We start from the raw sequence: 61,475 nt of genomic DNA on the forward strand, positions 1-61,475 counted from the left end.
TTTTCTAATCACTTGCACATTTCACGATGTCAGTCTGCCGAGTCGAGCACATCATTTAGTAATGAGCCGGGTTCGTTTCCATCTCCTGCACTGGGAGGACGCCAACTTGTGTGTGTGTGTGTGCTTGTGTGCTTGGGTGTGTGTGTGTGTGTGTGTGTGTGCTTGTGTGTGCTTGTGTGTGCTTGTGTGTGTCTGTGTGTGTGTGTGTGTGTGTGTGTGTGTGTGTGTGTGTGTGTGTGCTCATCTGTAAAAAGTCCAGTAGAAAAATATCCCCCTGATGATGATGGCTCGGTGCCCAGATGGAGACACGATAAAAGGTCTGCAGGGATTTGACCATTTTTCCCTCCTTCCTTCTTCTTCTTCTTCTTCTTCTTCTTCTTCTTCTTCTTTTTCTTTTTCTTCAGTTTTGTCTCTCATTTGCAACTTTCTCTTTTCATTTCTTCTTTTTTTTGCAAAAGAAAAAAAACCTTGAAAGCCGATTAATAATGGATGTGTAAAAATCAATGGGCCAGGCTCTGAGTTAGAGTGCGTCCATTTGCCTGTGGCAGAGAGAGAGGGATTAATAAAGGACAACAGAGAGAGGGAAAAGAGGGGGAGAGAGAGAGAGAGAAAGGAAGGAGAGAGAGCAGACAGAGAGCTGCCTTGTCCTCCACAGCACAGTGCATGCTAGAGCTCCACTGTCAATGTGCTGGAAAACTCAATCAGTCACACCGTGGGCACGGCCAAGGAGATGAAGTGCTGTGAGGGCGTTTGAGGTGGAGTGGCCCTCGCCGACCTCCCGCCAGGCCCTTAGAGCTAAATGTCAGCTTGACCTGACCTGACCTGACGCGCCCGCTTCCACCGCTGTCTCACTCCACCTCCGCGGTCCTCCGTGCCAACTGCACTGACCTGCGTCTGAATGGCCGCATACCGTCTCTGCTCTCTGCCTCACTGGCCCATCAATCAGCACACCATAGCTCTTACTCCTGCAAACCCCCCACCCTCAAACACACACACACACACACACACACTCACACAGACACATACATACCCACATGCGTGCACACATACACACACACACACACACACACACACTCACACTCACCACAGCACTTCAGACTCTTATCTGTGTGATGAATCAGCTGCGATCTCAAAGGGATCTGGCTCAGCGGCAGGCCCAGAGGCATGGAGCCGCTGGCACTCTAGATTTCACCGCTCGCCTGCCTTTCCACACACACTCGCCTTTATTGTTTATTTATTTATTTAGGTTGGTGTGTGTGGCTTGCTGTGAATTGATTTCCAGCCTCTCAAGGTGGAAATTATTCACACTGCCAGCGACAACACAGCGCATGAGCCTCCTCTTCAGTGGAAGGGAGGTTGTGTGTGTATGTGTGTGTGTGTGTGTGTGCGTGTGTGTGTGTGTGTGTGTGTGTGTGTGTGTGTGTGTGTGTGTGTGTGTGTGTTTTAAGATCCAGCCCCACTTATCATGCAAAGTGGCAGATGGAAGGTGTTCTTTCATGTGGAGGCCCTTTGATCAAATCCCTCTGGCTCAGCTTTGTCAAGACAAGGCGCTGTTATCACATGTGGTTTGTTGTGACGGGGGCCTCTCTGCTTCTGACGGATCTGATGACAGACCGTTTTAGCATTGTTTTGGTATCCGTTAGATATTCCCCCATGAACCATCTCTCTTTCTCCCTTCGCACTCTCTCTCTCTCTCTTTTTCTCTCGCTCTTGCTCTCTTGCTGTCTCTCTCTCTATCCCACACTCTCCATCTCTCTCTATCTCTCTCTCTCCCACTCCTTCCCTCCCTCCCTCTCTCTCTCTCTGCTGCTTGTTCACTCTATCACACTTTGCTAAACTGTGCCGTCTCAGTACAATTCCTTCCTGGGGATGAGATTTTAATCTGCCCCTCAGTGTGATCCTCAGTGCAAGTCTCTCTAGTCAGCAGGGGAGCTCACAATCGTGCAGAAAACGACAAGGAAATGAACGGATGTCGGCTCCACCGCTATGATTTACGCCATCCGAGCACAATGCCGTTCTTGAAGTCCCCCTGACTGGTGTTTGTGTGTGTGTGTGTGTGTGTGTGTGTGTGTGGGGGGACTCGAATTTACAGCGCAGTAAAGCCGTCAGGCGTGATTTAAGCCTCGGATGGTCAAACTCCCTGGCTCCTCTTCCTTCAGTGTCGAGGCGTGCATCTCTTTGTTTTCTCTCGTTTATTTTTTTAGCGCGAGGGGGCCAGCAAACCCTGAAGAGGAGGTTAGTGCTCTCGTCCTCTCTGCCTCTCACACCACACACACCTGGGCATCCCTCACTCTGCAAACCCATGCTGGAGGCCACCAGGCATTAGGAGAAAAGGCACAGGCTTACTGTACAGTGAGCTAGGTCACCAGGCCTTACCAGGCAATCCTGGCAGTGCTGTCAGCGTCTGGTTTGTATGTCAGTGGGCTGTACAAATGAACGTTGACTGACTGCCCATTAACGATGAATGAATGATGAAAAATGTCTCTGTTGAAATATTTGCTGGTGGTTCTTTTACTGTTTGTTTGTTTGTTTGTTTGTTAGTGTAATTTTTTTATGACTGTTAAGTGCCTGTTGATTGTTTTGGGACATTTTGGGCCTTGAAAACCGATGAGAACATCCAGTCATAGAACCATTGCATTGCACACAACAGCTGTTTTTGCCCACAATATAGGAGCAGGAACTGGTTATGTGGGCACTGGAAGCTTCCAGTTGTGGTGACATTAATGGCCCTCACCAGAAGAGGAAATGTTTAGAAAAAAAACAAAGCAAAAAATCCTCCTTAACAATGACAAATGAATGGCAAGTGTAGTTCTATTGTCTCTCTCAGTGCCTTCTGTCACTGATGTAGAATGAAGAGCATGTTTGTGTATTTTTTTTTCTTTCAAGTTAGAAAGCCTTCTCCCTGCTTGAAGTAATTTCACAGGGACAGAATCTCTGTTCTCCATTGTGCATACACTTGGATAGTCCAAATGAACTGTTGCTGTGTTATTCATGGCGGGCCTTTTTTTTGTTGTTGTTTTTTTGGGGGCACTGCAGAAGCCAAGCTTAAGTTGCGTTTGCTAGGAAAAGAAGGGTGCGTGAGCGGACTCGCACATCGTCTTGCCCTGTCAAAAGCTTGGAGGGCTTCCAGTGCACAGTCCTCTGCAGTCAGCACAGCAAATCAGATAAGAAGGGTTTGCTGTTACATGGGGGCCCCCATCTAAAAGAAGCACAGGCAGAAACACTACCCAACCCCCCCACCCCCAACACACACACACACCCACAAAAACACACACACACACCCTGACCCCCTCATCCCCCCTTCACCCCCCTGGTGCCTCTCCAGCCGTCCACCGTTGTCCACAAACAATCGCTAATTGGGTCAATTGGATTCCTGGCCAGCGCTATGGCAACCTGTGTGAGCTGCACCCAGAGCAGTGGGGGGGGCTAAGGCCGGCGGATGGACGAACGGAAAGATGAATGGATAGATAGACTAACTAACGGGTGTGTGGGATTAGTCTGTGGAGAGAGAGAGAGTGAGAGAGAGAGTGAGAGAGAGAGTGAGTGAGAGAGAGAGAGAGAGGAGAGAGAGAGAGAGAGAGAGTGAGTGAGAAAGAGAGAGAGGGGGAGAGCTGAGCTCAGTCTGCTCCAGCTCTAGCCTTGGTGTTCCTCAGAGGCTGAGCATTGTCTGCTTCTCTCTTTAGAAAAGCCCAGCAAGGCATTGGCCTCTGGGGCCCCTGGCTCTCCATGGGAGGGCTGACCGGGAGGAACAGAGGAGAAGGAGGTGGGCGGGGGAGCTGGGGGGGGGGGGTAGAAGCACGTCTCAGACAAGTGTGCTGAGGGGCCGGCCAGGGTCAGAGGTTCCACAAAGCCCTGTGTCCGGCGGTCCTGGGAGTGGCCTCGAGAGTTGTCACGTAGCGTTTAAATCACCGCGCCGGCCAAGCTCAGCGCTGGGAAAAAAGAGCCACTTTTAAGAGGCCCTCGGCTGCAGGACGGGACCCGGTGCAATGGGAAAGCCAGCCGTGGAAGCGTGCAGGTGTATCGTTAGATGAGCCCCCCATCTATAAATATGCCTCAGATGCCACTCTGAAATGATGCCTTAACTTAAATCACCTGTTGAGGTTTGAAGTGATCCTTTTTTTTTCGTTGTTTGGTTCCTTCTTTTTTCCCCCCTCACTTTGTCTCTCTTATGGTCTTGGCTGGATCGCTAGGCTTTACCACATTTCCTCAGACATCTGGTCTCCTCCTTTCCTTTCCTCTCTTCTCTCTCCCTTCTTTTTTCTTTTCTTTGTGCTCACAAGAGATTCTCTTTTTTTTGCCCAAAGAACTGAAAAGGGGATTCCCATTACTGTATAACTTCCCTTTAAGAGTGCTTGCCCGTTATGTTAGTTTGACCATTGTGTTCATTTTACTATGAAGTGCGAGAGGAAGTGCTGTTCTTATTTCACCAAAATTAATCGGATAGATAGAAGTGATAGAAAAAACTGATGTACGGTGGGCGGAATTTGTCTCTCGACACATTGTGAAAGTTCTGAAATCTTATTTGAAACTCTGTTGGTTCTAATTTAAATAAAGGGTGATAAGCAAACTGTCTCATGCATGAAACAAAGCTTCATGTGGGATGTAAGAAAGTTGACCTTCTCATGTTAACACTTAAGCTCTTGCTCATGGTATTAAATTAGGTTTTAGAAATTGATTTAAATTAACTTTTAAATTAACTTTAGTTTATTCTTGCTTGTTGCCTGCAAAACGTCATGTGAAATCTATTATTGATTGCTTTCTGGTTGATTGATTGGTTTTTGGTATAACCTTGCCACCGGTTGTAGTAGTCGATCATAGTCAGTGTGAATGTTGAGGCCCCTCCACTTGCTGCATTAGAAAGAAAGAGCGTGTGGAAGTGATGTGAAAGGGCTACAGTTGGGTTGTTTCCGGTGGATTTTGTGTTGTGTCTGATGTCATCCAGCTGTGGATCCTTTGAGCTGTTTGTTGTTGACGTATAGTGTGAACTGGCCTACTTCTCAGTAATGTGTCAGATTCTCGTTTAGCTGTTCCAGTAGACAGTCTCAGTGTAGGAGTTGTTAAATGTTGTTAAGATTCAAAATTCTCTTTATTGTCATGAGCAGTCATTTAAGCTGCATCTAAATAGAAAACATTGTACACACATTACACCTAAACTACAATTAAGATGGGAAAACTAAGAAAAGTCCCCCTTGTTTGATGTCAGTAATGGTGCGAGCTGGTTGCCGTACTTGTTGCTGCTCTTACGGGGCTGTTTCAGCAGCAGTTGTTGATTCTGTCTGCCTGATCCGTTGTCGTGCCGACAGGAGATTTGAAGTGTCCCGCTGCTCTGTGGAAAGCGATACTCAACTCTCGGCTCTCCAGGATTGGTAGTACATATTTACTCTCAGCATGGGGTGCCTGCTTTTGCTTCCTAAACACACACACACACACACACACACACACACACACACACTCACCGTTATCACACCATCTCGCTCTCACACACACGCACACGCCCGCTTTTAGATCAGCCCTCTGTGCTTTAGGTTAACATCTAAGAGATTAAAAATATACATATTCACGGTAGAGGGAACACGTCTGTCACCATCAGCCTGACGTGTGAGATAAATGAAGAGGCTGTGTGCGTTTATTTTGTTTACCCTCAGCCCCCCCTCCCCCCTCCCCCCTCCTCAGTCTCCTCCGCCAGCGCCGCGTCTCTTTCATCCGAGAGCGATTTGGGATGAGTCATTAGGCTGAGCGAGCGAGCGCGGCCCCGCTCTCTCCAGACATCCAAGGTTCCGTTGCGTGCATTAAACTCTGCCACCGCGCCACCGCCTCTAGTGCCTCTTTGTTGCCACAGACGCATTTCTTCTGCTCGGATTTCCCCCCCCCCCCTTTCCATTCCACGCAAAATCTTTGAAAGCTGCCCCTCCTTACTTAATTAAGTCAAGCCACAACAGTGGTGCGGTAATGACTGGATTGTGTACGACATTATCCCTGGCCCCCTGAAGAAGCCTTTGTTTTCACCGCAGGGCCCTACTCTCCCACCGCAGAGAGCCAGGAGTGGGAGACCGAGAGAGACAGACGGAGAGAGGGAGGGAGGAAGGGAGAGAGGGAAAGAGTGAGTGAGTGAGTGAGTGAGTAAGTACAAGATCACAAGAGGGAGGCTGTGTGTGTGTGTGTGTGTGTGTGTGTGTGTGTGTGTGTGTGTGTGTGTGTGTGTGAGAATACAAGACAGAGGGAAGGGAAGGGAAGAAGGCTGATTAAGACAGTCACTGTGCTGGGAGAGAAGGGGCTTCCTTGTGGGGGAGGGAGGGAGAGAGAGAGAGTGACAGAGAGAGGTAGTGGTAAAGAGAGAAAAGCAGCACGCCTCTGCAAAGCTAACTCAATAATGACTTCCCACAGGGGGGCTTTTGAAGCGGTTCTGTTGCCTCCGCTGTAGGAGAGCCCCAGAGTGCTGCGCCACAGGAAGTAGGCAAGCCTGGAAGCACCGGGCCACAGGAAGTCTGCAGGAGGCGTTTTTCTTCCTTTTTTATTTTTCCTCCCTCTCTCTTCGCCTGACCCCCCACGCTGGCGCTGCTCCATGGTCTGCCTGCCTGCCTGCCTGCCTGCCTGTGTGTGTGTGTGCCTGCCTGCCTGCCTGCCTGCCTGTGTGTGTGTGTGCCTGCCTGCCTGCCTGCCTGCCTGCCTGTGTGTGTGTGCTTGCCTGCCTGCCTGCCTGCCTGCCTGCCTGCCTGTGTGTGTGTGCCTGCCTGCCTGCCTGCCTGCCTGCGTGTGTGTGTGTGCGTGTGTGTGTGTGTGTGTGTGTGTATGTGTGTGTGTGTGTGTGTGTGTGTGTGTGTGTGTGTGTGTGTGTGTGTGTGTGTGTGTGTGTGTGTGTGTGTGCATGTGTGTTTGTGCCTGCAAGGGAGAGACAACCAGACCTTTTTCCTCTTTTGTTTCCTTCTTTTTTTCTGCTGAGTCAGGGAAAACGAGGCGGTAAAAAAAAACGTGTGTCAGGCAGATCGGAGGCGTGTAGGTTTCTGTTTTTTTCCGTGTTTGCTCCTGTCGACAGGATATACATTTGGGCAGTTGTTGTTTACATGATGTCTCATGCATGCTGTTGACCAGTCATCTCATGCATTCTCAGACTGATCCCCGTCCATATACTTCCTGCACCATATCTCTATCTCTATCTCTATCTCTATGTCTATCTCTATCTCTATATGTGGTGTTGGTCTGTAAGGGAATGGAGCTGGGGAGTATAGAAATGCTGCTTGTATTAGGCACTCACATGGGGCCACCTCGTACTGGACGTAATTGGGAGACTGGAGAGTCATTGTTCAGTGAGGAGCCGTCCAGCTCCTCCACGCTGTGTGGACACAGGGAGCCTATTAAGAGCACTGCAGTGCTAACACTCAAGCATACCCACGGGCAGCAGCGGGCAGGGCTGCTGGGGGAGAGAGAGAGAGAGAGAGAGACAGAGAGAGAGTGTAGGAGGTGGACAATGGCCAGAGCATATGGTGCTAGAGAAAAGACTAGAAAGAAATAGCCTAGTGATGTCTGATAAAATTCAAAGCAGTTATTAATCAGTTATAGCTACCGTAGTTATTACCACTTGAATTAAAAATGTTTAAAACCGTAATTAGAGTGTTTGTCACTGGGGTGATATGAACAGACACCAGTCATGTCAGTAGACTTCAGAGGGCTATAATGACCATCAGGTTTAGAGAACTGAGATGACCCTTGAAGCAAACAGTCATGACTGTGGATGGCTTGTGTTAGGCACACATTCAAATCACCTTGCTGAAATCTAGCCCTCTAAGCACAGTATGTGGAAGCTTATCAGTTTGGGCAGTGGAGGGCATATTGTGTGTTTCTGTGATATTGCAGACTCAGTGGTAAGGTGCCCTGCAGATGACGCTGATATTGTTCTCGAAAGTGACTTTGGTGTCAAAAGGACTCTCAGATTCTTGACACAGGTTTTCCCCTCCAGAGAGAGCTTAAATGTGTGTGGGTGTAAGCAACCTATATCTTTCTTTCTTCTCCCAGTGCTTCACTTACAGTAGGTCTAGATGACGACCTGAGACCGAAATGATCAGGATGGAATACATGAGGGCATCAAGTGATGAACACTAAAAATAAAGAAAGCAGCAAAAGTGTTTTCAGAAAGGAAAGACATTTGTCTGTTGCAGGGCTTAGAGAGTGAGGTCTAAACTGAGCAAGCTGGAGCACTCATTCCTCCTTTTTCACACTGTGGTTGTACATTTGATTACCACAGCAGATCCATTAGCATAATGCCCTCTAATGTGTTTTGTGGTGCACACATGTTGGGTTAGCCAAAACAACAGGTGTTGTCGTCTTCTCTGACACAGCTTTTTTTTTTTTTTGGTAGCTGTTCAGCATGCCATTTTCATGGTGGTGATATGAATGAATTCACTTGGTAATATGAATGCACACACACACACACACACACACACACACACACACACACACACACACACACCCCTTGACAAGTTTGGTCTGGCCCTGAGCCAAGTCTGCTCACTGCTCACCATGACAATGAGGCTTCTTCCCTCGCTCTCTCTCTCTCTCTCTCTCTCTCTCTCTCTCTCTCTCTCTCTCTCTCTCTCTCTCTCTCTCTCTCTTCCTCGCCCACTCCCTGCAGCAGCACACGCTGAATGGCAGCCACTCCAGTTTTGATGATGTCAATTAGCTCTGTATTTTGCTCCTCTCTGTCTGCCTGTCTCTCTTGCTCCGTCTCCCCCTCCCTCTCTATCTTCCCCACTTTCTCCCTCTCTCACTCTCTCTTTCTCTCTCCCTCCCTCACTCTCTCTTCCCTACTCTCTCTCTCTCTCTTTCCTTCCCTCTCACACTCTCGCTCTTTCTCCCTCCCTCACTGTCTCTTCCCCACTCTCTCTCTCTCTCTCTCTTCCTTACTCTCTCTTTTTCTTTCTCTCTCTCTCTCTCTCTCTGTATGAATAATGGATTTGCCAGGCATACACACCACCACCCACCTCCATAGTCTTAAGCCTTTACATTGAATCTTTTGAAAGGGGGGATTCGTTGAGCATTGTAGCTCTCTCTCTCTCTCTTTCTCTCTGTTTCTCTATCCCACTCTCTCTCTCTTGTATCTCTTTCACTTGAAGAAAGAGCCTTCTGAAGTGTTCACTGTTGCTTGTGCCATGTAGCACTGAGGCAACACTCCAGCATAATCATACTTGAATTTATAAGCGTTTATTCCCTAATTGCCTTGCATCTGGCTCCTCCTGACGTGCTCGTGCTGCTGAGCTGGGAGGCAGGGAAGTGTTTATTTGGGAAGGGAGGACAGTTGAGGACACATCCAATACAAACTGAAATGCAGCCCAGGGTTTGTTTTCTTTTGCACGTAATGTAGGGGTGTGTGTGTGTGTGTGTGCGTGTGTGTGTCTGTGTGTGTCTGTGTGTGTGTGTGTGTGTACATGCCCTTGTGTGCACTTGGGTGTGTGTAAGAGTCTGCATATGCCTATGTTTGTGTGTGTGTGTAATGGTCCCAACAGTGCGTTAAGTCAGATAATCAAGAAGGACCTGTAGGGCATGAAAAGTCCCAGTGCAGTGGAGTTGAATGTTTTCCCAAAGACCTTCTCCCAAGTGCTCCGCGTGATTTGATTAAAGCATGCATCATAGACCCCTCATTGGGCCATGTAGCAAGTGGCTGCTGTAGGAGAGAGCCCAGCACTCCTGGAGTGATTCTCACCTCTAGCGGGCCAGTGGCTGCTGGGCTGACTCCTTCAGCATGAGAGAGGTGAACAGTCCTTGGGATAACCAGGCTGTTGCCAACCTAATCTGGTAGCAATCATGGAAAGTACTCTACTCTTACCATCATTTACTCTGCACTTACCATCTCAGGCACTACTTTCCCTACATTTTTTGAAAGAGTGGTAGCTTAACCTTTGCAGTCATAATAGAATGGCTCTGTAGAATACTCGACTGTTCGTTTCTGCGCTCAGAGGTCCATTCTGAGCTGAGGTCATTTCGCTCTGAATAATGTGCGCAGGGCTAGGTTACTGACAGATGCCAAAGGCTAACCCGATCATCCAATCAAGGTCTATTTTGAGCTAATGGCTGCTGTACTCAGGTGAACATTAGTGATCACATACGGCCAGAACTACCCCATGTGTAAGTACTGTGCTTCCTGTTATAAAATACAAACCAATTCTTGACGCCTTCTTTTTTGTCTCCTGCAGGTCCAAGCATGTAAGCTCTCTGACTGAGCCTCTACAGAAAGCCACTCTGAAGAAGAAAGATCTGGGATTGGATCTGGAGGAGCTGGAGGCGGCGGCAGCACTGGTGGAGAGAGAGGAGGAGGAGGAGGAGGAGGAGGAGGAGGAGGAGGATGGGTCGTCGAGCGGAGAGGAGTCTGGCAGCAGTGAGAGCAGTGACAGCAGCAGTGACAGCAGCAGCAGCAGCTCCTCAGAGGACAGCGATGACCGCCAGACTCACGAGGAGCCGCGCGCTCCGTGCGTGCTGGTAAACTCAGGTAGCGTTGCAGGGGAGAAGGAGAACAACCACAGCAGCAGCAGCAGCCGCCGCCTCCAGCAGCCCCAACCGGCGGCTCCAGTGGAGGACCCAGACCTGACCCCATCCCCAGCCCCCGGCCTTCCCCCCCGCAGGGCAGCAGACGGCGCCGCCCGCACCACCAGCAGCACCACCAGCAGCAGCCCTGCACAGCTGATCCAGGAACTGGGAGAGCGGCTGGGGGAGGGGTTGCAAATCTCGCCGGCACGGCCAGAGGGAACGCCCCCCTCACCCTCCTCCTCCTCCTCCACCTCCTCCTCCTCCTTCTCCTCCTCCTTCTCCTGCGTCAGCAGTGTGGAGCAGCGAGAGCGGCAGAGAGTGCGAGCGGGAGAGGGGGAGAGCGCGAGAGGGAGCCAGCCAGTACACACACGCCCGCCGTGCTCCGAGCAGAGGCACGCTCCGCCGGCCGAGGCTGCCAAAGCCGAGAGGACGCTCCCGACAGCCCGTCCGCACAGAAAACCGCTGGTCATCGTCAAAGCGGAGGAGTTGGACAGCGACGACGATGAGGACTGTTTACCCGGTCACTGATGAACTGAAGCTGCAGAGGTTTGTGGGACTCGACACGGTCTTGTCATCTGTTCTTTGGACTGCACAGCCTCACATCTTCAGGATTCTAATTGACCCCCCTGTAATTATGTTGTTGTAACATGCTCGCGTTTAATCAAGGTGCACCAGTGCATCGTGTTATGTTTTGTGTTTTTTTCCTTTTTCTGTATTAAACTTGAAAAGACACGGCGCTCTTTCTTTTGGGGGGGGGAGGGTGCTTTCACTGGAGTCCTTCATCTGTGCTTGTGGTCTATTTTCACCCTGAGCCCAAGTCAGTTAACCAAACGATCAAAGCCGTGCTTCCTCAGAGGGGACCCATCAAAGTCTCATAAAGCCGCAAAACCTCACTTGAATTATTTATCCCCCGCCTCCCCTTAATCGGGGAAAGCAGATCTTGGCACTGCTTTGGTTAGGCCATTCGGCCTCGTGCTTTGGGCTTGAGTTTTTTTGTCCCAGTTTTGGTCAGTGGGCTCAGTTGTTGGTGCCTCTGAGGCTGCCAACACTCTGGCCACCAGGTCAGCACTTTTGAGCCGTGCGGGCAGGCAGGCGGGTGGAGAGCCGTTTCCGAATCTGTTCCACTGAGAGAGCTGAAGGGGGGAAGTAGCGGTGATAGTGGCTCTGAGATAAACAGGAAACGCTCGCTACAAGCTGTCCATCTCTGCCTGTGTGAGAGAGAGGGAGGGAAGGAGAGAGAGGGGGGGAGGTAGGGAGGGAGAGAGAGAGGAGGGAGAGAGAGGGAGGGAGGGAAGGAGAGAGAGAGAGAGTGCTCTGATGTTCACATGGTGTTCTCCCACTTCATAGACTAGTGGGCTGGTTCATACGCTGACCATCAAAAGACTTTCCATTCCTCCAGCACAGGTTTACCATAGCCTCCCTCTTTCCATTCCTCCAGCACAGGTTTACCATAGCCTCCCTCTTTCCATTCCTCCAGCACAGGTTTCCATTCCTCCAGCACAGGTTTACCATAGCCTCCCTCTCCGTCTGAAAATTACATCCTTTTGTTACTTACTTCTTCAGATATCAGGACATCTGGGAGTTAAGGTTGTGTTTCAGCTCTGTGTTCGAAGTGTTGCTGTAGTTCTCATATTCTGTGTGCGTGTGTATGTGTCTGTGTGCGTGTTTGTGTTTGTGTGTGTGTGTGTGTTTGTGTGTGTGTTTGTGTGTGCGCGTGTGTTTGTGTGTGTGTGTGTGTGCGTGTGTGTTTGTGTGTACTTCTGTCTCGTTCCTGTTCTTTCTTGGTCAGCATATTGATAACAGTGAGCCCACTTCAGTGTGTTGTCAGGTAAGCAGAGAGTAGAGAACTCTGCTGGTGGCTGTAACAGGTCCACCCAGTGTGTGTGTGTGTGTGTGTGTGTGTGTGTATGAGCGCTAGAGTGATGGATGCACGAGGCGTGAATGGTGGGGGCGCCCGTCGACACGGCTCAATACTGTCAGCGGTGTCTCGGAGGCGAGAGCAAACAAACATGGAGGCGCGTGTCAGCCAGACAAATGGAGGCTTCCCAAGCAGTTTGCCGAGAGAGAGAGAGAGAGAGAGAGAGAGAGAGAGAGAGAGAGAGAGAGAGAGAGAGAGAGAGAGAGAGAGAGAGAGAGGGGAGAAAGAAGAGTAAGAAAGAGACTGTGAGACAAATCCAGAGAGACCGAAGGCAAGAGTGAGATTTATCGAGCAACAAGAGTAGAAAAGAAGAAGAGTGGGAAAGCCGAAGAGCGACTGGAGCCAGATGAAGATGGATGGCTTCCAGCAGCAGCAGCGTTCCGTGTCTCTGGGCATCCCCCATGGAAGGCGAACTGGCGGCACGAGCCACGTTTAAACACCCACGGAAGTCTCAGCGCCGCCAGCGGACGCCGCCTACTCTGACGGCGCACCTAGAGACACGAGCACAAAAGGAGGGGAGTGGGGGGAGAGAGAGGGAGAGAGAGAGAGAGAGAGGGTGGTGGTGGTGGGGGGGGGGTGTAGCTGAATGGGAGGCAGCGCTCCGCTGTGCTGTTGGTAGTTAGTTTGCCTGGGGCGTGTTGGCTGTCTGGAGCTCGCCTGGCTCAGCCTGTGAAGTGAGGTGGCTATTCTCTCTCTCTTTCTCTCTCTCTCTCTCACGCACTCACATTATTCAGGTCTTTAGTTAAGAGGTCTGACGCAGCAGAGCAAGGGCTGTAATCACTAGGTGTGTGAAGGTGGTTGCACGCACAAACACAGGCGCCTACAAACACACACACACACACACAGCGAATTAATAAGCCGTTTAACTCAGTTTATTCTCTTGCTAGTCCATAGGAGGTGCAGTAAAGGCCTGTGAAAAATTGCATGCATGCACTAGAGGGAGAGTTTTGTACGGATGTGTTGTAGAGTCCTCACTGTGTGTGTGTGTGTGTGTATTACCTGGGGACATTTTCCCAGCAAGTAATTTCTCACCTCTATCTTTTCCTTCTTTTCTCTGTTCTTTCTCTCTCTCTCTCTCTCTCTATCTCTCTCACTGGTGAGAATGAGCACCGGTTTCTGTGGCAGCAGGAGCTGAGGCGTTGATGTGTCTGTGTGTGTGTGTGTGTGATGGCTTCTCCCGCTGCCTTAGCCCCTCAGCACATTGGCACTGGGTGAGATGGATGGTGTCATTAAAAGCAGGGTGTCCCAAGAAGGGGCAGCTCAGCCATGGCGCCCTCAGGGGCCCAGGCCCTGCCGCTCACTCCAAGTTCAGCTCAGGAGCTCCTGCGAAACTCCCCTCCACACAGCCACCCATCACTAACGCCAATGTTGACTCATGATAGTGTCCACATATAAGGAACGCTAAGAAAATTTACTCAGAAATGAATTTTGTTTTTAATGTGATGTCTTTAAAATTTGGTGTGATCCAATTGGCTGTTTGTATGTGTTTAGCTGATGTATTTTTTTTTCCCAAAGTAACTTTAGACCAATTGCAGGGACCGACACCCTGGAGCAACTTGTGAGACCAAATGCCCTGCCCGAATGCACAACGGTGACCATCAGGAATGGACCCACAACATTCCGGCTTCTGCCTACCAGTCCTGTTGGTTAGCTACTAAAGTGATGGCCAGTGATCGTGTTCCTCTTGTCTTGACTGCAGGGCTTAAAGTGTTCAGGCACTCTACCTGAATTCAGGCGTGGGCTAGGTTGTTGAAGATTTGAAAATAGTCAACATGTCTAGAGGACTATGACATCTTCATAAATGTTTGATAACTTCAGGCTCATAAATGTTCTTTGCTTTAAGCCCTGTGACTGTTATAGTGTGTACTAACAACGGTATGGAGGACACTGGACGACATAAGTAAGTTATGAGCTAGTAAAATGGCATTTACAGTTATGGTTATGGAGTCATCATTGGCAGTCTAGATGGCATTACCAGCCTCCTCTTCATGCAGCCTATGTGCCAGGAGCCAGCGAAGCTGTAGGAGATGCTGATGGCCCTTACCCCCATCTCCTGTCCCACTGAGGCATTTCTCATTGATTCACAGATACCACAGACACAGTCACATCGCCTCATGTGCCACCGTGACGGCCTCTCTCGACATGGAAAGCTGTTTAGGAGATCTTGTGGCTTGGCCGATGGGATCACCACCACCCGCTAATTGGCCAGTGAGGGGAAAGATGAGAATGAAAACGTCATTTATGAAGTCGTTAAGAAACGTTTGTGGAACCTCCAAGTTCTTGGAAGTCGAGTTCTGAGTGCTCTTTTAAATGTTTTTGTCGAGAGATGTGAGGCTGCACTAAATGTGGACTAGATTGAGCTGCAACCATGAGCTGAACATGTTGCATTAATTCTCCCTCTATAACTCAACTAAGATCTTCCTTTAAATGCCACCCCCCCCCCCCCCCCACACACACACACACACACACAAACACACACACACACAAAGACAACCTTGAAGGGAATAGTCAGTGACCTGCAGTAGATGCTCTGTCTAGAGGACAAGGACAGTGCAGTCTCAGCCAAACACACACAGAGCACACTCCCTGGTTGCGGCTGTTGCTTGTGATACTAATAGAAAGCTCAATCTCTTCTCTCCTTCCTGAGAGGCAAAGTGATTCGGGTGCTTGAAAAGATTAATAGCCCTGGAGAAGAAATGAATCACTGGCTCTCCAGGGCTTGACTCCTTCAATGGGCGTGCAAATAGAATTCCTTTTGTGCCATCTCTTTCTCTGTCCTCATCTTTTTTGTCTCTCTCTCTCTCTCTCTCTCTCTCTCTCATTCCCTGTGCACCATGCCATCCCTTCGTGGTGTGCTTACATGGCTCTGTTTTGCAATGGAAATGATAACATATCGGAGCACTTGTTCAGCCTCCATCTTTCTCTCAAAGTCTACAGCAGGGCTATTGTCAAAGGTGTTCTGAAGGAGAGAGCCGCTTCGCAATTCTGTGAAGAGTTGCTCTCTTCGTGTTTTCATTCAAGCAGGAGAGGAGTTCTCAAGGAATCTGAGCTAATGCAGCAAGTCACTGAGGCAATTATTCTGTTTGGAATGCAAGACCTGCTTTGAACAATGAAATTAAAAAAAGGGAACCCCTGGACTTTATGTTGTCTGTTAAAATCATGGGCTGCACACTGGCAGTATTTGAAATGCGGAGCGACTTGGGTTGAGTGTTCGCTCTCCTTCATTCTCCCTTCCTTTTCAAACTCCATGGAAACAAGGTGAAGTATTCCGGAATTGTCTGTAGGGCAAAAGCATCTTGACCCCCGGATGTTGTCTTCTAGAGCACTTTGTTACCAGGCCAAGAGAACAACGCGTGTCACTCTGAAATCACAGTCCTTGAGAAACCCACAGACCTTGTATTTGTTTTTGTGTTTTAAACAACTGTCAAAGATGATTAATATTTCAGCACAAGTCACTGCTGGAGGGTAGCAGCAATTGTTCAGGGAGTTCGAAAGCAACAAAGCTGCCACACTCTCTCTTTCCTTTTGCCTCCCTTCCCCCTTCGCTCTCTCTCTCCTCCTCCCTCCTCCTTCCCTCTCTTATTTCGCTTGGCTGAAGACTTTTTTCACCCTCGTTCAGAAGACCTGACATGAGATATAATATGAAGTTCTCAGAAGCGCACCATGTAGACACTGCACATGACATCTCTGAGCTCTGTGCTTGATCTCTGTGTGCAGGAGCTTGTTTTTAGAACACCACACACATGTATGCACACACACATACTCTCTCTCTCTCTCTCTCTTTTTTTCTCTCTCTCCTCATCCCACAACTTACCAGTTCAGTGGGTTCCCGTTGGCATGTTGTATTTTCTGTCTCTTTGTGTCTGTCTGTCTGTCTCTCTTTCAGTCTCTTTCTCTCTGTCTGTCTCTCTCTCAGTCTCTCTCTCTGTCTGTCTGTCTCTGTGTGTCTGTCTCTCTCAGTCTCTCTCTCTCTTTCTTTCTGTCTGTCTCTCTCAGTCTCTCTCTCTGTCTGTCTGTCTCTCTCTCTCCCAGTCTCTCTCTCTCTGTCTCTTTCTCTCTCTCTCTCTCTCTCTTGCGCTGTGTCCACAGGACGCGTGACCTACGACCCCTACGGTGAAGCGGGGCCTTTTGTGCGGTGCTTCTCCAGCTCCTCAAATAATGATGCCCATCAGCCACAGCAGCACCGAGTCTGCAGCAGGACACAATCAAAGCCTCTCTCCCCACAGGCGAGACTCCCCTCACACACCCATACACACACACACACACACACACACACACACAAACACAGATACATACATACATAAATACACACACACACACACACACACACACACACACACACACAAACACACTTCTGGGTCCATACTTCCTCCCCCCTCAGAGGCCTACACTGATTCGGTGGCCTCTTAGAACATGCGGAGGCAACCGAGGCTGCCGTTGCCATCGCTACCTCCGCTCCAGCTGGAAGCCGCCGGGTGACACGACGCGACACAGCGTGACGTGACGAGCTGGTGTCAGCCGGCGTGTGTGTGCGAGACGAGACGTGTCACGCCCGCGGAGCGATTCCTCTTGTCAGCGCGTCTCTCTTTTTCTGTTCGCTCCTTGTCTCTTTCCATTTCACTCTTACTCTCGCTCTCACTGTCTCTCTCTCGCTCCCTCGCTCTCTCACGCGCACAGCACACACACACACACACACACACACTCACGGCATCAGCCAAGCGAGTCTTCAGAGCCGCTGTGTGTGTGTGTGTGTGTGTGGGAGCAGGATCACCTTACATGTGCCTGGCAGAGCCTGTGGGGCTGCAGCTGAAGCTGCCCTCGGTGACTCCCCATCCCAACACCCCACCCCCCTCGGCTCCCTCCACTCAGGGAGGTGTGGATTACATCTGCATGGCAAAGTGTGCTGTTGGCCCCGGCCAAGCCAACCACACACACACAAACACACACATTCTCTCTCTCTCACACACACGCACACAAACATACATGCAGGAATGCATGGGTGTCCTTACTTTACACACAGCTTGTGGAAGCAGGTAACTTAGCCCTAACAACTACACACAAACATGCACAAACAGCAGTGTAGTGTGAGGAGATTCCAGCCAGGGCAGCTTTACATGCAGACACGGGGGATGGAGGAACACGGTCACCACCACAACTGAACACACAAACACAGACACACGCGCACACACACGTGTGATTGGTCAAGAGGTCAGTAAGCCAACACGCTACCACACGCACACACCCACTGACACAAACAGGGTTATCTGTCTACTCCAGACAGACAGCCCCCATTTACACAGGAAGGCCATTGCAGCAAGCATAACCACACACCCTCTCACACAAACACAGGGGGATGTAACCTAGCCAACACACACACACACACACACACTGCCTACATACAGTACTAGAAATCCAGTCCAGCAAAACTCCGCAGGGGCACCTAAGCCAGTAATACCACAAAGACACACTTTCTCTCTCTCGGCATTACACCAGAGCTATATCCAACATAAACACTTCTCCTAGAGTGTGTGTGTGTGTGTGTGTGCGTGTGCGCGTGTGTGTGTGTGTGTGTGGCGGGCTTCTCATCGTAGTGGCATGCTGTTAAAATGTGTCACCCTGCTGCACTAAGCTCACGCTCGCTCTCACGTTTTCTCACAGGCTCGCTCTGCCTACGGCCCCTTGCAAGTAGCCACCTCATGCCACTGGACAAAAAAAACGGACAAATGAAAACCATTGTCTGGTTAAAAGAAAAATGACCGGGGGTTCTCTGTTATCTTAAACAAGTGGAGACTGAATAGCGTAGATAACAGTTTCCCTCGCCACATAGTGGCTGAGTGGCAGCTCACCAAAGGCCCCCTTAGACTTCTGCGTCTCCTACCACTTCTGCAGAGCAAGCTGAAGCATGGCGCCTGGAACTCTGCACTTTGGGTTCAACTCTGGAAAGTATGTCAACTGAGATAAGGGACATTGCCGGGTCGAGTAACGAGCATTTAAGATTGGAAGCTTTTACCAATGGGAGCGGGCAAATGAGGTCTTGCATAAACTGTGATTAAGGTTACAGGATCTATTACTTAACCAAGGCCACTGCCTTTTGAACCTTATTTGCATCTGAAGCATCTGACCTGGTAGTTGAATTCCACAATGCCTGTTGATCATTACCTGTGGCCTTGCCTTGCCTTCCGTCATGTTCTTTAGAGGACACTCTCTGGTTCTATGTGCAAGTTTACTATCTGCTATTGACTGCCCAGTTTTATGCATGAAATTAGGATTATGTTGCCTTTATTTTTCCTTTCTGGCACATTCTGGTGTTCCATTTGTCATGGCCTGTGGTGTCATTAGATTGATGATCAGGATAAGCTGGCCACCTCTCTGTAACAGTTCTTCAGTGAATGTTCATTGGGGATTGTGTTGGACAGACAGGGGAGACTGGGTTCGGTCTGGTTGTTCGGTCACACAGAACAAAGATTTTTCTCTTGAGGGATTTAGAGAAGCAACAGTGGAGCAGCATGCAGTGCCACTCCATTCCACTGCGTATGACCGTGCCCCATCATCCGCACACCATCCGAGACTGCTGCCGCCCGTAGCGTGCCAGCGTGGCGCCAGCCGCCCAAACCGGCCTGTCCCAGGCCCACCTCTGAGCTGGAGTGGCACCGCTCATTCGCTCTCATGCTCGCCGGCTGGCTCGCCGGCTTAAAGGGTATGTTCCACTCTAATGTATCCCATTCCGTGGCGCGTAACCTTAACGTGCACTAATCTCTGCCTGACACAAAATCAATGAGACGCCCACCCACACGCTCGCCGTCTCATGTGGTTGAGCGCAGGCTCCCAGTCAAACCCAGAGAAAAGCGAAGGGGGATAAAGCAAAAATGCCCTACCTCCAAACATCTGTACGGAGTTAGCCTCGCTCTGAGATTTATTACGTATTCGAACACTAGCTTCGCACACCTTTTACCACAGCTGCACAAGCAGGGTGGAGGGAGGCGCTCACATGGATGCCGTGTTTTTTTGTCTCTTTACTCAAGTCTCGTGTTGATAGGTCTTTGTGTTCTTTTTTTTCGCTGTCTTACTTCATCTGTGGGGATCGTTTTCAAAAAGCTATTCATTAGATACATTATTTTTTTTTTCATTCACATGTTGACTGGCGTCTGTGAAACAGATGATCTGTCTTTTTCGTGTTGTCCAGCTGATGTCAAGGCAGCTTAAATCACAATGCTGTCATGCCTCTTTCTCTGGCTCTGGTTCCTCCATTCTAAAACAGCTGGATGCCAACATTCCAGCACTTGGGTGGTAGCTCTCTGCAGCTGAGAATAATTCTTGTGCGTGTGTGTGTGTGTGTGACACACAGAGGAAGAGGGCGAGCACAGTGCAGATCTAAACCCAGAACATGAGACAGGCTTGGGCCTGGGCCTGCTCACCTCTCACAGTGAGCTTCATTATTAGAGATGTGCTTCTTGGCAGCTCTCGCCAGCCCACGAGAACGGGAGAGAGCATGTGAAATATTTACAGCGCGGCCGAACTCAGCAGGACTGACCGCGCCGATAAACATGCTGGTCTGGTCTGGTCTGGTCTGGTCTGCATGCAGCCGAGTGAAGCCCAGAGACAGGTGCAGCTGAAAGAGCCCGGATCTCGCTAACCTCTTTTGAGGCATAATAAAATATGAAAATGGATTAGGTGAGTAACTTGACTTTCGTTTGGGGAAATTCTTCAAAGACACAAGGAAAACACTAATCTGCAGTAGAATACGAGGAGCAGTTCATGAAAGTGGAGTCTCTTGGTGTAGTAAATAAAAGTGAGTTGTTTTTTTGTCTCTCGGTTCCCAAGGTTTGTTTTCACTCATATTTTACAGAACATGGGGGAGTGTGGAACGTGAGATGGTCCTGTGAGATTTCCCTGTTACATGGATCAATGCATAACGCATGACCTGCCCCAGGCCCTGGTATTTAATGTGAAGGGTTGCTCTAAGCACTTCTCACTTCTCTCTCTCTCTCTCTCTCTCTCTCTCTCTCTCTCTCTCTCTCTCTCTCTCTCTCTCTCTCTCTCTCTCTCTCTCTCTCTCTCTCTCTCTCTCTGTACTACAGTTTCCCTCTTTTTTTGCCCATAGCCCATTGTTCCCTGAAACAGCTCGTTTTCAAACACTCAAATCAGAAGCCATATTCAATTCCCATTTACCCGTTTCTTAACACAATGCATTATAGATGTTAAACAAGCACAGAGTGATGTTTTAATAACATGAAATAATAATAAGGCTTGGAAATCAAGAGATCTGTGCCGCATGCAGCATTTTTGGCATTGCCTTGCGGTTCTCTGTATGAGGCTGGTGGGCCTTGGTAACCGGCTGAGAGAGCAGGGTTGTGTTTTGAAGCACTGATTGAGCACAATCCAAGTTTCCCCACTGACTGGTGAACTTAGGGCAAGGAAATGCAGGTGTATTCAGGGGTGCTGCTAGATTATTTGGGCCCTATGACAGACAATAATTCTGAGCCCCCCAATAAAGTATTATTCTGGGGCCCCCCTTTCATCAGTGGTGGGCGCTTAGAATTGTCCCAATCCACCCCCTCCTAGCGGCGCCCCTGGGTGTATTAGCAAATCAATATTAGCGCACTCACTGCATAGCTGATTTGTGTTTGGAGACTCTGTATGTCTGATCTTAGTTAATGATGCCCTCAGAGCTGGGGGTGTGGGTTCAGTTATGGCCAGATGAACCTGCAAAGGACCACTGCACACCTCAGATCTAGCCATCTCAAACACTGCCAGACTAGATTGCCTTTTTGGAGGTTATGTTGCCTCACAGCGGAACTTGATTAGACCTGAACTATACTGTCTTCAGTGAGGTAACCTACAATCACAGCTGATTGTTTTCTGTTGACCACTTTAAAGAACTTCTTATTCAAATTCTCTAACAGCTATACATCACCCCCAGGTCTCTTGGTAAAGCATAAAGCCTGATGTTACCAGATGAGCGACAATAGAGCTCTTCCCTCTCCGGAATAAAGAAATGGTTTAATTATTTCATTGAATTCCCCCGCACTCAAGCTGTGGAGCACTTTGCATTCCATCCGCCTTTGTGAGCAGCCATCGGTGCATTGCAAAGCAGAGTTGAACATAAGCCACTGGAGGGTTCTCTGTTCCCTCGCTGCAGGAGCCTCCATAGATTGTGCATAGGCACTTGAACTTGCTTTTGTGTTGATCCTCCCCATAAGTTTCTTTTAAGGCGGCCTTTCTTTAAAATACTCCCAAGCATCAGACTTTGAGCCGCTTCTCACAAGCCTCGATGAAATAGAGACACTGTTGAGGCTTCAACTCAATGGAAGAGCCTCTGAGCGTAGAGATTACAGCTGTGCCTTGCAAATCTAAGGGACGAAAATCTGTCTTATTCTTGAATGAGAAAGAGCACTTCTGCCTGGGAAACCCTTTAATCTGGGGAGTGTGTAGTGTGTACTCTTTTAGTGGATGTGCGCCTCTGTGTGCAATGTGTTCAGGGGGAGACATCCATATGCTCACTTCCTCAGCTGTGCATCTCCGTGTGTTCTGGTTGTGAGATATATCACAGCACTAGGATGCTCATTATAGAAGGGAAGTGATGTCTGGTTGCTGTTCTCTCTTTTCTTCTGTGGTGCTCATCGTTAAGATGAAGCTTTCTTTTACTTCCCATGTGACTACACTGTATCTGAAAGTTTCATCAGTGGAAGTGCCCTCTCCTCTGCCTTTGCTGTTTAAGTCCCAACATCACGTTCTGACTGTTTCTGATTCTCTCTCTCTCTCTCTCTCCCCTGCATCAGTGGAAGTGCCCTCTCCTCTGCCTTTGCTGTTTAAGTCCCAACATCACGTTCTGACTGTTTCTGATTCTCTCTCTCTCTCTCTCTCTCTCTCTCTCCCCTGCAGCTCTGTCTAGCTACACTCTTCTATCTTAATCTCTCTCACACTGTTCTCTTTCTTTAAAAAAAGATCCTGCTTCACTCTCTCAGTCTTCCTTATTTCCTTCCATCACTTATGACACCCTCTGTTATCAGATCAATCTAATTTGAAGGAAGCCTCTCTCCAAACTCCCCCATAATGGAGCTGATGGAGGCCTTTGAAATGGAGTGTGAAGACTGCATCAAGGTCCTTCTTTCCCACTGCAGCGCATAGTGATGGATGTCTGGGCCCGACTGAGCCCAACTCGGCCATCCTTGTCGGATGAGGCATATCGCATAACCCCCTGTGTGTGAGGGAGAGAAGGGAGAATGCCTCCACTGTGTAGCGTGTGTGTGTGTGTGTGTGTGTGTGTGTGTGTGTGTGTGTGCGCGTTTGTGTGTGTGTGTGTGTGTGTGTTTTGGGGGTTCAAGTGTTTCTCAAACCCCACGGAGCAGCTAGCTGAGTCACTGGGAACCGGCTACCTAATGAAAGTCGAGGGGAAGTGAGCAAGGGAGGGAGGGGGGAAGGGCAAGGCATGGAGGAGTGAATTGGCCTGGGAAGCACGAGACGAATGCGCTGCTCTCCCTCCAACCACCAACGCACACACTGCTCCTCTGGTCCATCAGGCCCATTTCACAACTCGCACCCATAAACATTTGTTTTGATCACTGGAGTTGTTATGACCACTTCATTATTGATGAACTAATCTATAAAATTGACTGGAACTTGGCAGCCTCGCGCCTGCTCACAACAGCTGGGTCCTGTCTAAAGACATCATAAACATTATCCATACTTGGCTGAAAGCTCCCCTCAGAAAAAGGCCTGATTTATAATGCAATGGATTGTCCGCACGGGGAGGAATTACTATATAAGAACATTGCCGTGCGGTGAAGCCTCCGAGCCAGTCCCCACGCTTCACTTGGGGAACCAGGGGGAAATGATAGAGGAGAACCATTCCACGCATTTATTCAACAGTTTTTGTTTTTCATACTACACATATTGTTTTTGGATTCTTCGCCTTACTCTTTCACTATGTCCCTATATTTATTCTACACTTACACTCACAGCCACAGTTTTGTTAAGAGACGTTGTAAATGCAGTGGATGTCTATCTGTGTTCCATGTGCGGCTTCCAAGGGAACAGGCCGCTGCATCGGGTTGTCCCCATGTACTAAATACTATGGATTGCTAGCTTTGTGGCAACCTTTTGTGGAGAGGACTGAATTCACTAAAGCACCCTACTGCTGCGTCTCTCGCTTCCTCCTCTCTCTCTCTCTCTCTCTCTCTCTCGCTCTATCTCTCTCTTTCTTTCCTGTCTTTCTCTCTCTCTGTCAGTCTGTCCATAAAGCTCTCCTCCTCTGCTTCTTTCTCCCTTGCTGTCTGTTTTTTCTTCCCGCCATCGCATAGATCCTGAAATGATGCCAGTATTTTGTGGGATAATCTACCTTCCTGAAGATTTGGCAAAGCCTCCCCCTGCGCCTCCTTATCAGTGCTCCTTCATCAGAGTATAAGCAGCACTTGGTTTCCTGCCAGCGCACTGGACCGCAGGCTGCCTTTCCAAACAGGAACGAGCACGGAGACATTCCTTCGCTGGAAGAGGAAACTGTGTCCTTTCTCCCATCCCCCCGCCACTTCTCTGTGGACACACACACACACACACACACACACACACACACACACACACACACTCTCTCACAACATTCAACTCCTCAGGGTCCTGACCACAGCACAATCCTTCCACACCCATTTTCCCAAGCCATTGAGGAGACCAAGTGCAAGCTTAGTGATGCAAATGGAGAAAAAAGTGGGTGACTTTGTAAGAATGGGGGTGGGGGCAGGGAGGTCTCTGAAACTTCGGCGGCGGCGTGCGTGCGTGCGTGCGTGCGTGCATTCGTGCGTGTGTGTGTGTGTGTCTGTGAGTGAGCGACAAGCAGGCAATCAATAGAGGTTCCGTTTGTAGTGGTGACAGCTTCAGGCTTCCCTGAGCAGCGTGTGATTTGTATCGACATCAATCAATACAGCTCTCTCTCTCTCTCTCTCTCTAGAAAAAAGAAATCAGGCTGACCAAGGGCCACAAGTGGCCACAGCGGTGGGTTGAGGAGGACCTTCCAAATGCCTCAGCATGGCACTGCATTCTGTTGACTGATCAATGAAAACAGCTGTTTAAGTCAAACACTTACATACGGCACTGGCAGCCAACAACAGAAACAGCCTCACAGGCGCACAGCCGACTGAACTCTTATCTGTGTGGGGACAGAGGTCAAGTAAAACAAATCTCACAGCCATTACAAGTGGCAGAGCAGTCATAACAGTGAGCTCTGAGGTAAAAGAGACGGAACTATTTTATTCTCTTCAAAGACCAGGCGAAAGTATCAAGCACTGACCTTTTTTTTAATGCTTGGTACTGACAAACGAGATGAATTTGTCACTAAAAGGACTGAAATGCATGAATGAGAAGGACTATGACTTCAGGGAGTCTTTACCTTGTAATACATTATTGACCTACAGCACTGTCAAAGCATGATTTTAAAGAGACCTCAAGTGAACAAGGGTGGCCTGCATTTCATGGATTGACTGGTCCACAGTTGAGGAATGTCCTCATTTGCTTGACTAGCGCCATCCTCTAGCGAGGCTCATGTCAGGCTGTCATTTACATTCTCAAATGCACGTCAACCCCCAAAGACTTTGCTAGACTTATTAAGGGAATTTAACAATATTCTATCTGGGTGGACAAAGAGCTATGTTTTGACACTTTGCAGAATGGACTCTGTTCTTTTTAAAAAAATATTATTTTGGACTATAATCACTATGGTAGGTGTGAACACTATTGGGCATTTTAAAATGAATACAATTCCAATTCTAATCTTAGCCAATTCAAATTGGACCAGATGTGATTAAAGCAAAACTGAGTATTTCCATCTCCAATGGGATTTGTGCTGTGGGAGGGATACTATTTTATTCTATAAGCATGTCCTAATGGTCCTGCATTTGCTTTCACTTATCAGAACTCATTTGAGATTAAATATTTATCCTGACTTCAATTCAATACACATTCATACAAACTGATCTATCATTTTTAAGTGAATATAATAATTTGTTAAAAGCCTGACAGATTGGCAGCATGCCAACTGCAGAATAACCTCATATTCAGGAAGGTAATTAACTATTTGGTGGGGCAGTCATGGCCTGTGGGGCAGTCATGGCCTACTGGTTGGTGGTTGGCTACGGAGGGTTGGTGGTTTGATCCCCAACCAGTAGGAATGGCTGAAGTGCCCTTGAGCAAGGCACCTAACCCCTCACTGCCCCGCCCGCCCCAAAGCTGCTGTAGCAAGGCAGCTCACTGCTCTGGGTTAGTGTGCTTAACCTCACTATGTGCTCTCTGTATTCACTAATTCACGGATGGGATAAATGCAGAGATCAAATTCCTTGTATACGCAAGTATACTTGGCCGAGAAACCTGATTTACATTTACATTTTAGTCAGGCCCGTTAGAAATGCTGCTCCAGAGCTTGGCTCTGTGTAATCCAACAACTTTCTGGTTACTGTTTTTAACAGCTCCAGTTTTTCACATAGGTTATTCCCACTTCATGATTAGGCTACATTTATATTAGGACTGTCAATTGAAAAGCCACCTGTTAACTGTTAACAATGCCTGGGCACCTATCAACATTGCTTTACTATATTAATGTGTCCATATGTTCACTTGTCATGGCCATTGAAATCTATAATTGCTGCATTTTTAGAAATTGTGAATCCACAAAACATTCTCCAATGTGAACCTGTGGATCAAAGGCTGGGTTGAGTGGTTCCTGATGAGATGTGCCACCAGAGACAAGAGACACAATCCCATCAGTGTGATATACTTAAAGGAGGTAATCACTGTGGGGAGGGGGACTCTGACAGGCAGGACACTGCCGACAGTGACCCAGCAGCACGTATCCTCTCCGACTGAGAGGACAGCGGAGATCACAATGGGCCCTGGAGCTGTGGAGTGGGGCTAATGAGCCTCCATGATTCACGCTCCATCTCCCCCACTGAGCCAGCCTTGTATCGAGCAGAGGGGGGCCATCGAAGGGTTCAGCGTTTGCCCCCCATGCTCTACAACAAATGAGACCCGTTGATCAACTTGCACACGCCAAATGAACACAGTGCATGCCATGGTCAAAGCTCCTTAAATGGGAAAGTCTGACGAGAAAATGCCATCTGGAGAAACAGTGATAAATGGTTTTTCAATAAACAAATTCCTTTGAATGGCTCTATCTGAACCTCATTATAAACACTTTAATGTAAGCTTTAATGAAAGTTACCAGTACTGAAACTGATCGTCCTCAAGTGTCTTATTCATTGAACACAGTGTATTCTACCAAAGCATGCTCTGGGTGGAAATAAACTCAAACTGCCTTATTTTTTCAGACAACTTTCAACCAGATGCTGATCTGCCCTGAACCATAGGCTAGACTTGCTTGGGTTCAAATACGTCACAGACAGACTTGCCTCCATAGCCTACTCATTTAAAATGTGTAGGCCTATAAAAATATCTATCCTATAATTGGATCCTTTGGTCCAAAATAGGCATGCACCTGTGGAATTGTTAGACTGGAATGAGGACTTGGAAGCTAGACCGGAATGAGGACTTGGTAAAATGGTCAGAAATAGGAAATAACATCAAGATCATTCAAATAAAAGGTTAGCTTGCACAATCGCAGTAAAGCAAACTTATTGGCACTGTCAAATGGTGCTGTCCCAAGATTAACTTATTCCATCTTCAAGCAGCCTCCCTGGGCTGTGCGAGAGAAGGCAGAGAATGCATCCAGTGTGTCCGTCATGGCTTTTCATTGACGTCACGATTATTAAGCTGCTCTTCCTTTTATGAATTAAATATTGTGCTAATCCATGTGTTAATTGTTTACTCCGATACGACACATGCTACCTATTTCTTATATTTCTAACGAGACTTTTAAACCGAGCCCAGCGGTGATTGGGCGGTCTTGAGTCACGGGGTGTTCAGTCGTTTTGCCCTGCCTCGAGTCGGTCGCTGAATGTGAGCTTGCCTGCCAGCGTTAGCAGCGCGTCTATCTGGATCTTCTACACTCAACCTACAACAATTATTGTTAATTGCTGAAACCTTTTCTCTCTTTTCGGAAACATATTCTCAGCATGGGCGACAAGAAAAGCCCGTCCAGGTAATAGAACGCGATTGTGGTGTTGATATTTGTCGATTCAGATGGGTTTTGTACATTTCGATGCCGTTCGGGGTTGATATTCGGATGCTTTCTCAAGGAGTGTTTCTCCCTTTTCAGTTTGTGTGCCAGTGCTAGAATAGTGCAGCTATGGCGGCTTCGCTCTCCCTACTCTGACTCTACCAGCTAGTCACTTTCAGACAAAGGGAGATTTACAGCGGGCACGCCTGGTCTCGTTGGATTTTTTAATTTAAATGATTTAGTTCAAGTTAAGTGTCGAATGAACATTTTTGACATTCAAATCCTGTTAGGTTAGCTTCCAGCTAATACGTGTAGCTTGTTGGCTAGCCAGTAAAGGTCTCTACAATCGGACGATGTGTCTGTGGGTCGCTGGCTAAGCCGAGGGTTACTGTGAAAACCTGGCTAGCAAGCTAACCAAAGCTCGTTTAGGCAACATCCTATGGCGAGGTTACTTTTAGTCCTATTTAACACATAATTAATATGCTCTGTCTTTTTAATACAAATGCTATACAGCACACATTGAAGAAGGGACATTGTGTGGGTTATCAAATGTTACATGACGAACGTCAAGTTGACCTTATTTTTTTTTTTTTGGTCAATTTCTTAAGGCCAAAAAGACAAGCCAAACCAACGGCGGACGACGGCTTTTGGGACTGTAGCGTCTGCACCTTCAGAAACAGCGCCGAAGCTTTCAAATGCAGCATCTGCGACGTGAGGAAGGGCACATCTACAAGGTATGGCTCTATAGATTTTGAGTCTGCTAAGGGGTTTGTGTGAGCTTCCTATTCTACCCCCATATCGCTTGTCTTTATCCTGCAGTAAACCTCCCCGCACACGCTATTGAAAACGAAGCCGACCAGCTACCAATGAAACGCTGAGCGGATTGAGAGATTTTACTTGTTGATTTAGCTACGGCATTAGAAGGACCCCTTTAACAACTCTAAATATGTTTACCAAGTTCAGCAGTCGTGCACACTGAGCAGCATAGAGCGATATCGGTGCCGTCGGATTTAAATGCTTGCGAGGTAACCTAACTCAAATGGACCACGGGTGCCGCTGCCACTGTGCGGAGAGAGGAAGAAAGAGTGCCAGGGTAATGTAGGAAGGCCGATCTGCGCTTGCGAGTATGTCTCTTCTGGGTTCTTTGTGTTGTTGCATTGTATGCGCCAACTGGCGTGCTTATTCGGTGGAAAAGGTGGAATGTGCTAGAAACATTATAGTGACTGCTGGCGTTAAAGCATTATCGTAGGGACAGACATTGTTCTGGGTGGCAGGGTGCTCACTCGTCTTGATCAGAAACAGTGTCTGATGTCATTGTCTGTCTGTCAAGCCATATTGAGTTGTATGTTTGTAGTATTTCAGTTTTGGATTCCTATGAAGGAGGACCACCCTTTTTAAAAATAGGTATAATGGATGTAAACAGCCAGCGACTGTACATTTTGGCAGCATCTTTGCATGACAACTGGCGACACTGGGGAGCTTTAGCTGATGTTATTGATATAGATATATATTAGAAATCTTGTCATGGTTGTAGTATGACATCACTGTATTTATTGACATACAAGTTTGGAGATATCTGTGAGCATTCAGAATATGTCTGCATTCCATTGCACTTGGAGGAACAGGCCCAACCCCCCATCCTCCCAAGTCAGCAAAGCAGAGGATACCAAGAGCATGTGAGGTCACGCTCTGAAATCGGTCTCATCCATCGTGTTGCCTAATATTTTTGACAGTTCTGCTTACAGCTTTGAATAATGACAGGGATTTAGCATTGTATTTCAGCATGGTTTTTAAACATGACTTTTTCTAGAGGAGTGAATACGCTATTCAACCAGGATTTTGGAAATGTGATGTGGCAAACACCTTTATGCTGATGTTTTTATGGCGAAAAAGCCCATGTCTTAAACTTTCATTTTTCAATGTTGGTTGAGCTTAAAAGATGATGCATTGACAGTGTTGTCTAGAACTGTGCACTGAAAGTTCATTAACTTGGTGTTGTGCCTGATAAGAATTTTTAGGGGTAATAACAAGAAAACTGCATTGCTCATCACTATGGCTTATCTCTAGACAAGTCCTACCCAAGAAGCTTCTGTTTGTTAGTACATTAATCCGTGACATCATTGTGGTTAGCGAGCCTCCTCCAATTCGTGAGCCTGCCTACTTTCGATTTCATGTGAACCGCCTGTCCCCACCACTCACCCCCACACCCCGCCCCCTTTCACTCGCTCATTCCTGTTTTGTGCTCATGGCTGTGCGGAGTGATGGTGTGAAGTAAACATGCCAGCGCTTCTCAGCAGCCAGCCTACACTGATGTAGCTGGCTGGCTGGCTGGCTGTCTGTCTGTCGGTCTGCCTGCCTGCCTGCTACCACAGATATGAGTCATGGTGTGACCCTAACATAGGAATCCCCGGAACCCAGCAGAGCAGTTAGGTTTCAGTGTGCCCTGTCTCTTCGCACATCCTTTTTTTCTGAAAAGTGGAGAAGGGGAACTACAGAAGCTGTTACTGTCTTTTACTGAGAAGTTTACTAATACCAGTAATGTCGTAATAACGGTTTTAAATGTGAGTGGGGCAGGCTGTAGCAGGAAGATTGAGGGATATTTTTTTGTTTGTTTTTTTGAAATGGTGCAGTGACAGGAAATGAGGTCTCACATCGGGAGCCCATAACCACCAGGCTTTGGCAGTATCCCAACTCTGAGTCGGGTCTTGTAAGTGGAATCGCATGATGTCTCTTCGCTGGAGTGGTTCACTTCACTGTCCTCAGTCTAATCTCAATGGTCAACCTTTGGTTGACGCTTTTGTCTGCTGATGTAAGAATCACAGCTGTTGTTGTAACGAGCACTAATTAGCGCACTCGTCTCTGTTTGATGTACGCCAGTGGCGCGAGTGAGGGTGTGCGTGCGTGTATGTGGTGGGTGCATGGCACTCCTTGTTAAATGAGCACTGCTCTTTGAAAGTGTGCATCAGCGTGCGGCTGTCTTGTCTTGGGGCTTCTTTCCAGCTCTATTGAATGGGCTTTTATGCTCCCGCTAGCACATTTTTCATTTGTTAATTACTTTATCTGTGGTTGAATGTTGAACTTCAAAGAATCCGGCCTGACAAGCTTGGCATCCGCATTGGCACTCCCTGTTTGGAAGCATCACCGGAGGAGTCCTTTAAAGTAGCCTTTTAGTAGCTTACTCGTCTGTAGGTATGTGAATTGTTGTGACACGAAGTGACTCATCGTTTTCTTTCCTGTGCGAGCTTGTGCGTTGAATCCGATAACGAAAGCTCACCGCCTGGGGGGGACCTCAGTGAGTAATCGATTCCCATACCTCACATGGTGAGCTCCGAAACGTTCTGCCGGGAGTGCGTCATGCAAGCGTGTGTGTGTGTGTGTGTGTGTGTGTGTGTGGCCACGCTTTAGGAAGTGGAAGTGAAAACAGTTCCGAAAGTGCCTCTTAAAACCAAAGCGTCTCTCGCTCTTGGGTGTCTGTTCGCACAAGTACGAGCGACTGAGAGTGGTGAGAGTCTCAAAGCGGTGCATGTCATCCTGCCTCAGGTGTAGGCGTTCATCTACCCCTCAGGCTAAACAGGTTTCCCCTGAGGCACCGGAGCTGAACGGGCCGACCCATTGATATGGGGGTCGATCTTTTATTTACAACAGATACAACTCTTAATTGCTAATGATCTTAATACTGTTTCAGCATCAATTTAGTGAAGCGCTGCACGCTGATGTGAAAGGATAGAAGTCTTTCACACCACAGTGCCAGGAAACAGGCTCTGAATTTGCCCGCGTTCACGAAGAAATCCTTATCTGTGCATTCAAATGGGCTGATTCCACAATCTCACCGTTGTGCAAATGTGCGAGGCCAAATAGAAATGCACACAGCCACCGCTTTCTCCTGCTCTGCTTGTACGCGCAGGGTTTTCCGGTAAGTGTGGGCAGTGTGCGAGCCTGGAGTGGAATGCCAGGAAAATTGACTTATGTCAGAGACTTGCTGTGTGACCTGTAAACTTTCAGGAAAACTTTGGTGTGAACGCAAGCGGGGAATGTTGATTGGAATGGGTTATTAAATGTTGCAGGTTCTGGGTATTTTCTGCCTCGAGCATAATACTACGCTTCATTTAAAAAAAAACCCACCAACACAGAGCCATAACATCAACAAATATATTTTTTGACTTCCTAGTGTTTTTATAGCCTATCCCTCCATAGTCTTTAGCAGACACACACACACACACACACACACACACACACACACACACACAGACACAGAGAACTACCCTCTCAGGGCCAGTCTACGTTATCGTCCGATTGGGGCACACGGGCTCTCCTGAGTGCGGCTGCAGAACGCGACACCTCTGTGGTGTATCGCGTTTCCCCGGCGGGCGTGTTTCTCGGGCCCACCCCGTGGTCACTCGCAGGTTACGGAGTGGAAGCCATAAAGGCTCCCGCGCCGAGGTGATTGATCGAGCAGAGATCCGAGTGGGTGGGGGAGGGGGATAAGGAGGAGCTAGACGCTAGACGGGAATGTAGTCGGGCATTGTTGCTTGTCGCCTTGATCTCCGGCGGCGCGGTGTGTGTTACATCCTCTGGAGGTCAGACACACTCATGTGTGCACACACACACACACACACACACACACACAAACCCTCGCTGCTCCTCTCAATTTAAAGTTCTTTCTGGGGCTCAGGGAAAAGGGATGAGGGCTTGTGAGTGTGTGTGGGGGGGGAGGTGGCGGGGCGGCAGTCTCTCCTCTCTCTCTCTCTCTCTCTCTCTCTCTCTCTCTCTCTCTGGGACAGTCTCTCCTCTCTCTCTCTCTCTCTCTCTCTCTCTCTCTCTCTCTCTCTCTCTTCTTCTTCTTTCTTTTTTCTTTCACTGGGCCACAAAACATAAAGAATTTGCAGAATGCATTGCCCTGGCAGAATGTCCCCTCTCTTTCCCATTGCTTCTTTCTTGCTGTCTTCTCTCTCCATGTACTTTTCTCTCCAGTACATTCATGCCTGCTGATGTTTTAATGTTCAAAAAAAGCTAATGTGATGTACAATATGATAAAACACAGCGCAAAAAATCCGTTTTCCACCTGATGCTGATAATTAAGCACACCAGTAAAGAACCTATTACAGCCTACACTTCAGAATGAATGGGCCACTGTGTTGTGGTGCAGAGAGTGAATGTGGCATAACTGTGGTTTGTTACTCAGTCGGAGTGCCTTTTGGTTCTATGGAATCCCGTTTTGTTCTGACTCGGCTCTAAAGGGCCAGCTCACCCACCTCGTCCAGCCTGTTTAATCGCCGGCCAGCATTGATCTGCGGTCTCCTGACGCCTTCTGAGGAGGATAGATGGGTCTCTATCTGGCCCACTCAAAACGTTGTCTAAACATAGAGTAGAGTGTGCATGATTAAAGACATTTGATTGTGATAGAGCTCACTTTGACACCATCACTGGCTGGTTCATCTAACAGGGTGACCAGTGTTGTGGGAGATTACACTGCGATTTGCTTGCCAACACATTGTAGAGGTAGTGGTCTGAAAAAAAGGCTGGATTAAAGTGTGTGTGTGTGCATGTGTTTGTGCGTGTGTGTGTGCGGGCGGCCGTGCGTGTGTGTGTATCAACGAACGAGAAGTTGACATGCGCTCACGCCAGTCATTTTGAAATGATGGAGTGGAGTAATTGTAATCCTGGGATTTTCAGTCACATTAACTCAAATTGTGGAGGATAATGGAATGACAAGAGTGACATGCTGGCATTCATTCCATTCCCCCCCTCCAATCCCGCTCTCCCTACGCCCGCCCCCACCCCACTCCACCCTTCCTGCCCCACACACACACACACAGAAAATACATCGGCTTATCTGAAATTATCAGCAGCATCTACACTAAACCTTAAACATGCTCACTACTAATCCTGGGCCTGTGTGTTAATTGCCTGATTACAGACCCTTAATGACTTAGCACAGGATTTGTGGAGGGCTAGAAAAAGGATGGGAAAATGGTATATTGTGAATACAGTCGCTAATTCAGCATGTTAATAACAAGCGAGGAGGTAGCAGCACCACTGCTGGGCTTCACGGCCCCTAATCTAGTCCTTAAGCCAGTCCGGCGCGGCGTCATCTGCTCACACACTCTCGTTTACTTTCTCACAGCGCTGAGAGGGAGGGGGGGAGCAGGCAGGGTGGGGATATGACATCACCCAGAGGGAGAACGGTAGAGCGAGGGACAGAGAGGTGGTCAGAGAGCAGAGCAGAGGAGTGTGAGTGTGTGTGTGTGTGGGGGGGGGGGGGGGGTGGGTGGCTGGCTGTGCTACTTCAAGAGAGGTGTGTGGGGGTGAAGGAGAGGGAGAGCAAGCGAGTTCGGGGTTTGACGGACGGCGGCGCTGGGACGTGCTCACTGGAGCGAGTAGCTCCCGCTACAGGCCGCCTGAACTGAACACATCATTACCTAGCAGAGAGAATGAACACGTGCACACACACACACTAGGGCTGGGATAAACGATTATTTTTTAAACGATTAATCTAGCGATTATTTTTTTCGATGCATCGATTAATCTAACGATTAATTTTTTTCAGTCCGATTCGATATCGATTATCCCTCCATTAATTGACTAATAGCAATTTATACATGTTGATTTATATATCTGAATGAAAGAAACATGAATTCCTTAACATTGCAATATATGTTTATTGCTCTTAAAATTCCAAAATAAAAGACTATACAAGTGCAAAGTAATGCATTCTTATAGTCAGAGGTAGCATTCAATAAAGTTCAGTAGTGTATAGGTCTAATTGAGTGCCTGTCACGTTAAGACGTTCGTTCCCTTGCAATTGTAACACTAACGCAGTTAAAAAGCAGCTGATGTATGGATGCAATTCATAACGTAGATAGATAGATACTTTATTGATCCCCAGGGGAAATTCAAGAACTAACGTAGTTGGTTCAAATAACAGTTTGTGCTTCTCCTTGGGACAAGCACTTTTGAGTCTTGGAAAACACTTTTCCATTTACATCGGGATTTTGCAAACATTCAGTGTCTGAGTCAATAAAATGAGCCCTGAGTAACGAAATTGACAAGCAGCTGTAAGTAAGCATGCTAAACTCAACATCCAAACAGTATTCTAACGTTAGCTTTGAGATACTGCTTGATTGCATAACTAAGTTTAGTCTCCTCAATGTACTATGTTGTGATAAGACGTTAGCAGAGTTAACTTGACTTTAGCAGTTTTGAACAAATTTGCACAGCATGGTCATGATGCTAAGCGGATTTAATAGCAATTTAGCCAGCCGTGTTCTATGCAATGCTTCTATGTGGCAACAACAATCCTTCAACAATCGTGAATATTTTGTGGTAAATGCACATGCAGAGGAGGGGCAGCGGGCTCAATATGAGAGAGAGCTGGTGGGGCAGGGAAAGGCTGCGCGTGTAAATAGTGCAGCTCAAAGGATTTTATCTTATCTTTAATTTAAATAGTACAACATAGAACATCAATGTGTTTTGTGGCGCCCACCTCAGATTAGTCAACGTATGGGAAACACTGAAGGTGTAAAATTCAAAATATTTGGCAGCACGCATTTTTTGGGTCTGACAAATCGATGCGCATATTTTGCATCGACGTAATCGATTACGTCGACGCGTTGTCCCAGCCCTAACACACACTCATACTCATACAAGCATACATACACACTTTTTTCTTTCATTCTCTCTGTTACATACACACGCGCACCACACACACACACACACACACACACACACACACACACACACACACACACACACACACACACACACACACACACACACACACACACACACACACACACACACACACACACACACACATTTCTCTCTCTCTCTCTCTCTCTCGCCCACACACACCTACACCCTCTCCCACTGCCAGCCTACGTAGCACAGCACACAGCCTTTCCATCACTCACCCAGGAAGAGTTGAAGCAGCAATGTGAAGAAGGAAAGGGGTTTGAGGCACTAGTAAGCCCTGGGAGAGACACTCTCAGGATGACGGGTGCCACCGTTCTTACTCCTCAACTCTCAAATTCACATTCTCATTCACACCTGTCTCTTGAGTTCTGAAGTCACGGCAGACCTGTCGATCTGCGCGCCGCTGTGGCTTAATTTAAGTTGACGACTCTGGAATGCAGACTTCTCTGGGCTGAGGTGTGCGGAATGCCAAGACGAAGGACGAAGTCGTGATGGGAAGAACAGCGTGTGAGTGCGTGCAGTGCATGTCTCAGCAACTCGTGGATTAAAAGGGAGTCATCTGCTATTTGTCCTGGTAGGACTACTGAGAATGTCTTCATCATTTGCAGAAATGTTGATGGTCTGGTGAATGTCGCGTCGTAGTTATTTGCTGTGTTTGTCAAGCCTCAGTGTTCACGGACGCCAGCTTGTGCTAATGACATTGGCCAAGATAGCCAGATGAGCAGCTTTTCTGACACACACACACACACAAAATATGTTTGCTGCCGACTGCATGGCTTTGCTGGGAAAGTGCTCATTATGGTAATTTATTTGTGACTGTTGAGCTTGGACGACTCTCGCACACTCACACAAGCACATCTAGTGCTGCTTGATGCGTTGGCTGAAGGTTTTTGTCTGTCTGTTTATCGTCTGACCCAGCTTGCCTGACATGCCGGCTTGCGTTCTGGCCAAGAGGAGGACACTAGTGGGCTGTAATACTTGGCTGCTGTTTATGTGTTTGTTTATGTGTTTGTTTATTTGTTGATGCTTTTTGCCTGTGCCTCTTGGGAGAGACCAGACCATGGTGTCTGTGTGCTGCCGCGCTGCTTTGGGTCTCCTTATTGCAATGCAGGCGAGGGCAGGTCTAGACACTAAGCCTGCCGTGAAAATGTTGTCTCTCCCTAAGCTGCGTGTTGTGCTAGAGCGAGTCTGGTCAGTCTAATTTGAAACAGAGTGTGTTTACATGGGAGGCGGAGAGACCGATGGGTTATCCAGGACAGCCGGCCACGAGGAGAGAGAGAGAGAGAGAGAGTGAGCGAGACAGAGATATGGCAGGCTGCCGTTGATTGAAGATGCTCCTGCGTGCTTCGCAGACCGAGAGCTCGTCCTTCTCCTTAACGGAAGAGGACGAGGTGTCTCGTGAAGGTCGGCCAGCCAGCGGAGGGAGACTGAGGAGGAATGGAGCGGTGTATTTGCGCGTGTGTGTGTGTGTGTGTGTGTGTGTGTGTGTGTGTGTGTGTGTGTGTGTGTGTGTGTGTGTGTGTGTGTGTGTGTGCGCATGTATTTGCGCATGTATTTTGTGTGTGTGTGTGTGCGCGCGCATGTATTTGCGCATGTATTTTTGTGTGTGTGTGTGTGTGTGTGTGTGTATGGAGCATGTATTTGCCTCCTCTAATGCAGTGTGAGTGTGTGTGTGTGTGTCAGGTTGGCACTTTGCATGAGTGTGCAGCGATACCTGGTGATATCCGGTGTATTAGTATGCTGAGCGGCTGAGCAGTCCTGCATCTCACGGGGAGGGGGTGGTGGGGAGGTGTTTAGTGTGTCGAAGATGGATGTGTTTGTGTGTGAGAACAGCTTTACAGCTTGGGAATTTTATTCCTGGCACTTATGGATAGCCTTCTCCTTTTTGCTTCCACACACACACACACAGACAGACATATGCTGTAGTCTGGTGCAACAGGCAGCATGTTGCTAATTATGCAGTTTTACTGCATACTCTACCATAAGCAATAAGCTAGATGTACAGTGCAACCGGAAAGTTTTCCACATTTTGTTATTGTTCAGACTGATCTTAAAATGGATTCAATTCCTTTTTTACCTCATCAATCTACACACAATACTCCAACACTCCACAAAAAAGTTTGGAGTGTTTTGTTAATTTATAAAAAATAAAAGACTGAAATATCCCATTTACATAATATTCATTCATTCATTCATTCATTCATTATTCATTCATTCAGTATTCAGACCCTTTGTTATGACACTTGCAATTGAACTCTGGTGCATCCTACTTCTATCAATGGTCATTGAGATGCTTCTACAACTTGATTGGAGTCCACCTGTGCCTAAATGAATTCACTGGACATTAGTAGGAGAGGCTCACATCTCTATATAAGGTCTCACAGTTGATGGTGTATGTCAGAGTGAAAACCAAGCCACAAGGGTTGAGAGAATTGTCCGTAGACCTGCGAGACAGGGTTGTGTGGAGACACAGATCTGGGGAAGGATTCAAGAACATTTCTGCAGCATTGAAAGCGCCCAAAAGCACTGTAGCCTCCATCATTCTCAAATGGAAAAGTTATTTTTTTATAAATTCACTAAACACTTCAAACACCTGCTTTTTTTGTGGAGTGTTGGAGTATTGTGTGTAGATTGATGAGAAAAAAAACAATGTGGAAAACTTGAAAAGAAACAAAATGTGGAGAACTTGAAAAGAAACAAAATGTGGAGAACTTGAAAGGGTCTGAAAACCTTCCGGTTGCACTGTATATGTGTCCTTGCTACTCTCTGTTTACAGGACTTTGGTGCCCAGAGCCATAGTTGTCACTGGGAGAGCAGGGAGGACCTGATTGAAAGCCACCTCCAGGATGTGATAACATATCCTCTCTGATTTCACCAAGTGTGTCTTTTAAGGAGGCGTTTCTCTAGATGATCCCATGGTAATGGCCGATTCTCACGGAATAGGAGCACTCCATAGCCCGGATTATGGAGATGGGAGTGTCTGGCCCATTCGCACATCATTGATGCACCATTAAAGCTAAATGGAACATGCATTGCACTCATCATTGCTTGACTTTGCAGAAAACAAGTGTTTGAAATGTCACATGGTTGAGTTGGAAAGAAATGGATTTCTAGATTAATGGGTTTACTTATCCTGTTGACCTCTTTTGATAAAGGACATATCTGAAAATCTTCTCACTTCACCATAAGAAAGGTGAATTCATTTATTTATACGTTTTTGCATGCAGGTGTGTGTTGTTATGCACACCTAACAGACGTTGAGTAGTTTGAAACTCCACAGCATGCACTTACACACACTGATTAGTGAGTTTACTAATTTCACTGTATTTCATTATTACTCTTTGTTTCATAATCATAGCAAGAGAAGAGAAATGCGGCTATGTGCGAGTCTAACAAGCAAATAAATTGACACCTACAGGCATTCCGGGTATTGAGGAAAGGGTTTGTAAAGTGCACTGCTGCATATCTAAAACCTTTTTGTCTTTCATTCACATAATCGGTCCAATTACATGCCGTTTCTGATCACATAGGTCTGAGTAAGCAGTTTGCAATGATGGACAGCTGCCACTAACTGATGCAACTATGGGGTGTGAAACTGAGTAGATGGGTAGTGTTATTAGTCAGCATACTTTTATGTGTTTGCAAGCAACCAAAATGCTTGTGTTTGTGGAATTTATCTCCACTGATCTGAAATTGTACTGCTTGCATTCATCTCTGTCTTTCACTGTCAGTTTCCCCAACTGAAGCACTGTCAGTAGTGGTGTCAACAATAATCGATTCGGCGATGCATTGCAATGCGGGGCATGCATGATTCAGCATCGATGCGGCAACGTGCAATAATCGATTATGTCACTGTTTATTTTCTGGCCTTGAGTGGACAATAAAGTTGTGAAGTTTCAATTACTTCTGGGGGCATTTCCGGAGCAACGTAATGACATGCGCAGCCTGTAGCTACATGCTAAGCGGCAGCACTAGCTAGCATAACAACAACACTAAAGAATCAAGATGACAGAGGGAAATGACCGCGATAGACGGGTAATTAGAAACGCACCCAAAGCTTGGAAATCATCTGGGCACATTTCGGATTCTACTAATTAAATGGGAAACTAGACAAGACGTACGCGGTGTGTAAAACCTGACACACTAACATCAAGCACGTTGGCAATACAACTAACTTCACGAACCATGTCGATCGTTGGCATCCTGAGTTGGATTCGTTACTGTGTGTGCAGTATGTGCAGGGTAGGAATTTCACGACGGCCATGGCCATCGTTGCCCCTTGCGTTGGCCATCACTTGAAAATCAGAGGTTTACAGGCCACGGTGGCCTTGGTGCCCCCTTCTTTCAATATTCTGTTTTGTGTCCGACTAATAACGATTTTTATTTAGCCTATGGCCTGACAAAATAATCTAAGCATTCACAGAGCAAATTAATTTAGTCTTTTACGCAATGGAGAAAGTGACAGCGCACGGCAAGAAAGAAAGTACAGACATCACAAGTAGCCTATCACATCACATGATAGAGCTTTTTCTCAGCTTTTAAACTATGTTGGCCGTTAATTGCTGTGGTGAACGGTTCGTGAGAAAATTACACTTAAGTGAATAATTCAATTTAATCATAATTCTACTGAAGGTTCTGCGCCCATCTCCCTACCCATTCATCTCAGTGGAATACTTCACGAACCCTTCATTCAACACATAACAAACCATATATCAGAATAAACAGCTGAGCTGACCTTACCGAACAGAAAGGTATAAAGCAGTCCCCTGTACAGTTAGCCGTTCCAGAGTAATCCAGTTCTGAATTTGCAGCAAATTTCAACATGCATGGATGTCTCAAATTTGGGCTTTAAGTTTTACAATGTGTTTAAATTATTCTACATGATTTCATAATGGGCCAAATACAAAATAAATGTTACAAATATCGCCTAGATATCAGTAAATTAGAGGACAGCTGACTAAGAGTTTGTGAAAGTGGCCTTAATGATCACAAAATGCTAAGCATGCATCTATTCTATTTGAGTTTCTTAAAACTGAGCTTTGCTTAAATTGTTCAATACATGATTTCATAACAGGCCAAATATAAAATAAATGTTAAATATATCCTAGATATCTAAATATTAGATGATCAGATGATTTACAGTTCTATGTAATATGCCATGTTTCATGTTTTTGTAATGTTTCATAGGCTACAGTGATGCAGGTCTACTGCTGTGAATAGGCTAAATACAACTTTGATCATTTTTATAGCCTACTACTGTATAGTTAACTTTGGCCTTGGTGCCCTGACATGTGGCCTTTGTGCCCCCCACCAAATATGCCCAACTGAAGGCCAAGTAGCCTTGCCCCGTTCAATATCTGACTGCTTGTAATGCCTCATGACCTCAAAATTTGTCTTGTTGTGTGCAGTAGTATGCATCGTAGAATCAAATTGAATCGAATTGTTACCTGGTGAATCGTAATCGAATCGAATTGTGAGGGCAGTGCCAATGCACACCCCTAACTGTCAGCCGTCAGATCCTTCACTTAGGCTATTGCATTGCATTGCCAGCCTTTAAAGCAATGGACCTTTGCACCTACTCCGAGTGTTATTGACAGCAACAGTTCTGGTGGATCCATATAGGAACCCTGCTCCAAGGCATCACATTATTTTCTTGTGTGATTCCAGTATGTAACCCACAGTAGCTAGCCTACTCATTTGCTTATGAAGGTCAGATTAATCACTTGACCTAGGCTACATCCTCCACTAAGGCTGCAAAGCTCTATGCTTTGCAGCCTTAGTGGCCAAAACTAGTTTGATGGAAATGAGTCCGAAGGTTGGTTACAAATGTCAAAACAATTCTTGATGTCATAAAAGTATTAAGTTTCCAACTCTGTGTTGCAGCTTTAGAGGCCCAAGCCCCCGTGTCCTCCTGGGTGACATCTGTTGAAATAACGTCAGTGATGTGCTCAGGAAGAACAGTTTTGAAATAATGGTGACCTGCTTTTGTTTTGTGTTTTTTCATGATCACTGAGGGAGTTGTGCGAAAGGCTCGGACGTGCTCAGCGGCCACCGTAGAGGCGCATGTTGTGTTTCTGAGCAGGGCGATGATTGAGTTTTTACAGCTTGTCAGAGTGGGAGTCGATGTGTGACAGGTGGGATTCCCTGCGGCTGCCTTCACGGCTTGTGCTGTGCTGTGTTTGTGTGTGTCCCTCTGGCAATGCTTAGCTTAGCCTAGCCCCTGGCCATCACACACACACACACACATAGAGCTAGCCAATCACATACACCTCCCTCCTCTCCCCAGCCACCACCACAGTCACCGCCCCCTCTAGAGGCCCTTCAGACAAAAGAGTGGTGTTCATCGAGGTCCCCTTATTCTGTCTCTCTAGCTTGCACTCACTCTCTCTCTCTCTCTCTCTCTCTCTCTCTCTCTCTCTCTCTCTCTCTCTCTCTCTCTCTCTCTCTCTCTCTCTCTCTCTCTGACATTCACACTCTATTCCTGTCATTGTCTCTCGCTCCCAGCCTCTCTCGACTCAAGTACTCTCTCGTTGCACTAACTTTCCTTTAGGGAGGGTGAGGGGGGTGTGGAATAAAGAATTGCTTTGTCTCAGTGGGGATTTATTGGCCCCTTAGTCCCTTTATTTGGATTAAACAGGCCCCTCTTCCCCCCTGAAGCAGATTTGCACTCTTTCCCCCGTGGCGCTCCGTCTTCCGCCCCGGCTCCTGCTAGCCTGCTCCCCACTCTGCCCCTGGCTTGGGTTGTTATCACTCAACGCTGATGACAGTCATTTTCCTGCTTCCTGCCAACACACACACACACACACACACACACACACACACTCTCTCTCTCTCTCTCTCTCTCTCTCTCTCTCTCTCTCTCTCTCTCTCTCTCTTACACACACACTGTCTTCTCTCTCTCTCTCTCTTTTTCTCTCTCTCTCTCTTTCTCTTTCTCGCAGCTGTCAGACGCCGCGGGGAGGGAGCGCTGGCGAGAGGCTGTCAGTCACGGCTTAATAGGGCCAAATGACCAGGCCATGCAGGGAGCCTTGCCCGGGGGGGGGGGTTGAAGTGGGCGGAGGAGGGTCATGACACTGATTACACATGACTCAACCTCCTGAGCCCTTGGAACACACACACACACACACACACACACACCTCTCTCATCCCATCTAATTTCATACCCTCCACGAACCCACCCTTCTTCCCAAACTTCTCACCCAGCCATTCACCCCGTCGTTCAGGTGTGGCCAGGGGATTTGGGGTCAGTGCTCCAGGCTGCCTCAGGCTGAACATAATGCTGCCTTGTGCACTGGGTGTAGCTCAGCAGCAGCAGTGCTCTGGTGTTAACGTGCCAGGGAACGCTCCTGCCTCCCTGGAGAGTTACAGCTGGCACCGTGAGGCAGCGTTAAACACTGTGCCCCGTGCCCATTCTTGCCTCGCTTATCCACAGCAGCAGCTCGTACAAATCTTAAAGTGTGTGTGTGTGTGTGTGTGTGTGTGTGTGTGTGTGTTTAGTGGGGGGGTGGTATCAAATCAATCGCTCCTCTGTCCACTCTTGCTGGCAAGGGTCCAGCTTATCCCCTGGGTGCAGAGGATTTGGGATCCTGCTGGTGAGTACCTGCTTACAAGTGGCTTAGCGCCTTGCACCACTGGCAAATCCCCCACTCTGGTTCCAAGCGAATGGTGCGCGGGTTAGTGCAGGTGGAAATAGCCTGAATAGAAAGAGAGACTATTTATGGTGACTGGAGGACATGGCATAACTGTTTACATGCCAGCGATGTGAATTCACACATTTAAATGGGACTCCCCGAGGGTAGATTATTACGTGCTAGTCTTGGTATGTGTGTGTGTTTATGTGTGTGTGAGAGAATCCTGTGTGCAGTTGAGCTCTTATCTATGGCGTGCTCCTTTTGAATCGCTGACTCGGAAAACGAGATCATCATGTCGGTGATGACGATTACAGTGAACTTGAGATTACACACTTCCACTGAAAGCTCCACATTTAAATGGCTCAGCGTCAGCGCTAGCAGTTGGTTCACATTCTTAAGCAGTTTACGTTTTAGCAGCAAGGGCTAATTTTCACAATGTCTTGATGTTTAGAAGATATTTAGGAGTTCAAGTGGAAGTCCAGTCCTTTGTTGCCACTGGGCTCGGTCATCCTTGACCTGGATATCCCAGAGCAAAGAGCCGTTGCTGTAATGACCCCTGGCACCGCCGATAGGAGAGACGGTCGGTCACATCAGCATTCCCAACGGCGTCTGTATTGCCCTCGCCGTCCCACCCTCTCCACGCTGGCCCGTCTCCGTGTGACATGATTGCCCATTATGAGGCGATTGATTGCCCTTTGATTGCCGGCCCTCCAGAGGGACAGAACGCCGCTGTAAGGCCATCAGTCAGCGGGAGCGGCAGAGACGGCTCGACTACCAGTCTCATCCCAGACTCTACCACTTCCACCTGCTTTCTGTTTTTATTCAAGCAGGACCCCAGGCTGTGTTCACAATGCAGGTCATTTAAAGGCAGCATCGTGCATCGTTGTTATGAGTAAACAGTTGTAGTCACAGGGGAGGTTTTCTGTATTGTTTTTTTTTTGTTATTTTTCCTTTTCTATTTTTTTAATGGTCATGCTTATTACATCGCTGATTCCCCTGCTATCGTGTGTGTCTCCAACAATGCCTGCCTGCCAGACAAACAAACAAGACCAAATAAGCTCTGGCTCATCTCTTGAGCTGTGTGTGTGTGTGTGTTCCCTGTGCTGTTCTGGCTCACTTGTGATGTGTAAACACACACACCGGGGCTCATTGGAGGAGAGAAGAGGGATCTGCATTAGAGTGGAGAGGACACCTTGTGTGGTGGCGGCGGCTTGGTTCCTCAGACAGCAGGGAAATCCCTTTGCACTTCCTCTCTCCGATCAGGTATAGATGCGCGACGATGTGACACGGTGTGACAGAAGGTGGGGGGAACCTAACAAGCCATTCAGACTTCAACAGCTGCTTAGGGTGTAGTTAGCACCTCTGTGAAAGGAACAGTGAGTAGAATGCCATTTGGATTGGTTTGTGTTTTCAGCGTGAACATCTGTGTGTGTGTGTGTTAGGGCTGGGCGATATGGCTGAAAACTGTATCACGATATAAGTATTTCATATCAGTCGATATCAATAATTATTGATTTTAAAAAAAAAAAACTATTTCAGATAAGCAATAGTTTTACCCTGGTGCATGAACTAGCTATTTGTTGCAATCAAAACTTCCGTTTGAGAACCGATTTCTTGTTCAAATTGCGTGCCTTCTCTCAAGAGACGTTGGTACGTGTGCACTCACTCTGCCAAAATGAATCATGCAGGAATTGAACCCAGGTCTCCCACAGACTAAACCATGTCTGTGACCACTGCACTATATACTTCCACATCTAAATGGGTGTTTGCAGGTAAACTTATAGACCCTTTCAACAAGGTAAACAACAACAATGCTTGAACATTCTATTTGGGCCCCAATCTACTTCCTCTGCATTAAGATAACATATGGAATGTTAAAAAGGAAGTCTTGTGGGGCCAACTATGATGCTGATAATGGAACTCTCGTGAAAGGGTCCATAGCTTGTAGGCCTGAGCGTCATTTTTGTTTTTGTTAACTAACAAACTGACAGTTGTATGTGTTCACTAAAGGAAGAAAATAAATGAAAATAAAACACAACTTTTCAATCTAAAACTTAATTTGAACATATATTAGTGGCGAAACCTTTCAGAATTCTTCACTTTCTGCTGATGAAAAAACGAATCCGCCATGTTTTTTGTGCACGTGAGCAACGTCTTTTTGTTATGTCACTGGGTGTGAACAAGGGGGCAGGCGAATTCCCGGAAGTAGAAGCATCGATGTAGCGGTGGTTATCAACTCTCTGCTAACCCCATAGAACGCCCATGCATTTAGGATTTTTTTGAACTCCCAAGAAGAAGTAAGAAGTATAGTTGGCGAGTCCGGTTATAGGGAAGCTAACATTTGACGTAATATGATGCTATTATGCCTGTCGCACAGTAGGGAGGATCGATGGATTGACTGTAGGTCGGAAAAGTGGAAAGACGAAGGCTATAACTTTTTTTTTTTGTTTTGTTTTACCTTGATTGCGTTTGAAGATGATCATGTCTGGTAGTTTGAACATTAACACGACTTGATATCACTTGTTAGGATGATATTAATAATAATACATAAGTAAATGTTTAACTTTGATGACTTTGAAGGTGAAAGAAGTGTGAGAAGAATTTCTATGTGAACCAGCTATCATAGGAGTTACAAGATTCAGTTCGATGGCTAACGTCACAAAGTTAAGTGCGAGTCTGCGCGGTACGATGGCAAGCCAACTGAAAAAACCTTTAGTCCCCTCCCATTAAAAACAACGGAGTCTGTTCGTCCATTTCTTTTACTGTCTATGGGTGTGAATAGCTCAGCTGTGTGGCCAAGGCTATTCGTACCAGGGGAGTAAATAGACACTCCGAAAAGGAATAGCAGCAACATAATCATGAAAAACACTCAAATAAATAAATGTGCACATAAGTCTGAATGAAAAGCAGCACTGGTTGAAGCCTGGAAATATTGTAAATAAAGTAGCTTAATTTGCTAGTTTATCATAGTCTACTGGTTAGACTGTTCAGTTTCCCCGCGTGTGTTTTTATCACAAAGGCTGCAATCAATTGTGCACTGCAACTATGCTCTTTTAATCTAATTGCTACACATCCTCTTTGTGTGGCAGACAGGTGTGCTATGCTTGTGTGGCCTAACAGGTGTGCTATGCTTATGTGCTAGGCATGCTGACCAATCAGAAGTAGTCCAACTTAAAGAGAAATATGGACTATTTAACTGAAACTTGACTTGCAAAAATGATATTGAATCGCAATTGCAATATCAGAAAAATTGCAATTAGACATTTCCCCCAGATCGTGCAACCCTAATCCAGACTACATTTCAGTTCCTGCTGCCGTCTTCTCTTCTCCCTTCAACCCTTCCCTTGAATCCGTCAGTGTCTCTTTTTCAATATTGTCACTTCTCTTCTGGTCCTCTCTTGTAGACAGTTTGCCAGTCCTCCTCTTCCCTTTTTAACACCCCCTCCCTAAAGGCCATGACATGCTCCCGCGACTGTGTCCCACACACTCGGTGCGTGACTAGAATTGCATCATCAACGCCCATGTGGGGGGGTTTCTTATGCCTCCCAACAAATGGTGACACGCGTTTTCGATGCTCGCCTCTCCAAATGTGCATGGTGGAGCATACCACTTGCTTAAGAGCAGCTTGTTTCTACCTTCCCCACTACCCCTGCTCTCTACCCATCATTTTCTTTCCTTTACATCTTTCTTTCCTCTCCCTTTTCACTGCCCCCTGTTCTTTTTCCGTTCCGGTTTCCTCCCTTCACTCCTCTCTACTGTACTGTCTCTGCTACCTGTTCCTCTCCTTTGAGTGTTTCCTCTCTGCAATCCCACACTCTCCTCTCCTCTCCTCTCCACTCTTATCCTCCCCTCCACTCCTCCTCCCTCTCTTCCCTCTCATCTCTCTTATGAGCTCAGCCCCTCTCCTCCCTCTTTCTTCTCCACGGAATCCTCCCTCCATCTCCAGCTGCTGCCAGATGTTGGCCATTATGCTCCAGGAACGTAAGCTGGCTCGGGATGCAATTTCTCTTACTTTCTCCAACCCCTCCCAACACACACACACACTCCTTTCTTTCTTTCTTTCTTTCTTTTTCTCTCTCTCTCTCTCTCTCTCTCTCTCTCTCTCTCTCTCTCTCTCTCTCTCTCTCTCTCTCTCTCTCTCTCTCTCTCTCTCTCTCTCCCTTTCTTTCTCTTTTCTCTGGGCCCCCAGGTCCCTGGCCTAGTCTTGTTGCTGTTTATTCAACTCAACTCTGAGCCCAGACCTGAGCCCAAAGCACAACCCAGCCCACTGTTGCATTCATTCTTTATACATGGTGCGGGGTGTTAAACACGGACCTCGATACAGCAGCATTTGTTCTGGCAGTGGTGTAGTTTGAATGAAGGGCGCTGATGCTCCACGTGAATGACTGCAGTTGTCCTCGCTAATGATGACAAGGCCACGGAGGTCAGGCAACAAACACACACAGTGTACGCCTTCCCGCCGACGCGCGAGCACACTGCAGTGTTTCCCCATACATTGACTTATTTGTGGCAGCCCACCACAATATCAACACTGACCACAACACAATGATTTTCCATGTGGTACTGTTTAAATTAGATGGTATTTGTCCATTGTAAAGCTATGTATACCTTTGCGCAGCCTCTCCTGGTCTCTCAACAAACTTACATGCACATTTAAAGAAAACATTAACAATCCTGCAATTGCATAAAAGTCAACTGGCTAAATTGTGCTTAAATCTGCATCATACACAGCTAAGAGGATCATTGGAGCACCACTCCCCTCCCTACAGGACATTTACACCACCCGCCTCACCTGCAAAGCACTAATGATTGACACAACCCACCCTGCACACGAACTGTTCAGCCTCCTGCCCTCTGGAAAGAGGTACAGGAGCCTCCGCTCCTGCACCACCATACTTGCAAGTAGCTTCATCCACCAAGCAATCAGGATGCTGAACACTCTACCCACTCTCCCATCACTGACAGCCCCCCCACCCACCAGCCAGCCAGGACCCTAGGATCCTGTCTACAGGAAACACTGCACTCTAATTTTCATTTTAATTGTGGATGCTGTGACATTGTAAATAAGTTTCATATTTGATCAAATTCCACATAAATGTTGATGGCATGAGCCCGAGCTGCATTGACGAACCTACTAAATCATTGCCTACTACATAAGATAAGAAGCTTGATTGTCATTGCACACAAGATACAATGAAATTCCGTTTGGCTACAAGCCCTATAGCAGCTATGATCAGTATAATTAAATAAATATGTATACAAATCTACTAGATACTAGATGGCTGGGCTGACCAAATGATGTATGTCACGTGTCTCTTATGGGTCTTTTTCATGTGGAGGCCTAGCACCATGCACGGCAGGTGTGGTGCTGGTGCCAAAAGACGATCTGACGTGAAGTGTGCTTCGTCTGTGCACCTCAGGTGTTTCTCAAAGCGAAGTTATACATTGTTTGCGCAACTTCTGGGCGTAGTACCACAAATCTAATCAACTACCCTGAAAGCAAGCATCCAAATTGGCCTAGGCTAATGTCTGTATTTTCACAAGGTCCCAAAATGTAGATGGTTATCACTCACTGACATATTAGAGTGCTTTAGAATACACAATTAGATCATGATTGTGTGTTGAAAAGATCATATTTTCTGGGCAGGTTGACCTCCCCCAGCCTTCACTCACCGTGTTAGTCTCAGAACTGGGCAGCGTGGCTTCTCCTCATGAAGTTGTCAGCTGGGACCTCCGCTCCTTCTAAGTGCTTTGCCAGGGTTTTGTACAGAGCAGGCTTCCGCAGTGCTGTCAGCTAGGCGTGAATGCGAGTTAATACCTGATCTGGACTCCGATTCCTAAGAAGACAAATAAGGGCACTTGGGGTTGTTTTCAGGAAATTAGACTGTCAGTCATTTGCGAGGGTGTAAATGATATATTTAGGCAATAAGCCCCGCAAGGCTATACTTCATGTGGTTTTTGGAATGGCTAAGGGGTGTTGTTAGGCACGACTCGAAGTGGAGACAAGGGCTTTAGCATCTTATAGACCACCTCTTGCTTTTTCAACAAGTAGCAATTAAAAATGGTTACCAGTACAGAGTATATTCAAGCTCCAACAGTAACAGGCTCTTAAGCATGGATGCTGCTGGTTTGAGCGGAATACAGAATTGTATTGGTGTGCCCTCTATCCTTCCTCAGTGTTTATGAATATAAGCTTTGACAGTCACATGGTTTAGAGAGAGAGAACGAGGGAGGGAGGGAGAGAGAGAAGGAGAGATTGTGCCATGTTCTTGATCCCATTTCTGACCAACCTCTCTGTAATTAGATTAGTGGAGGTGAATGACATGCTACCAGCATTTCACCCACTGACCCCATCCCACCCCCACCTCTCTCTCTCTCTCTCTCTCTCTCTCTCTCTCTCTCTCTCTCTCTCTCCTCTCTCTCTCTCTCTCTCTCTCTCTCTCTCTCTCTCTCCCCCATATTCATTTATTAAAGGAGTCAAGTAATGAGATTAACCAGCAAACAAGGCTCTGCCCTGTTACTAGCACTGAGCCAGGCACCTGCAACACACGGCATTGTCCCTCGGTCCCACTCTGCTCTCGGTCACTCACAGTCCCTGTCCCCTCTTCATGTTTTTCTCTGTCTTTCTCTCTCTCTCCTCCCTCTTCTTTCTCTTTCTTTCTTTCTTTCTTTCTTTCTTTCTCTCTCTGGCACATAAATGCATCCACACTCACCTGTTTGTTGTGCGCTCTCACTCTTTTGTTGTTTTGGTTTTCTTTGGCTAGTAATGTGGGTGCTCCTTTTGGAGAACTGCTCAAGTAATTGCTACTAAATTGTTTGTCACAACACAGGGCGCAACAGTGATATTTTGAAAAAGCATTGGATAAGAGTCGAGTGTTGGCTTGATGTCAAGCCAGTACTTGCATTGAGTGTGCTCTACTTTCTTAAAGTGGTTGGTTTTACCTGCATTCTGTAAGCGATAAAGTAGTTCAGATGGCAGTTTCGTCAGACACTATATCTCTTACAGTTATAAATAGCTTGGAATTAGAATTGGAAAGGTCAAAGTCTGTTGCTTGACTGGAAAACTGTCATGTGCAAGCCTCTTCTCGTATTTTTGTGAACTCTGTAGACTTTTAACATGCATGTTGTTAACCTGTCAACTGTTAGGCTAGCTTTGATTAGTGACTAAGCCTAGCCTATCTTTGACATCCTACTTGACAATGAAGAATCGCTGAGATGTAAATGGGCACTTTCGCCACGCACATGAAGTGTACTCTTCTGTAGAGATGAAAAGGGTGTAGAGGAAGCCTACAAAAGCCTCACTTCAGATTAAATAGTGCTCTCAGCCTCCCGCTGCTATACTTAAACATACATGAGTTTAGAGCAGGGGTCGGCAACCTTTTTTGCCTGGAGAGCTACGTTTTCCAATTTTTTTTATTTATTTTTTTATCTCAGAAGAGCCACATAAAGACGGTTACAAAAAAAAGTTTGGATATTTAACGTACAGTTACTTTCATTCAACAGAGGATTTTTAAATACATTTTCTACTCGTTTTAAAAGTGCCTAATGTGCAAGTAACTTGAAATGTAAAGTGGAATGACAGAAGTATAGGCCTTAGGCTTCCCATGTACTGTAGGCTAAACACCACCCCCTATTTTTCCAGTGTCCTTTGGTATGCAAAGTAACCTCATAGTTAACAACACAACACTCAATTTTCGTCAACATGTCATTGGCGAAATTGAACATTAGGCATACCAGATATTAGATTTGGTGATTTGCATTGGAGTCTGGCTGGCTCATATTCAGTGAGGTGAAGTTTCATGCAAGAATTGAGGCTGTCACCATTTAAGGGCAACTCCACTCAAAACAGCAACTAAATACCATGGCATTGTGTTGGCGTTATGGATGTGACAGTTTTGCTAAACTACCAGTGCTTTTTCAAAGTTCTCAATGTCTCGTTTTAAATGTCAGGGCCCTTGGAAGTCTACCAATGAAGTGTGGAGATACATTGAGCCTCGTAAATGGTGTAAAACAGTGATTTATTTGCATGTCTAGCCCGATGCCGAAGCACCACCATTGAAAAAGCTGTTGGTAGCATCGGCTAACTAGCGCCAGATTTTGGAGTGCAGGGGACAAGCCGAGATGGGCTATGAGACATACGTTCACACTCGGTATCATGTTTCAACAGAGGATGTAGGGAGACGGGGCATGTTGGGAGAAAAGAGTGTCCATGGCATGGTGGAGAGGCTGGGGAATTAGGTACTGGCCAGGTCACATGTCGCCTACCGGCATGGCTGACATTGGATTGGCTGTTAGGATTAAACAGTTGTTGCTTTCTGGTCAGTGAGTAATTTGGTTGTGATCAGCACCATTGTGAATGTAATTGCAGAAACTTTGATGGGATGGTGTCAGGTCACCCAGTCCGTTTGCTAAGTGGTGGCTTCTGTTTGTTTGTTTTTCCGAGGCAGGAAAAATTTAGGTAAATGAGAGGGTGGCGTTCAACACACAAATGCAAAGCATAAAGGGATAAAGTGGAGCGATAATCCAAAAGGGATCGTCGTAATTCCCATGCTGTCGCAAAACAACTCCTCAAATCTCCAAAACTCCCAGTGCATGAACAGCAGCAGCCAGGGAGAACTACTACATCAGCTGTAGAGCTCAGCAATGAGTTAGCAGTTAAGATGGTGTGAATACGTGCTTTGTTTTTAACTTCTCATAGCCTAAAGAAAAAGAGATCATTCCAAACAGAGAGTTACAAATCATGTTGGCGGGTGGGCAACAAAGTCGATGGTAAGGTAACAAAACCGCTGCAGATTGCTATGGGAAATGACAGTTGAGAAAGAAAGTGCAAGAAAGCAGTCAGTTGCTCTGGGCAGTTGATGCATTGTGAGAACCAGTCGTGATGACTAGAAGCCTGCCAGGCTTTTTGCCTTTTCTCACTTATTCACCCATTCCCATTCAAGAGCCTATCACAGGGAGAATCAACAGTGACCTGTGCTGATTGTGGCACTGATTGCACCTGCATTCTCTTTTTCTCTACCCGTCTTTTTTCCCCTCGCCCTCTCCTCTCTCCCTCTCCCTCTCCCTCTCCCTCTCCCTCTCCCTCTCCCCCTCTCCCTCTCTCTCTCTCTCTCTCTCTCTCTCTCTCTCTCTCTCTCTCTCTCTCTCTCTCTCTCAGGAAACCACGAATAAACTCGCAGCTGGTGGCACAGCAGGTGGCCCAGCAGTACGCCACACCCCCACCGGCCAAGAAGGAGAAGCGCGAGAAGCCCGAACGGCCAGAGAGAGAGTGCCGGGCAGAGGGCGAGCGCGAGGAAGACCATGAGGGCGAGCGTGAGCGTGACCGTTCTGAGGGGCGCCAGCCTGACGCTGAGCCCTTGGATAAGAGTGACAAGGAGCCCCTGCACAAGGAGAAGAAGGACCGCGAGAAGGATATCACCCCAGCCGTCGTCAAAAAGCCCAACAGCAAGAAGACCAGGTTGGCGAGCCAGCCAGGATTTTTATTTTGGAGTTGCACATGTTTTCAAGCTTCCAACCCTTATTATCACTTTCTATGTATCCCCTGCTGCACCATAGCCATAGACGCACAGCTGTTTTAAGCAACTTTTTCTTTTGTCTTTCTGAAATGTCTCTGACGTAAGGGTGTGGTGTGATCATCTTGTTCTCTCTTTCCCTCTCCCCCAGACCCAAGTCAGACAGTCACCAGAGTCCACCATGCGATCGGAGCAGCATACAGTCTGGAAAGTCGACGACCAAGACCAACAGCGCCCACATTTCAAGGTGGGCTCTCCATCCGCTTCATCCACTCGACAAAGCAGGCAGCACCTTTTCTTAGATTTAAAGAAAGGCAATTTGAATACCGAAAGCTGACACCATTATAATTGCCAACGGTTTTATTAACTTGCTGGCGGACCCATTTATGAATGCCAGTGCCTCAGAAGTAAAGACAGTTTAGTGTCGGCAGAAAGAGAAATCACTCTCTACCGGCCCTGAACACATTCATTGAAAAGATGAGCCGAAGGCTTGTCGCTCACAATAGCACTGTATTACACGGGAGTGGAGCTGTCAGTCCTTCTCTGTAATGATCAAGACGTGCACAAGGCTGCTTTGAAAAATGAATGGAGAGGCACGCTGATTCAGAAATGCACTTCACTCACCCTCTGCTTTCTCACACTCTCTCTTTCTCTCTCTCCCTCTCTGTCTCTCTGTCTCTCTCCCACCCCTTCTCCCTCTCTCTCTCTCTCTCTCTCTCTCTCTCTCTCTCTTTGTCTCTTTTCCTCCCTCTCTCTGTCTGGCAGCGAATGAGTGCAGCGTGGCTTGTACTAAAAATGAGCAGCGTGGTCTCACTCCCACGCACAGGCTGGCTGCCCTCCCATCATTGAGTGAAAAGCTCACTGTGTCATTGTCAGCAAGAGAGTACAGGTAGCTGTTTTCTTTTTAAAGAACCCTTTTGTGTGTGTGTGTGTGTGTGTGTGTGTGTGTGTGTGTGTGTGTGTGCAGGCCCAAACTGAAGAACATTGATCGCAGCACGGCGCAGCAGCTAGCCATCACGGTGGGCAACGTGACGGTGATCATCACAGACTTTAAGGAGAAGACACGCTCGTGCTCCACCTCCTCCTCCACTGTCACCTCCAGTGCGGGCTCCGAGCAGCAGCACCAGAGCTCCGGCTCCGAGAGCATGGACAAGGGCTCGTCGCGTGCCTCCACCCCCAAAGGAGAGCTCTCGGTGGGGCACGACGAGTCATTCTGAGCCCCCCCTCCCTTTCCTCGTCCCCTGGAAGTTGGTCACCTTGCCCAGTACCACCCCCTCCAGCACAGACCTCCCTCCACCCAACCCCATTCCCCCTCCAATTTCCCATGAGACCGACATCCAACATCCTCCTGGACCGCTATGAAGAGACTGAGGATTATTCTCCTAGCGTCCACCTACCCTCCAAAAGTCTACCCAAGACAGAGAAACACCCTTACCCCTTCACCTGTCCTTGGCACTCTCCTAATGTTCTAATTCACTTTATACCCCACCCCCCTCCCTTGGTCTCCTTCAAACTGAGAGTTGGTCGTCGGGGTTCCCAGAGTGAAGCTACGAGCAGGATCTGTGACGATTTTTTTTTTTTTTTTTTTTTTTTCCAGCATTCAGGAAGTTCAGCCATGGATGCTTGAGGAGTGAGAATTTACTCCCCTCCCCATCTCTCTCACACACACACACACATACACATACACACACACACACACACACACACACACACACACACACTTTCTCTCTCTCACACACACACACACACACACACACACACACACACTTTCTCTCACACACACACACACACACACACACACACACACTTTCTCACACACTCTCCTCTCCACGGTCATAGAAAGGACAGAGAGAGCTCAAGGGGACTGCCGACGAGCCTGGAGGTATCTTTCGAGAGAACTTGTATGTATTGTTTTTTATATTGTAAGTTGATGTTTGGCTGAATCAGACTCTCTTACATTTTTATTTGTTTGTTTGTTTGTTCCTTTTTTTGTACAAAATTGTATCTGCTGTGCACAATAACCACCGACATTTTAACAACTATGACTGCTCCCAGTTATAACCCCTATTTATTATCTGTCGCCACTTTTCCGGTGCTCCTTTCACCTCATTTGCTTTGAGCTTTGCTTAGCCGTGCCCCCCGTTGTGTCTCTGGAAAAAAAATGCCCCTGTTCGCTATTGATATTGGTGCTAGATAACACTGTGAAACAGTTTCAGCCCCGGGACTGCCACTCACACACGATAATGGGGATTTACCAGAAAAAAAAAAAAGAAACGAAAAACCTGATATTCCATTTTTCCACTCTTGCCCTTGCCAGTTTCATCTTTTTCCTTTCTCCACTTTATTCCCTTAATGTGTGTTTTCGGTCCGAGGTTGTCTGCGTTGTTGTGGGAAATAACCCGATGTGGAAGTATACGCCGGATCCGTGGATGTATATCAGCTTGTGCAAGCTGAGTGGAAGTTCACGGAGTGTGTTCGCCAAACCCTCCATGGCATTTATTTTTTTAGTTGGCTGTAGCGTCATGGCAGAGTTTCACAAGGAAAAACACTAAAGTTGACTTTTGTCTTGCACATCGGGTCACCTGTCTGTGCTAACTGCAACCAATGGGAGTGACCGAAAATGTTACGCATAGTTCCCAGTTTTATAAACCGCACCTAAGAGGCAAACATATTTGCGCTGAGCAAAATTGAAAGGCCTTCAGATTTGGAGATTCTGGTGAGTCCATGAATTCTCAGTGTTGTCAAGTTTAGTGCAAGGTTTTTTTTTTTGCACTCGGTGAGACTAGTTGCAGTTTAAGTGGGAAATGAAGAATTTAATTTAGTTTTAAATTGACTTTAAGATATTGAAGATGTCACTGAAGGCAACGTATCTCTACAACAAGTAGTTCCATGTAAATAAACCTTGTGTATTTTTTTTTGCTTACATCGCAGTATCTTGAACTGAAAGATGTTTATACAGTTCATATTTCATGAAGGGTTTTGTATTTCAACAGCTGACTGCTATTGCCAACTGGCTTAGTCAGGCTAACCAAACCAATCCAGCGTAAGAGACAAACTGAGCAAACTCCCTTTCAACTTGTATTAAACCTGTACAAAGTATAAATGTGTATATGATAACTGAGTTTTATTTATTGAAGGACCAAAGGAATTTGATAATGATATGACTCGTTAGGCAAATAACAATTTGAAAAAGAGAAAAAAGTGTAATTATCATATTAAATACGATTTAAATAAAGACATTAATATAATCCGTTTAAAAATGTGTAATTCTTGTTCAGTTTATATTGAGGATTATGTTTTGAAACCTAGTTTAAAAACAAACACTTAAAAGACAGCAAAAAGGATCAGCTTACAAAAGGTCATCACTGCTGTACAGTAAGCAGCTGTGCCCTGGCCTCCTGCGTTGTGCATTTACTTTGCTCTGTTACCCCAGTTGTTCCTTGCTTTGTGTCTGAGGACGTTCAGTGGTGCTAGAGATCCAGTGAGATGGTAGTGCTGCACTGGGCAGATGCTGAGCCCCTTTGACCCTCCCTCCCTCCGTCCCGGTCCTAGTGTCTCGTTTTTGTACCATAAGCAAGTAAACTCTGGCAGAGGCCCCTTAGATTAAGATGTGCAAACCTCCGACTTAATAGGAAGACACCAAGGGCCCAGTTTAGTGAGTTGTTTCCAACGGGCTAGGGCTGGCTGGCTAGGGCTGCTTGCTCGCTTTTTCGTTTTAAACCTGGTCACGTAATGCAGAAAGCGATCAAGTAAGAGAAGCAGGCGGTGGTGACAGAAGACATGATGAATACCAATTTGTAACTTGGAGAAAGCGGTCACCCCCTAGCCAGCTGAACAGTTTGAGGGATCCACATCTTTTGCTTCTGTTAAGAGATCTTGTCAGTGGCTTTAGGTTGTCAGGGTGGAGCAAGGAAAGACCAAGAAGAGGGAAGTTGAGACCTTTGGTTTTTTTTTTTAGGTTTCAAAAAGTGAGTTTTTTTCTGCAAGAATCCCTAAACTCCATCTCTGAATGTTTCTTGACATGATGTAGCTCGAACTGAACTCATTGACAAAGTAATGTGTCTGATATGAGAGAGGGCCGTCTTGAGAAATGTAGTCAAGGAAACTCACCCCCCTGTCCCCCTCCCAAAACACCACCACTACTAAGAGAATATGCAATATGAGCTGGATTAAGATGGAACTCTCACTTGAGACAACAGAGAATAGTTTTCTGACAAATAAGAAGGGGCTTGGGGATGAACACTGATCAAAGAGAATGCTTTTGGTGGGAGATTTTCACATCTCTCTCCTCCCTTGACTTTATGATAATGTATATTCCATTTACATTTTCTATGACTTCTATATATAGCCATCTTTTCACCTGCCTTACCCTGCTAACACCTGGCTTTTTTTTTTTTTTGGTAAAATTATAAAGAAAAATTAAAATGAAAAAAAAAAAAATAATAATAATAATAATTGTGTCTTAATTTATTTGAAAAATTGACAATTTTGCTGGATGTGTAAACTGCTTGTATGTGTAACTGAAAGAAATGGTGCGGAAAAGCCAGCATACAGAGAATGGCAATGGAGCTGAGCAATTGTTGTTTTTCTTTTTTGTTGTTTTTGTTTTTTCTCTTGTAACGCGCAAGCAGTTCTGTTCTTGTGTGCGACCAGTAACCTTATTTTACTGTGTAAAGATGGTTACAATTTTTTAGCTTCGTTTTATTTTATTTTGTCAGACCCAAATATAGAATGCTTGTTTACTTAATGGTATAACATTAATCTCGTGGAAAATCTCCGATGTAAGTGTACTATACAGGTTCTTTTAATTTTCTCCTAATACGAGGTCTTGTCGTACAGTACTTTTAATGTTTATGTTAAATGAAATGTTCTGTAGGGTCCTATAGCATATTAATCAGTACTTTTTCATTTTTCGAGTTACAAGTCATTTTACGAGTTTTTCTGTTTCGTTGTTTCACTTTTTTTGTTCTTCTCGCAGAGTGTTCTTGGTAATTTTGTGAAATGGTCTCATTCATTTCTTAATTGTGTAAATGTATTTGGGGAATATTAAATGATCAGCGCTCCTTTGTCTTAGCTAATCCAATGTTGAGATAATACATGTTTCTTGGCATGTGCACGACTTCGCTCTTAGATGCTACCTTTTATCATTTTTTTTCTCCGCTTCAAATAGAAATGTCTATTTATGAATTTTGCTTGTAGTTTTTCACAAATAAAAAATGTTAAATTTATATAACTCTTTGGCGCTGTGTTTTTTTCCCCCTTTTTAATCATTTGAACGTTTGATCATAGATGAAGAAATGTATGTAATTGTGATCCAAAATTGGTTGTTTCCTTAAACTACAATACAGAGTTGTTACTGTTTCGTTTGGAACATTGAGTGGCATCATTTGCAATCACTGGTGAAAGCCAAATTATTAACTTGAATGAAGCTAATTAGCATGATTTTGAAAAATAGCCAAGAATGTGATCTTAGATGGCGAGTTGAAGCAGCTGAGAGGACTATGAAAATATCCGCTCGTTATCAAAATGTTTACTTCATACACTCTCACTCCTTTCCTCTCCAACTCTCTCTCCCTCTTCCTCTCTCCATCTCTCTTCCTCTCCCTTTCTCCCTCTCCCTCCTTTTCTATTCCTCTCTTATCTGCAGTCCCTGTGCTACTCCTGAGGCCTTGGATTGAGAGATCTGAAGTGTTGCTCTTGTCTGACCCTCTCAGACAGATGGAGATCCTCTTCACTCTTATCCCCCCTCCCCTCCCTCCCTTCCAACACTCCACCCCAACCCAACCTGCTGTCTCTCTGTTCGGATCTTTTGAGTCTCTCAAAGTTAAAAAAAAATTTTCTTTCTAGTCTCCATAATTCTCTCTCTCTTCCTTACTCCTCTGCTTTTTCTTAACTTTTTTCCAGTCACTCTCTCCCCCAGTCTGTTTTTGGTGCAGTACTGAGTAAAGCATTCAGGTGGTGAGGTTTGTGAAGCAGTAGAAGTGGTGATGGTGTAGTGGGGTGGGGGTGGACGAAGATGCACTCAGCGGGCCTCTGCACTAACGTTGGATGGCAGGCACTCACAAACATGAAAGCCATACTGAGGAGCGATCATCTTGATGCACTTACCATCCAGAGAGTTCTTCTGATGCCAGACTGACTTCTACAGAACTCCTAGAAGAGAGAAGACAGGAATTCCGAACAATGGCATATGTCTGTCCTCAACTCCCCCCTCCCTCCCCTTTTCCCGCGGGTCTCTTGAGTCTGGTAGTCAGTTTCACCATAGAACACTGAACGCTTTTTTTTGGTCTCCTTTTGGGTTGTGTAGGGTTTTGTTTATCTCCTCTCTCTCTCTCTCTGTCCAATGACGGGGTTTGGCATTCCCTGCTGTTCTGTCCTCTCTGATTCTCATCCAAATGCCATGTCCCCCCCCCCCCTCTTCTCTGCCCCCTCCTACCCACCCCCCACACACAGACGGCGAGACGGTCCTTAGAACTGCCCCTGTTTCTCGCAGCTCCCTTCCAGATGGGAGTCTTCCGCTGTGTTTTTTCTCTCTTTTCTATCCCTCTCTTTCCTTCTCTCTTTCCCTCTTCCTTTCTCTCCGACTCTCACCAGACTGTGGTGTGACTAAATCCGTGTGGAGGAGGGAAACATCTGCAGATAAGAGAGCCACTTTTATACGGTGGAGGAAATCAAGGGGCCCCGTGACGATGTGTTTAACAGAGGCGCAATGGACCTGTAACACCAGGAGCCCTACGACAGCATGTTCCTCGCGCTGCAAGGGGAAATGAGGGGGGGGGTTAAACTTTTCCTCCTCCTCCTCCGCCTCCCCCCACCCTTCGCTCTCACACCTCTTGTAGTCACCCCTTGACACTTCATTATCATACTTCACTATCATACTTGTGGCGTGTCTTCTTTCAGGCTTCCCTCTCTCCCCCTCTTCGCTCTTTTTCTCTGGTTCCCTTACTCCGAGTTTGCGCTGGTGTTTGTGTGTGCATTGGAGTATGGTGTCAAAGTAACAAGCCAGAACTCTGAAGTCAGTGAGCAGCGCTGAGCCTGTGTGTGATCGAGCCTGTAGTGCTCTGGATGCCCCAGATCTTTTCCCCCGCCAGCAACATCTCTTGCCCGGCGGACCCGCCACGCTCGTTAACCATTCCGAAGCTGTTTAGACGGGCACGATCCCGTACCTTCCGGAGGACTTACTCACAAAGGCAGCTAGCTTCAACAACTCCAGTCAGCAAGATGGCTACGTGTGCAGCATGAGAACGGCACCCAGGGTATGAAATAATAATCCTGTTAGTTTTATCGTGTATGCCGGTGCAGCAATTGTGCTGGCGTCATGCCTCGCACACTGGCAGTCTCTCCAGACCACACAATGGCTAAGGCTCCTCTGGCGCTAATGGTGTATTTTGGATGGAGATTTTGTCATTTCTGAAGTAGATGAGTGCTTCGCAGGATGACAGGAGATGGATGATCATGGTTTTTCCAGGACTGCATCGGTGGTACGCAGGAAGAAAAGTATATTTTGGCAGAGTGAAATAGAACCAGGGAAGAGCATTCTCCTACAATGAGAAATGCTCATACAGGAAGGACATTTTTCCCTGTCAACATGTGGTATTTGTCCATTCTGTGTGTGTCTCTCTGTGAGAGAGAGAGAGAGAGAGAGAGAGAGAGAAAGCAGTTCATTATGCTAAAACGGTAAGATCTTTAAAGAGTCTGTTCATGTTTGTGATAGATTTTTCAAGGTTTGGACTTGACAGTACATGTATTTAGGACACCGCTTCAGTCGTGCCCATTACCTCATGTGTTTGGGATTGTTCAGCATGCAGAACCTTGCCCAGGTGGCTGGGTAGAGGCCAGAGACCGCTAATCCATCCTTTGACGAGGGGACATGCCAAATTCATGGATCATTCTCTATACTCAGCTGTGAGGAGATCCTCACCAACAAATGTCCAGCAAGCGTTATAGTGCTTTACATCTCTCACCGCAGTAATTGCCTTCCAGGCTGAGCGAGTGATAAGCAACATGTCTGAAGCCTACACCAGTGGACAGACATCAAGAGGCCGCTCAGTCGTCCATCACTGTCACTTTCACTCTTCACTTCCCTCCTTTTTCTGCCCTGTCTTTTCATCCTCAGCTCTTCGACCTGAAAAAGGTCTGACAACAGCGTCAGACTGGGGTGACCCATTGTTATGAGGACCTCAGAGAGTCACTGCTGTCAACGTGTGCGACAGGCAGCTGAACTGTAAGCTGAAAATCCTCCCTGATTTGAACAGGTGGTGTTGGGCCCACAGGTTGGCTTACCAGCCTTCACAACCACTTTTCTCCCAGTGGCTCAACAAGGCCCATGAGCTCTGTTGTAATCTCATCTTTCATACAAGCCATCGCTACTGTGGCACTCTCATTTTTTAAAGTCTGTCTGTGGGAGTGTGTGGATGTGTGAGTGTGTTTAGTGTGTGTGTGTGAGGAAAGATGGACAATGTCCATCTTTCCCTCTCAATGTCCAGCAGTGTGTCTGTGTGTGTGTGTCTGTGTCTGTGTGAGTGAAAGATGGACAATGTACTGTGTGTGTGTGTGTGTACATGTCCATGAGGCATAGTTCTCTGTATTTACCACAGCATACTTGGTGGACGAAAAAGCGCCACAAATAGCACAGGACTTACATCTTCAACTGCACGAATCCTGTCTCAGGTAAATGCAAACGTCTGGACCGAAGAAGCTGCCTCTCACCCCCTGTTCTGAGCACCAACCCCGGCACTACCTCTCTCATCTCATCCTTCTGACGCGATCGATCAGGGGAGCCATTTAGTTTGATGGCTCCCAGTCAATACCAGATTGATCTCCATCTTGCGGGAAGGAATTCCTCGGGCTGAGTTATTCTGCCGACTCATTGCGCGACCGAGGCGCTGAATAGATTGTTTTTGCTCCAGCCCCCTCATCTCTGAGTGAAAAAAAAAGAGGACAGATCAATTATTTTATTCAAAGCATATTGACGTAACTCAGCGACGGGTAAAATGGTGATTTATATCAGTTTGCACAGGCTGTCAGAAGAGAGAAAACCTGTTATTCATCAAGTATTTTTCCCACTTAAGTCTGTAGTATATAATTACATTAAGAGATTAAAAAAGGCCAAG

The 61,475-nt window shown here is 46.8% G+C and overlaps 2 protein-coding genes across 2 annotated transcripts in view; both read left to right on the forward strand.

The window, feature by feature from the left end:
* shq1 (SHQ1, H/ACA ribonucleoprotein assembly factor) overlaps positions 1 to 11,247 on the forward strand; it is a 35,980-nt gene extending 24,733 nt beyond the window's left edge. The window contains exon 12 of the mRNA XM_048255863.1: positions 10,185 to 11,247. Coding sequence (XP_048111820.1) covers positions 10,185 to 11,043 — 859 coding nt within the window. The 3' untranslated portion in view covers positions 11,044 to 11,247. The remainder of the gene's footprint in view (positions 1 to 10,184) is intronic.
* A 16,010-nt stretch (positions 11,248 to 27,257) lies between these two features.
* rybpb (RING1 and YY1 binding protein b) lies at positions 27,258 to 57,590 on the forward strand. The gene is made up of 5 exons (XM_048255105.1): positions 27,258 to 27,509; positions 28,136 to 28,261; positions 52,008 to 52,307; positions 52,514 to 52,609; positions 53,330 to 57,590. The coding sequence occupies exons 1-5, from the start codon at positions 27,484 to 27,486 to the stop codon at positions 53,577 to 53,579; spliced, it is 798 nt and encodes a 265-aa protein (XP_048111062.1). The 5' UTR covers positions 27,258 to 27,483; the 3' UTR covers positions 53,580 to 57,590.
* Positions 57,591 to 61,475: the final 3,885 nt, after the last annotated feature.

This window comes from Alosa alosa, chromosome 10 (assembly GCF_017589495.1).
Source record: "Alosa alosa isolate M-15738 ecotype Scorff River chromosome 10, AALO_Geno_1.1, whole genome shotgun sequence".
NCBI lineage: Eukaryota > Metazoa > Chordata > Actinopteri > Clupeiformes > Clupeidae > Alosa > Alosa alosa.

What these genes read in the sequence shown, in the direction of transcription:
- rybpb (XM_048255105.1), top strand. Translation starts at nt 27,484, where the DNA reads ATGGGCGACAAGAAAAGCCCGTCCAG. An exon ending in AGGAAGGGCACATCTACAAG is followed by an intron (nt 28,262 to 52,007) that starts GTATGGCTCTAT and finishes TCTCTCTCTCAG; the next exon opens with GAAACCACGAATAAACTCGC. An exon ending in CCCAACAGCAAGAAGACCAG is followed by an intron (nt 52,308 to 52,513) that starts GTTGGCGAGCCA and finishes CCTCTCCCCCAG; the next exon opens with ACCCAAGTCAGACAGTCACC.